This window comes from Ciconia boyciana, chromosome 10, assembly GCF_034638445.1.
Source record: "Ciconia boyciana chromosome 10, ASM3463844v1, whole genome shotgun sequence".
NCBI classification, from domain to species: domain Eukaryota; kingdom Metazoa; phylum Chordata; class Aves; order Ciconiiformes; family Ciconiidae; genus Ciconia; species Ciconia boyciana.
Genome location: NC_132943.1, coordinates 25813492 through 25885580, shown reverse-complemented (window position 1 = coordinate 25885580; position 72089 = coordinate 25813492). Strand labels below are relative to the sequence as shown.

The 72089-nt window shown below is 41.4% G+C and overlaps 1 protein-coding gene across 5 annotated transcripts; it reads right to left on the bottom strand.

The window, feature by feature from the left end:
- Nucleotides 1-26503: 26503 nt before the first annotated feature.
- Nucleotides 26504-62444, bottom strand: MTX2 (metaxin 2). 5 transcript variants are annotated; one of them, XM_072874607.1, is made up of 12 exons: nucleotides 62310-62402; nucleotides 48350-48397; nucleotides 47330-47376; nucleotides 40041-40122; nucleotides 38442-38600; nucleotides 35090-35162; nucleotides 31897-31973; nucleotides 31057-31149; nucleotides 30288-30326; nucleotides 29752-29877; nucleotides 29005-29081; nucleotides 26504-27007 (listed from the first exon to the last, which is right to left on the bottom strand). In XM_072874607.1, the coding sequence occupies exons 3-12, from the start codon at nucleotides 47350-47352 to the stop codon at nucleotides 26797-26799; spliced, it is 960 nt and encodes a 319-aa protein (XP_072730708.1). In that variant the 5' UTR covers nucleotides 47353-47376; nucleotides 48350-48397; nucleotides 62310-62402; the 3' UTR covers nucleotides 26504-26796. The 5 variants fall into 5 exon arrangements, with proteins under 5 accessions (XP_072730708.1, XP_072730710.1, XP_072730712.1 ...); XM_072874610.1 differs by lacking the exon at nucleotides 26504-27007 and adding an exon at nucleotides 27017-28630; XM_072874609.1 differs by lacking the exons at nucleotides 48350-48397; nucleotides 62310-62402 and adding an exon at nucleotides 43211-43316 and having other exon boundaries at nucleotides 26505-27007.
- Between the last annotated feature and the right edge of the window lie 9645 nt (nucleotides 62445-72089).

The following is a 72089-nucleotide window of genomic DNA, read 5'->3' as shown; positions in this document are numbered from 1 at the left end:
CTTTGGCCAATACCTATGGAAAAATACATGATGTTGATGATAGAATCATAGAATCAAAGAATCATTTAGGTTGGAAAAGACCTTTAAGATCATCAAGTCCAACCGTTAACCTAACACTGCCAAGTCCACCACTAAACCATGTCCCTAAGCACCACATCTACACGTCTTTTAAATACCCCAAGGGATGGTGACTCAACCACTTCCCTGGGCAGCCTGTTCCAATGCTTGACCACCCTTTCAGTGAGTAAATTTTTCCTAATACCCAATCTAACCTCCCCTGGTGCAACTTGAGGCTGTTTCCTCTTGTCCTATGGCTTGTCACTTGGGAGAAGAGACCAACACCCACCTCACTACATCCTCCTTTCAGGTAGTTGTAGAGAGTGACAAGGTCTCCCCTGAGCCTCCTTTTCTCCAGACTAAACAACCCCAGTTCCTTCAGCCGCTCCTCATCAGACTTCTGCTCTAGACCCTTCCCCAGCTTCGTTGCCCTTCTCTGGACACGCTCCAGCACCTCAATGTCTCTCTTGTAGTGAGGGGCCCAAAACTGAACACAGCATTTGAGGTGCGGCCTCACCAGTGCTGAGTATGGAGGGACAATCACCTCCCTAGTCCTGCTGGCCACACTGTTTCTGATACAAGCCAGGATGCTATTGGCCTTCTTGGCCACCTGGGCACACTGCTGGCTCATATTCAGCTGGTTATCGACCAACACCCCCAGGTCCTTCTCTGCTGGGCAGCTTTCCAGCCACTCTTCCCCAAGCCTGTAGCGTTGCATGGGGTTGCTGTGACCCAAGTGCAGGACTCGGCACTGAGCCTTGTTGAACCCCATACAATTGGCCTCAGCCCATTGATCCAGCCTGTCCAGATCCCTCTGTAGATCAACACTCCTGCCCAACTTGGTGTTGTCTGCAAACTTACTGAGGGTGCACTCGATCCCCTCGTCCAGATCATTGACAAAGATATTAAACAGAACTGGCCCCCATACTGAGCCCTGGGGAACACCACTTGTGACCGGCCGCCAACTGGATTTAACTTAATTCCCCACAGCTCTTTGGGCCTGGCCATCCAGTCAGCTTTTTACCCAGTGAAGTGTACACCTGTCCAAGCCATGAGCAGCCAGTTTCTCCAGGAGAATGCTGTGGGAAACAGTGCCAAAGGCTTTACTAAAGTCTAGGTAGACAACATCCACAGCCTTTCCCTCATCCACTAAGTGGGTCACCTTGTCGTAGAAGGAGATCAGGTTAGTCAAGCAGGAACCGCCCTTCATAAACCCATGCTGGCTGGGCCTGATCACCTGGTTGTCCTGTATGTGCCGTGTGATGGCACTCAAGATGATCTGCTCCATCAGCTTTCCCAGCACAGAGGTCAGGCTGACAGGCCTGTAGTTCCCCAGGTCCTCCTTCTGGCCCTTCTTGTAGATGGGCATCACATTTGCTAACCTCCAGCCAACTGGGACCTCCCTGATTAGCCAGGACTGCTGGTAAAGGATTGAAAGCAGCTTGGTGAGCACTTCCACCAGCAGCCTCAGTACCCATGGGTGGATCCCATCCAGCCCCATAGACTTGTGTGTGTCTCAGTGGTATAACGGGTCGCTAACCATTTCCCCTTGGATTATGGGGGCTTCATTCTGTTCCCCGTCAACTTCTAAAAGCATAGTGACAGTATTAAAGATTCAGTGTTAATTATGTATAAGCACACCTTACATAAAAATAAGAATTTAAGAAATAATTGCATTACAAATGCTTTTGTGACTGAAATTAATGAAAATACTGTATTAGTTGAGGGGAAGACGTGACAAGATTGTTTTGTTTCATCAACATGAGCATGGATGAGAAACCTGCAAATAATAACAGCTGAAAGAAAAGCCAACAAGTCTGTTTTCAGGGAGAGGTAGGACTTCCAAACATTCAAGTTCAGATATGAACTTGTGTGCATTTGATACTGAAGAATTCAAAAATGAAAAACTTGTGTAAGGCAAGAAATAGAATATGATATAGCTGGTCCTAACTCCAGCTCAGAAATTCCATAGGAAGAAGACAACAAATGTTCTGCTGCAAGAGGAATATTTGGGGCTTACCACAAATACCAAATGACATCAGTGTTTTCAGTGCCGTGTTGACAGAAGTGCCAGTTGCTCTGGGTTGTATTTGCACGCCTCATGCTCATCATGGTATATCACTACACAGATGTTTTGCATGCAAAAACACGCAATTTCTTTAAAGACACCTTTTTGAACTATGTTTTCAGAATCATGGACTTGCAATGAAACGGAAATTGTTTTGAAGTGAAAAGTGAATATGGCTAAGAATTTCTCAACTCAGTACTCTGCCGGACTACTTGAGTCATATTTAATTCTGCCTTAATTTTGACACAGCAAGAGGTCAAGAAATTTTCTGGGCTGAGTTTTACAGTTTGTAATTTTAGAAGCAACACTGAAACACAGATAACTGTAGCAAGTTATTCACTATTTTAGGACCCTTTTTTGCCAATCATGTTTCCTGATAAATAGTTTGAGATCACCATACTTTGTGATGATTTAGGTGTCTTTAATCTCTGATGGTTTCATAAAGTTGCCCACATCAGCTTGTAAGCAAGCATTAAGATGAAGTTCATTTGTTTACTGGCATTTTTTTCCTTGATTTCTCCACTAGTCCAGATAAACTCTTGTACTGCCCTTACCACGCTAGCTGAGAACCACCCAAAAGTGCGTCAAACAACATGACTAACATTTCACATGTGGTTTGTTCTTTCTTCAGTCCTCTCCCTGGGGAGAAAATTGCATGCATAATGGAACATTTTGCTTTGGCAGAGTTTTATTTAATTGTTGCTTTTTTTAAAAAGTCCATGGCATGTGTTTATTTGAAAATTGAAGAATTATGTCTTGTACTTAGAGCAGAAGTTGGTGATATTTGTGCTGATGTTCACTACTACAAAAGCTCATTCTTGGCTGACTCTTGAAGTTTTGGGTTCTTCAAACCCAAACATCCACTTAAAGACATGGCCTAATGTCTGAAACTTCAGTAGCTATCCTCTAGGAGTTCAGGATAGGCAATAGATGATTCGTTTGATGTGCTTATAATAGCACAACCTTGGGTTACTACAAATCTTTCCATGCCATCCTTTCTGATAAATATGGAAGAATTGTGGGATCTTCCTTTGGTTCTTAACATTGCGTCTGCTTGGTATGTCAGGCTTCTGTTCCATATTCTGCAGCCACCTTGTGAGCTTCTTTTGAAGCAAGGTATTGATTTTAAAATTGCTCTCTTGACTTCTTCATCATTGTCCATTTTTATTTAATTGATTTTCTTTCTACATAAGGTTCTGGAGGCTCTGTGAAGGAAAAGGGGAAAAAAAGGCAAACAACAACCAACAGCTGGTTTCTTACTTCTGGTTAAAGATCCCATGGCATTTCTCAAGGATAAGCTGATAGTGCTAATTTTCTAATCAAATTCTGTTTGGTTAATAATGCTTTTATCCCCTGTATCTAAACTACGACTGGATCTGGGGCATCAGTATTCTCTTGTGTTGCGTCTTTGGTGTATTGTATGATGCTGCTATGTGTTGTTAAAACATTTTATTGCTGTCCTCTTAGGGATTGTTTATGCCAGGCAGAGCAGCTAACATGCACATGTTTGTGTGTACAGCACCCACACTCATACACATTCTCACTCATACATAGTCAGTAGTCAGTAATAAAAGCACTTTGCTGCTAAATAAATTGAAAATAGTATTAATGCAATAAATGTCCGAGCAGGATTGATTCTGTGTATTTTATAGCATCTGCTACTGCTCTCTGTTTTCAAGCTACTAATATGTTCAAGTCTGCATAATATTGTTATTTCCAGATGCAATACTGGAGTTTGTCTGAGAGTGCCAATATTGGCTTGTTTTATTTAGTATTAAGTTTAGGCAGAGATTAACCGCTCTGTATGTGAACAATATCTTGTCGTCTATGTTTCTAATGTATATGTTAGTTCTTTTCAGTCACTTGTATCCATTTTCTATCAACTGCAGAAAAGGTATATCTTCTATACCTTGAATTTAGTAAAAACTACTGAAGCTCAACATCAAAGATCAAATGTAGGTGTTACGAGGACAGTGATGACTTCAGAATTATGAAAACCTACTAAACTAACTCTGTAGTAGGAGAAACACCTTCTTGTCCCCCTCTTTGATTTCTGTTACATTCGAGGAGCATAACATGCCATTATTCTGTATTTACTCTTTCTATCTAGTTCATTTACAAACATAAGGCACAAGAAAGCAGTGATTAGCGTATATAGGTATGGAAAGACATGTTACCAGTTAATGTAATGAAGCAGCATAATTCATTCTTTGCTGTCTACATTATGTAGAGGGAAGCAAATGTGCATTAATCATGCAGAAAGCAGGAAATTGAGATGTATGGAAGGGAAGAGTGATATGATACATGAACCCATCCCCCAGCCTCACAGAGCTGGCAACAGGTCCATTTTTGAATAATGTATATTTTGACAGACATGTCATTTGACAGGCAGGGCTGACCAGAAGGGATGTAAGAAAGCAGCTCTTATTAGCAAGAAAAAGGAGGGAACAAAGCATTATTACATCTAACGCAAAGTAATACTGACCCAGTTAGCATCCGCTAATGCGGAGGTGCTAGCTAACTGACAGGTTTCAGAGAGCAGCCATCCTTGGGGAGTCATCACCAAGCACCGACATTTCTGATGGGTGGTACATCCTGCAGGCATTGCTACCAAGGCTAATGCTGCTCAACATAGTTCGGTCCCAGCTTCCTGACAGCCCTGCTCTGCACAATTCCTGCATGGAGAGGCGCGCATGGGGAAAGGTGGCAGGGATCACCTCTCCCTGGAGAGAAGTGCAGGTCCCAGGCTTGTAGCCTGCTTGCCATCTCAGGAGAAGCTGTCTGCAGTTTGTCCTGGGGCAGAAGCAAAGTTCAGCCTGCAAGATGCTACCTGTGCAAAGAGCAAGGGTGCGGGCTCGACAGCCTGCTGGGGCAAGGGCAGCCAAGGGGCAAGACTCGTGCTGAGAGGAGAGAAGCACAAAGAGCTCCCAGCTCCTCCACTCGCCATGCGTGATGTGTACCCATGCTGCACGTGTCCACATGGCTCACAGAGGGAGACAAACTCATTCGAAATCTGCTGTGCCAAGCGGAGCAGCACTTGCGCGTTTCTCCCTAAAACTCTGGCTCCTGGGGTGCAGGACCAGCTTGGCACTCACTGTGCCAAGGCAAGCAAGACAAAATCCCGGAGTCTGCTCAGCTGGTCCCCATCAGAGCTGTATCTTGGCATCCTTCTTCTGTCACCCTTTCCCCAAGGCACACGTCACGGCAAGGCCAGAGAGGCAGTGTCTGGGCTGCCACTTCCCTCCTGCACTGCCGGCTCCTCCAAGAAGGGGTGGCACATCCCAGAAAGCATTAGTGCTGCTTTGACAGGCCTGAACTCTCAGTTCCTGAGATCCTTTGCAGGGCTGCAGTCCCTTCATCACACACTGCTTTGCAGAGGGAAAACGGGAGCTGAGTGGGAGTTGGTCCCGACCCTGATATAGCTTCATTTTAACCCCTCCTCTGTTGCCAGTGGTGCACGTTGGTGGAGGCAGGACTTGGGAGTGAAAATCATGGCCTTTGCAATCACAGCACTGATGTGTGGGCTCTGTTATTCTGCACTGGCCAAGGCAGATGTTGCTGAAGGGGCCCACCATATGCTCTGCTCGATTAAATTTCAATTCACAAAAATGCTGCATATGACATTTATATATACTTTTATATACATATATACATTTATACATACTTTGAATTGAATAAGGTCGTAAAATTTATGAAGATTAAACATAAAAGGAAAATCACAGAAAAGGCAACTCCAGCTGATGATCACCAGTCTAGCATGCTCAATGCTACTTTTTTAGCTGCTTCTTATTTTTCCACTAGTTGTCACTTAAGAAAAGTTAAAATCATTTTTCTTTATTATGAGTCTCATAAAAAATGATCACTGTTTATTTTATTGCTGGTTTATTTCCTTTTCTCCTCTCAGCTCTGTTTTTTTATACCTGTCTTGATTTTAGATTTAGTTTGTGGGAATTTATTTTGCTTTTCTATTTCCCAAAATTCCAAAGTGCTTTATACTTAAAAGAAGTCCGATAGATCCTTCCAAGGTAAGATATTTATCTTGCCTAGGTAGTCTCATACTCAGGCAAATAACATGTAATAAAAATAAGTCCATATGGAGAAAAAGGATGCTTATGAAATCGTAGGCATAAGCATTGGGTAAGTCTAAGCCCTCGTGCTGGCTGTAGGTAACAGATTTTTACATTGACTTTGTTATTAATTATTTTGGGGCTGTTAACTAAGAACTGTGGTTCAGTTTAATGACACACAGGACTAGGCTCTGTTACTTTCCTTGATTTTGATCGTTCTGCTCTCCTTTCTCTTTTCCCATCCTCCCCATAGGTTCCCTCACACCAGGACAAAATCTGCAGGTCTGTACTGTTTTGCTATGAAAAAATTATTTTTCAAGAGCCACTGGATGATACTTCCAGTCACTTTTTTGCCACATCATTTTGTCTCCAGCTGCCAGAAGAAATTTGAAATGCATTATAGTCACTACTCAAACTGATAACATGTGAGAGGTCCAGAAGAAATTGTTTATAAAATTTCTGACACAGTATGTCTTGTAATGTTGCTCTGTGTCATGTTCCATAGTTTTATGTCCTAATCTGACATTATGAGATTACATAATGCATTCGATCTTTAAACAAGTATTCCTTTGAAATGTTTGACAGAGTTATGGCACTTCAGGTATTATTTCTTATTATGGACAGATAGGTCAAATCTGCAAACAATTTAATGGCCATACATCGCTACCCTTGTCAAATCAATCCTCCTAGCAAATGTGCTATCAGCGGTAGGAACATTTAGAGGCCTAATCCGTCAAGGTGCTAAACATACTGGTCCTCTTAACTCCAAGTGGAGCTGAAGGCTCTCAGCACCTCACTGGAGACGGGCTCCAATTAGCCTACTTTTATAGTGCTCCTGAATGCATGGACTTCCTGCACATATATTAGGATTCAAACTGCCCTTCAGATTTACTTCACTGAAACCTGACAAGAAGCTATGCAATCATGGACTAAAATGGCTCCATATGCTTCTTGGCTCCAGTATGTGCTGAGGATTTCTCTTTTTCTTTCTCTCAGCTGAGAATGCTGCCCTCAGTTCTGCTGAGCTTCAGAGAAATGTGGTGTTCTCATTAACACTTTAACCCTGATCCCAAATAAATTACCTCACGCCACCATTTAGCTTAGCAGCAGCAGGCAAATTGAAAGGATTTGAGGTGTCAAAAGGGGACCAAACTTGACCTCTGAATCCTAGGAAAGAAGTCTTTCCTTGTTTAAAGAGTTGGAGGAGAGGACAGTGCCTGAAGTGTACACAGCCTCGCGGAGCAAACATTGATATGATTAATCCTCAAACAGGTTGTCCAAAGAAGGCTTGACAGATCTGCTAACTTCCTTTATTGGAGCACTGACCTTGTGCACGTGTACATTAGCTGAAGTGCTATCCGTACAGGGAGACCATCAGTCTCTCATTTTATCTGGCTTGCTGTGTAACTCAAGGGGACTTCCTCTCTGACTCATCCAAACAGACAAAAGTCCTAATGAAGGAAAGAAAGATTGCACTAAGAGCCAGATGCTGGACCTCTAAGATTTCCAGGGCACTTCTACTTTTTTGAAGGTATCATGGGAAGAGCAGCTTTCATTTCAGGGCACCGCAATGACTGCCATATTCCTGCTTCTCCCCAAAGCTGCCATTTTCATACCTCCTCCCTGAAGACGTACCACAATATCTATCTTCTGATGTGCTGTGAAAGCCATAAGGCACTTTCACCCCCTCTCTGCAGCGTGCCCGGGCCAGGAAAGCGCACCAAGGGGACAGCCAATGCAAATGGCAGCAGATTTCACCAGACCCAGCACGCGTGCCCTGGCCCCATCTCCCCACTGCTTAACCAACACCCTTTGCACATGCTTCTCTGTGAAACATTTCAGATATGCAATGCAGGGCTGAGGGAGAAGGAGACAGGGTCATGACCAAGAAGTCTGAGAGGGAATGCGTGCGCCTGGGAGGCGATGGGCGGTGCAGTATGTTCCCTCAAGCCTCATGCAGGTGCACTGAATAAATCAGCCCCAGATTGCTTTAAAGTATGCACGAAATTTTTTGTAGCCAGAGGAGCATGTAGTAAGGGTGTGTGGGAATGAAAGGAGGGTCAGCACCATTGTATCATTATGAAAATTAACAGTCTAAATCAGGGAGTATACAGTGATTGTAGGGAGTCTCAGATGGTCTTGGAGCACCAACTGAAAGAGGAAGATGATAAAAATGCAGCTCTGGAATTGGACCTTGTTCTTAAGCCAAAGTTAATAGGAATAAGACCTCTGAATACGCTGACTGCAAATGACGATTTGTTTCTGACTCTGCAGAGCCCTACTGTGAAGAGCCCTGGAGCCATGACATATAAAAAAAGGAAAAAAAGACTTTTAAATTGGCACAGAGAAAATAAATTCCATGTCCTAATGCTGACAGTTTAAATATGTAAATTCTTTTTCCAGAAGCCACTAAAATAAATGCTGTAAATAAATAGTTTTAAATATTTCTTCACTGTAACATTGTGTCCCTGCTTGCTAGGAAGACATTTGTGTTCATGGAAGAGCCAAATCAATATGCACTTATTGCAACACAAATATTCAAATATTCCAATATAAAAGTTCATTTTATAATAACAGATTACTGGTGAAGTAGCATTTAGCTGTAATACCACACTGGTGTTGAGTAGTGATGTCAAAGCTGATTTTACCATTTGATGAGAAAGAATCAGCACTAAATGAATAATGGGAAAATACGTTTTGTAGCACATTACATTTATGTAATTCCTCCCTATTTACCTCTTTCTTCTGAAGTATTGTTCACTGTGTTTTCTTCTTGCTATTCCAGTTTATTACAGCAGTATGAACTCTTCATATATTGACTGAGTCTGTGTACAAACATGCATGTACACACATAGTACCCTTAAGCTGATTTGAATAACTTTGACTCATGAATAAGTATCTCAGGCGTGCTCGGTAAATCTCAGCAAAGGCACACTATAAAAACAGAGGAAGTTTCTTATTAAAGATTTCCTAGTTTGTTAACTAATTCTGGCTTCTTTTAGGAAGTTCATAAGAAGGGACATTTCAGAAATTAGTGGAGTGAAATTAGAGCATTTTGATACTGTTTCTAATACATAGAAAGACATATCATCTTATTTCTGCTTTTCTCATATAGTTGGTGGTTAAAATCACCTCACATTTGTAATTTTGAGCCCGTGGTTTTAATTGTTTATTGTTCTCTAAAATCTTAATCAGAACAGCTGAGATTTGCTGTGGCTCAAAAATATTTTCTTAATCAAATAAAAATGTTTAACGATTTCTGATAAGTTGAGAGAAAAATAGGTTGGTTTGTTCCTGTTAAAAAAATTCCTGTTAAAGTTAAAAACAGATGTTGAAAAACTTTTCCGTGCATTGTCACAGGAAAGTTGTCAGGATACTTGTTCTGCTACTCTGTCTGTTCCTGTCCTTGTGAAAAAATCTACCACACTCAGCAAAGCCTCCAACAAAAGCAGGGTAAAAAAAAACCCTCCACAGTAAACCAATAAAGAAATTCAGTTTGTATGAGCTTAGAGATTCAGTAGTGTTTACTAATGCAATCTCTGCAGATGCCACTCCACGAGTCACTGACGGCGCCTGTGTCTTGGCAAAAGCATCCTTAGGATGCAAGCGTCTCCTGCACAGTGGCCACAGGGTCCAGACCCTGTGGTGCAGCTGCATTTTATACAAGCTATAAATTATTTTGTTTGGGAATTTTTAATTTTTATTCTCAAAACTGAGGAACGTGATATCATACTGTTTATGGTTTAATCCTGTATAAATAGTACTCAAAATTGTGTATATGTATCATCTTCAACTAGCAGAGCACTATAGTGTGTGCTTAATTTTAAGTGTGTAACTTCCATGGAAGTTAAAGGGAATTTTAAAAAGTGTGCTTTGAATGTTTTGTCAAATATGAATAGATATCCAAGGAGTACCTCAGTCAAGTTTATTTGCATTCCCTTAAATATAAAAATAGCAATTACTTTGAAGTTATATACACAGGTGCCGTTTCTGCAATTGCAATGATCCATAACAGCAAGATGTATCCTATGGGCTTGAGAAAATGTTTGGCAGTTGAGATTCTCTATGCCTTACATGGTTGGAAAGATTATCTAATGTTTTTGGCCATACAAATCACTGAGTCCTAAGCCTATGATGACTATAAGTGAGAAACAATTTAGTAAGTAAATGCTTTTCCATTCACAGATAACCAGAAATACCACTTCACAGATATATTCAATAGAACTGAGCCACGTGATTAAACTTTATTTTTCCTTTTTCTTTTTGTGATCTACTGGTTTAAATATTTAAATGACTGCTAACAATTTAATATAGATTGTCTTGATCACACAGAAATATGCTATTAAGTTCCTCAGTGTACTTGTCTGTATTGACTCTCACATATCCACTTACAATGGCTATCGTCTGAACTCCTGAAAACAAGATCTCAGTGAGGGCATTCTTTTGTTGGCTAAGTAGCCGTGTTTCTTCCTGGGGAAACGTGGAAGTGCATGTATACCCTAGGGAGAATTTCTTAAGAGATGCATGACAAAGAAATTTGCCTTCTAAATTTCTAGATAGCTGAAGCAAAGAGGGACCAAGAGAGAGTCACAGCCTCAGAGCTGCTGGCAGGAGGCGACCACTGGGGTCTCTAGTCCAGCCTCCTGCTCAGATCAGGACTATTGCCGTCTCCAGGTCAGGCCAGCTATGGCTTTCTATAGTCAAGTCTCAAGACCCCCAAGGATAAAGATTTGGCCACCTCCCTGGATGACCTGCTCCAGTGCCGCGCCACCTCCAGGGGCAATGTAGCAGGGCTGCTATTCAGCAGTGTGCTCAGCTAGAGTGGAAGGCCCAAGGAGGTCACTGACAAGTGCCTTAATGGAGGTTTGTAGTTTATTTATATTCAGATTGTCTACTGGCTCCCAAAGAGAAGTAGCAAATCAGAAACCAGGCACGAGGCTGGCATGTCATTTTTGTTAGCTTAGTTTTGTCTTCTCTGAGACTTTCACTTGCTAGTGGAGGTCTCCCAAAAGCAGAAAAGTTTGCACAGAAGCAAACCTAGACACTGCACTTGGAGTGGGGTGAGACTGGTGAGTCTCGCTTGTATTAGAGGGTCACACTGAAGTACCTCTATAGCTTGATCCAGCATCGCCTGGCGAGAGATGATGTGAGACACTTAGAGCAGATTCTAGTCTGGAGTCAGTTCCACTTAGCTAGCAGTCTGTTGTGATCTTGAAGAGCTTAGAAATGTAAGCATTACATTCAAATGTGATGCTGGAAGCAGGTTGTTGCTTGCAAGTTTGTTCCAGCCTGCAAGCTTGCTACAGCTTGTGAATGTAATTTTAGCTCTGGAACTTGCTCCAGTTTTGTAAGGTTACTGAAATCCTGAGAGAAGCCAGATTTCTTACATTAACCTAAGAATAGCATGATAGTGTTGTCTTAAGAATTAACCCCCCCCCCAAAAAAGTGCCCCCTAACATCGAGGGGTTGAACCAGGTTTTCCCACCTGTCAAACACATGCTAGGCCATTGCTATTTGAGAGCAATTACCCCCCCACCCCTTTCCTCCCAGCAGCTACAAGGATTTAATTAGTGAGTTTTTCCCAGCCCCAGAAACCAGGAGACACAAAGAAGACCAGCAGCCAAAGTTGCTTGGTGCTGTGGTTTATACTGTGCCCTGCTTTGCTTTGTCTCTGCCACCCGCGTTGTCAATAAAACAAAAAAAAGTTTTAAAAGTTAGAGCAGCATTGGTTTGACTAACAGCCTGCTCCTTGCAAAGTGTTTGTATTTAAGCTTACTGAACATTCATTATGTATCGGACACTTAGCCTTGTAAAATTGATCCAGGAAAGGCTCACCGCATCAGCCGGGCTCCTGCCTTGCTGGTTGTGTGTTGAGGAGTGCATTGCTTTTGCTTCCACACTCAAGCAGATAGCACAGCAAAAGCTCTCTGGAACAGCCTACCAGCGAGGGCACAATAATAGCTCTTTTCCTGACCATTAATTCAGACATCATGCAATCAGTCAAATGAATCTATCCTCCTTTGCGGCTCTTGTGGAGATTGCTGTCCTCTCAGCTCCAATGAAAGGGATCCCGACTCGGTAGTCTGTGTCTTCCTTTAATTAGAGCCAGTGATAACCCACGGACCGGCTCATTTTGCCAACGGCCATATATCACACAGCCATTGCTGCCTGGCACCAACAGATTGCTGTCTATAAACAGAGCACCTTTGATATGAAGACAGCAAGCATGGGAACGCCCCATGAGACCACAAATACAGCTCTTGTGGCCCTCCTCTCTGAGGCTGTCCCACACAGCCTGGTTGAGTTTTCATGTGATTCCCAAGCTTTAATTCTGATCCCATGTCAGAGCTGAAAGTGGCATGTCGGCCTTGAAAGAGCCCTTTGAAAATGCCTGTGTAGGCAGTCTCGTTTCAGCACCGAGCTTAACTACTCCGGAGCAATCTGCATTTTAAGGAGAAACAGCTTTGGCAGGCCATCAACTTTGCTCTGTTTGTTGCTGCTGCATATTTTATGTCACCACCATATTACAAAATGAATACTCCATATTACAAAATTAATATTGGAAATATTTCCTCTGCATTTTATGGACTTTATTTGTGCTTTGTTTTCACACGATTGTCTTACTTTTGTCTCTAGAGAATTAATAGTATTATTATCAAGGGCAAACAAGCCTGGAATTAATCTGATTTAATGTTTAATTATTACTTATGATGTTTTTTAGATTACATACCAGCATTGTAGAATGCTGTTTTACAAGCTAGAACAGAGACATGCACAGTAAGCTGGGACACTGGGATTATTCCAAGACCTCATCAGTGAGGTTTTTCAGCAGTAGTAGCAGCCATTATGTGGTGTTGGGTTTAGTTTAAATTGCCGTTGCTCTAATCAAGGGAGCAGGCACAACACTTGGACAGGAAGCTGAAAAAATAATAAAAATTTTAAAGCTGAGCTGAGAGCACCCGCCTGGATAATTTTGTATTGAGCACAGCTCAGGCCTCCCAGCCTTCCTCTTTGGCAGCAGCTGTTGTCTGGAAGGTTATGCCGAGCAACTGCCATGAAAAGGAATAAAAAGGAGCTGAAAGAAGATTACTGCACAGGTTTTTAGTATCATCTATGTAAAGGCGATGGGTTATTTCTGTGGCTTCTTTTGAAAGCTGATAGGGCTGGGTTCCCCTTGAGCATACCTGGCTGCCTTGCCTGCAGAAATCCTGAACAATACAGATGAAATTTTGGCCTCTCTGAAGTTCACAGATAAACTGCAGTGGGCATCAGTGAGAGGGAGGGGGTGAGACTCTGATTTTCCCGTAGTCTTTACTTTCTGCCTGCCACGGGAGTGAGGGCAGGGATCTGGCCGTGTCAAAAATCCCCTTGGCAGGGGGCACTCGCACGAGCTGGGCAGCTGCAGCCCTGCCGCCCGCCTCGCTCTGCAGCCGTGAATTTAGGAAAGGGCTGTGCTGAGGAGCCCTGTGTCACAAAGACAGAGCCGGTGTGGCACACGGCAGTGCTGAGGTCTGCTTTGAACGCTGAGGATGACCTGAAGATGTTCAGTGCAGGCCTGTGAGCAATCCCTTCCTAGGAGGACAGTGAGAGCGCACAAGTGAAATAGGGCTGTCCTCGTGGTGTAGGGCTCTGCAGTCAGGGAGTGGACACATGATAATCTTTTGAGATCATTTCCAGGCTTCCTAATTGGTGTACGTGGTGAAACTCTGATGCTCAGCACTGTGTAGGCACCACAATCAATAGCAGAGCAGCACCATCCTGTTACAGACGGGCTTGCAGTCCCGGGGTGGGGCAGTCCTCCGCGCTTGTCTGCGTTGTTCCAGAGTGGGGAGGGAGCTGGAGCTGCGTCCTCAGGTCTAGCAGGGTTGGAAATACTCGATTTCTACTCCCTTTACTGAGAAGAAAAAATTACTTCCATATTTCTCTTTTTCTCTTCTTCTTTTTTTTTTTTTTAACTTGAAGAGTGATGGTAATAGTGGAGCTAAAGGGTGACTAAACATTGAATGCAAATTGTATAATTTAAAATAGAGCTTACAACCTCCCGGCAAGTTCCAGACAAATTGTTCCTAAAAACTCCTTATTAAACATTGCTTACTGTTGTCCACATTTGAAATTTAGTTTACATAAAGATTTAGGGGTAGTGCTAAATAATTACATGGCAGGATAATCTGTTCTTCTTATATATGGTTATAAACATTTTAAAAATCTATCCATGGAGTAGTTCAGGAACAACTATTCTTCAGCAGCTATTTTGGGTCAACTCAATGCATAGTCTATTAGAGGTATTACTTCTGCTGCAGAGTAATGAATCATATTTGCAGTCAGGAAGTCACTTGTGTAATTGTCACTAAATATAACGCATACAGGGCTATTTAAAGGGTTTCAGGATTGTCTGATGTTCTGGAAGATGCTGTTTCTCTGGAGAGGAAGGGTAGAAGCCCCTTATTCCAGCTGCTCTCAGTGGTTTAATACGGAAGAAAGGGAGCTATCAGGATTTGTGCAACGGGATATTGTCGTGCTTTTGCAATTCCTATATAAAGTGAAAAGAGGGCTTCTTAATTTGGAAAATTGACCTGTAAGCTGGGTATAAAGGTATAGCAGAATTCCTCTGCGTATTAAAGCCTAGCTTATCAGTTTTAAAACCATTCCCTTTGATTATTTATTCTGAGTCCTGTGTTAACACAGGACTAGACCCCATATTGCAAATCAAAGCAGAGACTCTGAAAATACTCTGATTGTTGCAAATTCCCTGGTGCTTCATTTGACAAAAAGATGGATTAGAACAAACTCCAGAGTGTTATTATTACCACCTACATGAAAGATTGTTTCTTTTATTTGTATTAATTACTGATTAGTGCTTTCTGTATCTTCAGCTCTTTCAGATGTTTTGAATGAGATGTATTGCTTTCTATAGTTTCTTATCTGAACGGAACCCTGACAGAAAACTGGTATCTCAGCCACTGTGCACAAGGAAGTCATTGATGTGCTCAGATGTTGTACTTCAGGGAAAACCCTCGGTGAGATTCTTGGAGAGGTAAAAATAAGTTCACAGATAATACTGCAGACAGCTAATTTTCCACGCGACAATAATGTTGTGAGTAAATATGGTAATTAACTTTAAATTGGAGCGCAGAAGGAAAAAGGAGCTGAGTGTGTAGGGTTCCTTGGGCGTGTGGTGGTTGGGGAGCAGCCCAGAGCTTGCAGCGGTGCTGGCTGCAGGAGGGGAGCAGGGCAGCCCCTCGCTGGACGGCTGTCTGACCGGGGCAGGGCTGCCCCAACAGCTCCTCCGGGCAAGCTGGCGTCGCTGACATCGTCTGCCTGTGGTAATGCTTGGGGGCTTCTATTTATTTGGAAAGAAACACAATGGAGTGGCTCCTACCCAGTGAATTTGCATGCTAACTGGGAGAGAGAGGGTGTGGGAGGTGTCCTGGCCAAAGGCTTCATAGGCAGTTTGGCCTCTTACTGCCTGGTCAAACGTTGCGGGTCAGACAGCGACCCTGGGGCTTGCAGCTGCTCATACAGCTCTTGGTCGTTACAGCCTGGTGGTTGCAACGATCTCAGCTGGGAGGGCCTTCTCATACAAATCCTCCTGGTCTCACTGTTCAGGATGAGCAAAGGCTTTTTCTCTGCCTGGGAAAAGGCACTAGAAGAAGAAGCAGTTGCATAGGTAGGTGGAGGAGGTTGTGCTTAAGAACCTTAAAATGTTACTGAGCCCTCGTTTAGCCTGTGGAAATCTCAAAACAGAAAAATCCAAGGCAGGTTGCCACGAGTTAGGACTGCACTTCGGCATCCTACCTGAGAAGAAAAAAAGAGGCTTCCAAGAGGCTTCCTGAGGTTCAGGGGTCTGGCTTTCATACATTTTCTGCATAAAAACGATCGCAACATCTTGGATGTGAGGAAGCGAGGCAGTTATTTCAGGTATCAATTAACATCAGACCAATATTTTGTCAGGTGACTGCACGAAATTCAGTGGTGAGCCTTTCATGGCCCAGGTTTTGTTAAAAAGGGTAGTTTTAAAATAGCCTGTTGTACGTCATCGGCTGATCTGTCATTTTCCATAATTCATGAGCACTAGGGCAAGATTAGACAATGGAGTCTTGGGTGAGAATTCATTAATTTCCTCCATGTTTTTAGAAATGTCAGAGGTGTAAAGCTGAGAATAATAAAAGTCAAACTCCTTAGATATATCTACTGTGCTAGGAAGAATATTACTCTGAGCATCTCTGATAGTATACAGTGTCTTAGTGTGCATGTGTCTTTAATTGGTATGCAAGGAGTTTATCTGCTTTACTGCCTGCACTTATCAGAAAAGATATAAAATGGGATGGTGATAATGGCTGCCTTCAAAGAAAAAGATATGTTCTTTCAAGGGTGTAAGTGCAATAAATCTTTCTAGTTTAAGGGCTCACTGGAAGCAGAAAGATTCTGTTCTGCTGACAACTGAATGTGGGGAACTTTCCCAGGGGAAAACAAATCATGTTTCTCTATTCAAAATATAGTAAAAAGTCACTGAAATGTGGTACTCCAGAATGTATATTATAGTATTTCCTACTGACTCCTTTACCAATTAAAACACACTTACATACTAATACATTTCTCAAACAGTTAATATAAGGTATCTGGCACTGAATACACTTAGAATACACTTGTGAATGACTCCCACAGTAATCTGCAGTTCAAATTTAAAAAAAAAAAGAAGACTAAAAACAAGCGGTCAACTTCAGGTCTTTTTTAAACTATACCACAGGAATTAATTTGCCTGGAATAAAAGAGACAATGCTGAGTTCATTGCTATTCCAGAACCATTCTGCACGTCTATGAAAAGCAGACTTAATACTACAGGCACCTACCGGGTCTTGAAGGGATCTTTTGTAAGCTGAAAAGAAATCAGTATATTTACTTTAGAAAAAACCACATTATTCATAAGAATCAAATGTTGTGCCTAACTGTTATGGAGAAACAAAACAGACAAGGGTGTTTTAAATTGATCTGTCAGTATGGTGCTTTCCAGTGCTCACTTTGTTCATGCAGCCAGCAACTGATGTTAGCATGAATTTAAATAATTCCTCTTGCCTTGAATAATGACCACAAAAGTTGAGTAATAGTATCTAGGAAATATCCTAACTTTTGAGGAGCTTCCTCTTATCTAGGGCTGTTTGTTTGTTCCTCATCTCCCCCCGCCCCTAATTGCAGGGAGGTGCTCCGCACAGCACAGCATATGACTAAACATAATACAATTTGATTTGTGTTGCAGTGTTCTCCAAAGAACAAATCTGTAAAATTACAACATGTGAAAGCTTAACACAATGATATAAAATGGCAGTGGCACGGTTCATATCTTAAACTGACAGACTGATGGTGATTATTGCAAGGACAATGCCCTGCATATGTCAAACGATTTGCAAATAATTTATGTCACCTTATCCTCCATTATTGTTTTTGCAGAGGACATAAACTGTGTCACTAATATTAAACTGTCGGAAAAAAAAGCCTACCTCAGCTTTTTCCTAGCTGAGAATGCAAAGACATCTGCGCAGAGACAAACATGCATATGGCCATCATTTGTCCAACATCTTACACATTGTGAAGGTTTTTTACTTGAAATGCCAACCTATGTGGCAGATGATGTATGTGTTTCTTCAGTCCTGTGATTACCAGCACAGAGCTGCTCTGCAGTGCTCTTCACCTCATCAGTTCCACAAGCTGCACTCCAAGGTGTGTGAAACATTTGCAGGGAGATGGCATCTGACATGCAGCAAGGCAAAAGCATTCTGGTGTGAATATTTGACTCCAGATTTTGTTCAAATCAGGGTCAGATTCTGACCTGGAGAAATTAGTGTGGGTAGAGATTTAGCACTACAAAATAGCAATTTGAAAACTGGAATGAATATATTTTAAAGATGGGGAAGCAGAGGAAAGTGGTGCTGTCTCCTGGGTGATTCCCAAGGGGCTGTAAAAGAGAGGGGAAGGGGGAAGGCTTTATAAATGACCTGGGCTTTATTCTTTTGGAAATAAGCAAAGGACACGGCAATCTTAGTCATTTCGATTTGTTAAGTTGCATCACCTCAACTGCTGGGTTCTTTGTTTAGGTTTTGATGGTTCATTTATTACTACCAAGAAATGCCTTTGAAGGGTGATTTTCAGAGGCCGTTGTGGTTAAAAAAGCAGCAAAGAATGCAGTGCGGTGGTTGGAGTGTGGAGCTGGGAAACCAGCCTCCAGCCTCCTGCTCTAGATTTTGCCCTGCTCACATTTGGGACAAATTACTTGCAACTGCTGTGGCTTGACTTACTCTTCTGTCAGGCAGGTTTTTCTGTCTGACTCATCCACTTGGCTTCGTTTGCCAAGTATTTCGTAATCTTTGGCTAGAAATCACTCGTTTGATTGCAGATCGGTGATGTTTCAAATGGGATGCATCAAACAACTTCTGTTGGCTTCAGTGCAAGAGATGGCTCCAATTCACTGCAGTGGGGAGGACAATATACTGAGAAACTCACTGAGCTGATTTAAGGATTGAAAGAGAACTCCATTCTCTTATTGCTACCAGTTTTTCTTCTTTTGGAAGCCTCATTTAAGCATTTTGCACTTTTAACCCCCTCAGGAGTGAGGAACCTGCTCCTTGCCCTTCCAAGCTTTTCTCAGCCTACTTCTCAGTAAATCACAGTTTATGACTACAATGATAATTTTTTATTACTGTAATACAAAAATGCCAAAGAAATTTGAGAACTGCATTATCCAAATTAGTTTTAATCTTACTTTCCATTTTTCCAATGTTGAATTCTGTCAAACTTAAAAAAAAATTTAACACCTTGTTAATTACCTCTTTATTGGAATTGTTTGTGATTAGTGAGTTAGAAAAGCAGATTTTAGGCATCATAGTTAATGGAAATACAATGTGTTTCCTGTGGCAGTAGCATTTGGACTCGCTATAGATACACAGAGCAGAAGGTGGTAGGCTTGCAGGATGCTTCTCTCTGCCTAAACGAATCCTAGAAAGCATGCTGGTTTCTCTATTTGCGCAAAGGTGATTTTACTGGCACAAGTAATCTCTTTCAAAGTAGAGGGAGGAATGCAGTCCACAGGTGTGAAAACCTTTCCTAAAGGTGAGCCCCTTCCTTTTCCCAGTGCAGGAAGACCCTGAAGGGGCAGCAAAGGCAGGGGGATCACGAAAGGATGTCAGGGAGAAGGGGCAGCAGGACGGGCCCTGGGAAGTTGCACTGAACCAAATGGAAGTGCCTCCATAGGAACAGGTCTGCGGGAGCTGTTCTCTGTGTGTCAAAAGCATTTCCATCAGATGATGGGCAGCGTTTTCCACAGCAGTGTTTTCAGGCTTTGCTACAAGTGTGCTTTGGCGTAACAGCAAGACTTTTGCACTCACGCTTGCATGTAATACACACGTCACAGTCAGGTCTGTGACCTTTACACACACATGCAGAAACCTACCTGCCTCTTACAAAACATTATAACCTACAACAAAATATGCTGGAGAGAAGTTTATTTAAGTAGATAAAAAAGTACCCTTCCCATAATGCCCCCAAACTACTGATCTTCATCGACTGGTTCCTTAAACATGCCACAACACAGACTTAAAGCTGCAAATGAAAGAGATCATGGAGATAGTCAGTAATCTCAGCTATATACTTCTTGGCTAGGAGGCATCGTAGATCAAGATGCTACGCACTTCTGAGGGAAGGAGCCGACAAAAACTGCAGAGGAATTTTAGAGAGGAATTTACAGGAATCAAGCTAGAAACAGCAGTGGACCTAAAGGGAAGTTTTTATTGTCTTGACAAGAAAAGAAAGTGGGCAGCTCTTAATCTAACAGTCCAACTGATAACATCTGAGAGATGAAGGATAATTTTCACAAGATAATCTCAAGCAATGATCCCATGCATCAGTGACAAAACTGATGATCTCAGCAGTGAGAGAATGGTGTGACCAGCAACAGATAGCTTCAAAGTCAAGAAAATCTGGCCAAAAATTGTACTTTGTAGCTAAAAGTATAGAGAGAAGAGATGTCATCAGCCATTAGAGGATGACAGAGACAACCTGAGATGTATGACTAGGGAGGTGGACTTGCTGCTGACAAATCTTTGGCAGGAAGAAGTGGTAGAAAGTGTAAATTCATGCTGAGAGAAGACAAACTTGGAAGAGGAAGATGCTCTGGGGACTGGGTCATGCCATAGTTTGACCAGACCAGCTGGGTGATGGCTGGTCTTCTTTCCAGCTCCACAGAATTTGTCATGGCTAAGCTGCACTGGTTCCTCTCCACAGCACCTGCAACAAGGTTCATTCAGATACCCTCTGATGGCTGCCTGCTTAGCCTAGGAAGATGGTCTTCTGTTTGCAACAAGCCCTTTGCTGCTGCTTTTATTTTCTATGAACGATCATCCTTTTCATTCTTGTTTCAAATCTTTGTCACTGAACTGAGGTCACAAACCCTGGAAGACTGCTGATTTGAGCAGTGCTTGTAGGGAAGGTGACCATCATGCCCTACATCCTCAAGATCTCTAATTTTCTTCTTAAATGCAGAATAAACTTTTAGGTAAAAAGAAAAAATCTAGCTGAGAGAGCATTTATGTGACATAAAGCTTGCTTACAAAAATGTCTTTATTGACAAACTGGGTTATCATCATCATTAAGCCAAATAGGAGAGGCATGAGTTCATGTTGACCTCTCATGTCAGCTCACTATGTCAAGTCAGCCTCTGGGCACACTGGCTTGGGAGACAGGAGTTACTTTGGCTGCCACAGATGCCAGCAGGGGCAGTTTGTCTGTGTAAACAGTGGGAAGTTCTTCACCTCAACTGATACTGAATTTGAAGTCTGCAGCAATAGATGGGAATGCTTGATGCTCTCTACAGAAAAAGCCTGTGCCTTCCTTCCAGCAAATGAATTAATTGGAGCCAAAAAGGGTCTCTAAAACTCTCACTATTTTTCTTTTTTCTTGTAAGCCTCAACAAGCAAACAAAATTGCACGCAAAGTTTCTGCTTGCTTTCAGTGGTGGCACTTCTCTCCCCGGCTGAGTTCTTTGACCATGTTCAAAGCTAACAGTCAGTTTTTACATCTCATTTATGAATCCAGAAAATGGTGTTTCTGTGGGCATTGCTATGCAGTCAGCTCCTCAGCTCCCCACAATGGTCTTGCAGGGAGAGGACGCAGTATGTCACAGTGAACTTGGTGGCTTAGGGTTGTAACAGCACACACAGACTTCATTTCAACGTAACCACTTCTGTGTAGGCCAACCCTTTTTGTATTTACATGTGAAATACTTCTGATCAGGTGGCTGGAATTTGTGGGCTCTTTTAATCCCATAGGTGACTAATGGCCCCAGTATGGCTACAGTTACCTGGGTATAAACTTAATTCTATTGATGTCGCTGATTTTTGTTTCCTGCACCCTTATTACTGCCTTCACACAATGGTGTTTTGCGAGGCTGGCAATTGTTCCTATAGCAAAACCTTCCAGCCTAGACAAGCCCTAGAAGGTTAAAGTCATTTCAACATTTCCTTGGAGGCGATTACACAAGGGACCTTGAGGTCCCTACCAAATGCTGCTTTTTTAGAAAGTTGGCGTTGGGGGTGTGAGCCAAGTATTGCAAACTGTGACGCAGATGAGTGCATGTTAGCAGTTAGTGAATGACAGAAGAGAGATCAGCCAGGAAAGTTTCAAACTTCATCAGGGTATAGCCTGACTTTGCTAATGCTTTCTACTTCCAACTCCTACTTTTATCCTAAGATCAGATAACGAGTAGCACTTTTTCTTTGTAACAATTCATTAATCAGAGAAATGATCCTTGCTAGTGTTTAGATGTTTTACTTAATTTGGTACTTCTGGCCTGCTGCCCCAGTAGTGCCAAAATTATTATTTCTCACCCAGCAGGTGATAAATAACAACTTCAGTCATGATTAATACCATGAATTTCTCAACCTGACTAATGCAAAAAACTTCAAACCTGCAGAACAAGTGGGTGCTAATTGTTGTGAGAGCCATTGGAGCTGCACTCTGCTTGTAAAGAAAGCAAGCCACAGGAAATGAAGCGTTTTCTAGCAGCACAGCTGATCCTAAGAGGCATCATTAAGTGCATCTCAGCAGCATTCCCCATGTGCAGGGCTGTGCTAGGCTCTTTTTTTCCACAACACTGAGCTCTAAGTACATTTGAGGAGCAGGAGATTGCCAGGTTATTTTTCTTTCCTTGGGCAGTTGGAGAGGAAATAAAATAAAAGGAAGAGAAAATAGCAGATTAATATCTCATTAACACCACTCAGTACTCCAACTTTTACTAATTGATATGTGAAGATGATAGATCCTAGCAAAAGCTGCTACCACCGAAGCTCCTTCACATAATGTCTTGAAATCTCATCACAACATCATAAAATGTAGCATGAGAGACTCCCCAGCCAAGGAGAGCTTTCTTCAGAGAGGAACAGGAAAACCAGGGGCTCAGGAAGGGCTGTCAGCTGGAAACAAGGATCCAATACTACAAATTAGCCTGTGGCTGAAATCCTGGACACTTGAATTACAAGCTGTTTTGCCACAGCCTGTGGTGGTGCAGGAAGGTTGCTCCATTTTCTGTGCTGTACATGCAGTGGTGCAGGGTACACGGGATCCACAGTTTAGTTCTGCATACAATGCTGTTCTGGTCAGGCAAACGAGACCTTCACAACATCTGGAATTGGCACTGCGCGTTTCTGATAGGAGCAGACTCCAGAACCCAGCAAGGACACGAGCAGGTAACTGTGCTGAGCGGGGTCTGTGCTGAGCAAGATTAGTCCCTTCCACAATCCCAAAGAAGCATCTCAGGAATGGAGGCGCAGTTCTGTTTTCACCAGGATTTTCCCAATTGTTTTAGCTCCATCAGGGAAGGAAAGCATCTGCCACTTTCCAACTAGCACTGAGCTCAACTTGAGTATCTCCATATGAAGCTATTAATTCAAGGGACAAAAAGACTGCAAGAAGCAAACCACGATAGGCAAGTGATTCATACATTGTTCAGACTCAGTAATGTCTATTCACTTGCAGTTAGGAGTGCTTTTATGACTTTGTGTACTGTTTTGGTTGAGTGACTCCCGCAGTTCCTGGTGGGGCATATTCAGAGGATATATGTTAAGCCATGGTGCAGCTGCTCCTGACATTCTTTCTGTTAGAAATCTAGTTTTTGTCTTAATTTTGGGAAACTTAAGAAGTTCCAGCTGTCTGCTTTCTTCACCCAAAATAGCCTCTGGGAGCTTGGGATTTTTGAGCTTGAAAAGCTAGGAAAGAAAATCATCGTCCACACTGTCCTGTTCCATGAGACACACCATAGGCCTTCCTAGCCCGATTCCTGCCTCTGGTGCAGCAGTCGTACTTCAGTCGTGGGAGATCGAGAAAAACACACAACCCAAGAGTAAAATTCTCACAGACTGCACTTGCACAGCCTTGTCTACTAGAGGGCCACTCAGCCTAATAGAAAGCCCGCTTTCCTTGGCCTTGGATAAGGCATGTTGGTTTACTTGCTCAACTCCCTTGGCTAGAAAGGTTATTGGTTTGGGGTTGGGTTTTTGGTTTTTTCCACCCTTAACTGGTTTTATCGCTGGTCTTGTTTCAACTTTTCATTCTTTTTCTTGAACTGTGCGCAGCATTTCAGGAGCAATTAGCATCAGTGTCCTTTACAGGATTGCAGCTTCCCAGAGTTAAAACGTGGCTTACAAGCTTTGGTCCTCGGCGCTCAGCTCCCTCTGCTCTGTAGCACTAGTCATGCTAGCAATGTCATTTAAAAAAAGCATAATGGTTTCTTGTATTTATGAAGCACAAAGTATGTCCTTTGTCTAGGATTTTAATAGTTACTTTCAACACTGGTAGCAAAGCCAAGATTTCCCTTGTAGTTTTAAGTTTAGATATCGCCTAGAATGAGGTGCAGCCTGAACTACAAACCAGCCCTGGGGAAAACATGCCATACAGAAAGTATGCGCTTCAGTCAAGGAAGTAAAGAATGCTTTTTCCCATTTAAATTTTGTTTTACTAATTAAGTTATCAAAGTAACACACAAGGAATGAGAGGTGGTTAAACTTTCAGAAACTGTCAGTTTAGCTTCCAGAGCTCAGTCTCTGCTTGTCCTCTCACATGAAGTGAGAGGACATCATTGAAAACTCCATGTAATTTGCCTGTCTCCATATCCTTAAGTGCAGTCTGAGTAGCTCAGGTGGATTTACACAAACTTTGTTTGTAACAGATTGGTATCTTTTGCCAAACCACTTCCACAGCGTTTATTTTCTAGATGAGACATTCAAAGAGGGTTAATGCATATGGCTACCTCAGTGGGGGGTTTTTTTGTCCTCTGAAGTTATAAAGCTTGCTATATGTTACCACACAAAATTTGCAGTAACTGTTCAGCATTCCAAGTGTTGTATTACCAGTGCTTGCTCTGCCTCACGGAAACCTTGCCAAAATATAAAAACGTGGTTTAATTCAATGCTGTTTCAAAGCAATTGCTAAAATTTGGTTACAAGTTGGCTAATGGCCAGTGCAGCCTTGAAAGAGGAGGAATAGATGCCCACTTGCCCTTTGTCAGACTGCATATAAGTTAATGCCTGTGCATAGGTGGGTTTGGAAATCCATTAAGTAAATTACTCCTGTAGTTCACTTCTACTGGTAGCAGAACTGCCAAAACCACAGAAGCTAGGTTAAAATCTTTACTCATGAATGGTGCTCTGTAAATAGCAGGAGGTAAAAGGCAAGTTTAACTGCTCTGGATTAAGATACTTCAGTTTTCACACAGGATTTCTCCATCACCATGGCATTGCTAGCTTTAGAGACTATTAGAGAGTGTTTTTCTCTCAAAGTAGTGTATATCATAATATTCTCTCCAAACTTAGAAAAACCCCACAACAAATTCTTTTCCAGTTTTTCCAGAAGTTGCATTAATGCAGAAAAGGAGGTTTGAAAGAAATATCTGGGTTCTCAGCTACCGACCACTTTGATAGCAGAAATTGACACTAAGCAGTCACAAGTTGATGGGTTTCAGTTTGAAAAGGTATTCAACATACACGTGTGAAATTTTAAGACTGAAATGCAGGACAAGGGCAATTTTCCTCTCCTGGCAAGAGTAATTTGATAAAAGGCCAAGACCCCCTTATGCATTGATACTTAGGTCAGTTTGACTTCAGTAGGATTCTTGTATCAAAAAGCAGGCAGTAAGAATTCAGCTCCATTTTCCCGTCGAGCTGACAAGAGCGGTCCCCCGCAGGGAATGGGTAAGCAGTAGTGGTTCATGAGCCACAGAGTCAAGAGAGACCTGGCCAGTCCAAGGTACGCAGCTGCCTTCTGCTCAGTTTTTAAGAGAGAAGGAAATGGCAGCCAAAAATCTCATGACCACTGCACAACCAGTTCAAGCCATTAAGTATTTTGACACTGAGGAGTATAGTCAAAAGAATGTATTTCACAGTAAGAAAACACAACGGTTCCATCTAGCCAAAGAGCCTGAGCTGGTTCCCAGCTGTGCCCAGGACTTCCCGAGTGCACGAGGATTGGTTTTGCCACCAGCACATTCCTGGGGTTGCTGGCACTTTTGGAAAGTGTGAAGTACAGCTGACAAAGCAGAACAGAGTGGTGCCATTTAATCAGTTTGAAGAAATATGAGTCAGATTGAGTCCTTGCCTACACACAGGAACTCTCCCTTGAAAAGTTCCACATTGCCAGGGTTTTTGGAGTACCACAATGATATTTGTTTGTTTACTCCTTTATTATTGTGCCTACATGTACCATAGGATAACCTAGAAGCAGAAGGACCAAGGCACATCAGCCACAGGCTCTCATCGAGTCCTTTTGCTATGAGAACAACCCAAGCAAGTACGTCAAAGTTCAGAAGCAACATTAACATACTGGAAGTGGAAACAGTAAGACAGACGCTTACCTAGCAAATTCATTTCTTACAGAGCAAGACAAGCTGAGGATTAAAACTGGGAAACCATAGGAAGAAAAAAAAAAAATGTAAATCCAAAAACCAAAGGTGAACAAGAAATAAAAGCAGAGGCATGGCACACATAAGAAGAAGTAATGACAGCCGGGAGCTACTTTGACACAAAATAAGAACTGACTGAATAAAATCACACCACTTGTGTGCTGCAAAGCTCCGAGACATTTTTGTCACCCCATTCCTGAATGACTTCTGGCTGAGGCAGGCAAACTTACAATCTCTAATGAGTCCTTTCATTCCCAGCTTAATACTTCTAACTAGTTTACCCTACAACTGTCTTCCAGGTGTCCTGCCAACAGGATCCCACTCATTAACTACAGAGACATAAAACTTAGTAGGAAAGGCATTTAGAAAGATCAGAGAGAAACTTTTTAAAGGATTTTATTTTTTTATACAGATACAATATTTTTTCAAGGTCACTTTAGAGTAAATGGCATACAGGCTATTAAAATGGAAGTGCCCATACAGTCATTTCAGTTTAAATGTGCACAGCATATTCTACAACACAAAAACTGCATTTAGAGTTTTTTCTTGCTCCAGAATGATTTGGCAGCTTCAAAAAGCTAACACACATTTCCATTCTCAAAATCAATTCATTGAACAACAAAACCCAAAACTGAAACGCAATCCGCTCCAACCACCAACCAACACGCTTATCTCAGTAAGGACCTCTTAGCAGATCGGGCTGCAACAGTTGCAGAGCTGTCTTTATCATGACCCTCAAAGTACTGCTGCTCTATTCGCCGACAAAAGGCTGTGAGATTACTGTAGTTTTTCACTTTTTCAGAGAGTTCATCAGTGGTCAGTTGAGTAGTAAGGATTGTGAACAGATGTCCAAATACCAGAGCATCTAATTCAGTTGGTCTGTAAAAACAAACAGAAAAAAAGAACAGGTATTTTGGAAGGCAAGTCCTGATCAGAAAAAACCTGCTGTTCTGAATAACTTTTGGATAGCCATGCAATCTAAGAACTGGGAAGAAATCAGACAACATTGAACTTGCCAAATGCATGAAAACTGTGTATACAGCATATAAGCATACTGCTAGTTCTCAGTATGGCATCTTTCTTGGCTTTTGGTAGCTTGGAAATAACACTTCTTAAAAGGGGCAGAATTACTGATCCAATATCAAACTATGCTCCACCTTTTAGTTCCGTAACAAGGGCAAATGCTTATCAGGTCTTTTGGGGGTTTTTCTTTTTCCTCTGCAGATGTATATAAAAGAAACCCCAGCTATTATCTCACAGAGAAAAAAAAAAAAGAAGAGGGGGAAAAAAGCATAAAACCCCTATTCCCTTTTTGTCTTTTTCAATAGCCAGAAACTATTCAACCAATAAGAAAAGGAGCTCCAGGGTGACAGCAGCTGGAAACATCTCATTTTTGAAAGGGCACTACACAGAAGAAAACAGGTATTTTGGGAAACAGAGGTCTATTGAATGTTTTGAGTCCTACCTTATTTTAGGTACAAGCCTTCTGAATTGTCATCTTGGACCTTTGTATATAAGTAGCCCATGTGCAAATAAGATTTTTTCCAAATATATTAACAACTTAAGAGTCGTTCATTACTAGTGTTAAAGGCAAGCAGCATGAGGGTTTTCTAACTGATAATTTGCCTTTCTACTTGTAGATCACTAAGAACTCCCCAGTGGAGATGTGGGCCCTTGTATAACAAACTTGAATCTGTCAGCAACAGGCTGCTTCTCTTATTCACCTCTTACAGACTCCCAGAAGTCACAGACTTAAAAATACTGCACTGAGAACACATTCTCTCTCAGTAATAGTTCAGACAGCTAAAAAGCTTAAAGGTTGAAACTGTACCAAGAAAGCCTGATTAACAAACAACAAAAACAAAATCCCCAAGCTACAATTCTTTACAAATACAGAAAGAAAATTTAGGAGATACTATCTTTAAGAATTATTTGAGAAGATGCCAATCAAACTCATCTTCTATAATGCATATTTCTGTATCCACTCAATTTACACTACCAACCTAGTCTCAACTTGGAAAAGATTAACGGGCAAAGATACATGCAGAAAAGTAACCAAGACCATATGCTACCTTTTGAAGACATCTCCCTGTCCAAATGTAGTTAACTGAAGTCCAGACCTGAGCATTTCTAGTCTGGTCTATGCACAGAAGACAAGAGGGAACTAATGTGATGTTATTTAAATCCATAACATTTCAAAAAAACTGAATTATTGGAGAAAAAAAAAAAAAAGAGGCATTTTGCAATTGGAAGAAAGGAGTGAAAGCAGAGGACATCCCATGAAGGCCAGGTTGTTCCTTTTTTCTCTCCTGGGAATGTGAATCTTAGTTTTCACTTTGCAACTGATCCTTTGTTGATACAAGGCTAGCTTCTCCCCCGGTTCTTACAACTCACAGGCACCCTTACGCTAATTCAGTTCATTCAGAGCTGCCGCTGGTGTTAAGAAGGGCAAGAGAAGCTGTCCTGGTCAGGATGGCATGACGTACATTCACTCCCCTGTACCTAGTAGAGAATGTTACCCAAGAAATACAAGTAAAGCTTTAAATGTATCATTTTTAATAAGAAACTAACTGTATAAAGGTTTGCATTTGTAGCCTACATAAGTTGTGGTAGACTCTGTAGAGAAGATAAGCAGGAGTAAAACTAAATCATAAATAGCAAAAAAAACCAACAGAAACTTACAGAAACTTTGCTTTTAAAACCTTTAATTACTTATTTCTGAAATTTAATGTTTATATTCCAATCACACATTTGTATTTCCTCAACTAATCATGTAGCATTAAAATAAAACAGGAGTTTTCCATACATATATATATGTGGATGTATATCTATATCTTGTATTCCTGGATGTAATATTTCAGTAAAGAGTAACTTACTGCTTATTGAAGAAATATGGTTGTGTTCCTAATCTCTGGGAGAGAGCCTGACAACACTGATCTACGTCTTCAAGCACCTATCAAACCACACAAGAGATAAAAGATCCATATTGTCAGGAAATACCAACATTGCAAAAATAACCTCCTTACTGTATTTGCACTGACAGTGGGAACAAGGAACATATAATGTTGGAACATCAAAAGTTGTTAAAGTCAGTCAAACCTACACAGTAGGGAGGTTTTGGGAGGTTTAGGGAGGAGCGTTACTCAGTCTAACATTTGATGTAAAGCAATTCTGATTAAGTGCTTCCCATAACATTTATAACTTAGCTTAATTAAAGATACTAACTTATACCTCAAAACTTCCTTTTTTGGTTTGTTTTTTTTGTTGTTTTTAAGACCTCTGACAAGGGAAGCCACAATCCTGCAAAGCGTCCCTATTAATGCCATACAGGAAGTGGGGACCGTAACTTACAACCTACTTTCAGGACTATGGCCTAAACTAACATCACCAGAGATGTACACTCACGGTAAGACATTCTTCCTCCCACCCCACCGGGTTGCACACAATTTAAGATTTATTGCTGCTGAAGGCAAATACCTGACTCCAGATAATGTTTTAAGTACAGAATATATTTTTTATTACATCTGTTTCAAGAAAGTATTACTCTCCACAGCCTTTAAAAAAAAAAAGAAAGAAAAAATAAAAACAGGGTAAAGAAATAAAGCTTCACTTTTCATACTGACCTGTTCAAGTGTCTTGCCAGCCCATCCAATGGCTTTCATCTTTCGCCTTACCTCCCATTGCTTCTGATACGACAAAATGCGGTTAAGAGGCCACGGGTAAGGGGAACCATACCTCGGGTGAGTAATCTTTGTTTAAAAACAGAAAGGTACTGTGTTACAATGTAAGAAAATACAGATACCTCTATGCACAAAATAGCTAATATTCACATATTTCTATCGGAAAGGGAGCTGTAAAAGAGAAAGCGAGTTGTGTGATATGCTGTAATTATTTGCACAGAATTTATAGTTTGCAGCATAACCATTTAAAACTATTACTTCAGAAACATATACAAAACCCATATCTGTTTTGCAGTCAGCTACCTCCAGTAATGACACAACTTCCCTAAAATGTATATGCAAGCAAAATTAAAGTGAAAAGACTGTATCATTAATGGTATAAACCTCAATGTTTCATTTATGAGTAGGGACTTGCAATTGTGAGCAAAAGTGTTTTCTCATTAAATTTTAATTAAGATAAATGCTGCAGAACCACTCACCTCCTCTACTGTAACATCATCACACCACTGGAGATAGAGCTAGGAACAGAAAGAACACTTACTAAAACTTTCTAATAAAGGAGAATACAGAGACAATCATTTCTCACTAGTAGAATTTTCTTTTCTGTATTAGATTAAATTTCCATTTCATTCTTTCTGTAGACCTCTGAATGTAGAAAAGAAATTAAAACTGGAAGGAAAAAGCCCCATTGCGAGTTCTTACTTCACCAGCACCAGGACCAAGCAGAGACCAAAGGCTCGCTCCCATTGCCCACGCCACACACGACTCAGTGCACAGGTTACCAGCCCTCAGCCACCTGCAGCTTGCCAGCATTTCCAATGCTGTTCCCGCGCTGGGATTGTACCACGTTCACTGGCCACGGACGCGAACCACAGGGGATCCCAGCCTCCCACTAGGCGCATGAGCACGCACACTGTGGAAGGTGACAGTGGGGTGCCTGGCCAGCTGTGGGGTGGGGTAGGATCCCAGGAGCCACTGGCATTTTCCGTCTGTGGAAATCGGTTACTTCCATAGCCACGTGACATGCTTCAGGTAGGTCAGAGAAATCATACCTGTGGCTTGTGTCTACGGGAACATTTCAGCAAGCAATCCTTAGGGTACAGAGAATTTATTCCTGCCTCCCTTCACCTCAAAAGTTGATGACCTAATCTAAGAACAAGCAGTATTTCCAATATAGGGAAAAATGCTAAAGCTTTCTTGCCTATAGTCACTTATGTAAGTGTGTGGAGTTACTATGGTTTGCTGTACCTCTGCTGTCAAGAGCATATTATTGACTAATTCCATGTAGGCTTTCATCTCAGCTTTTTGGACTTCATCCAACCCATCACTGAGAGAATGGCCCTAATGGGGAAAAGAAAAAAAAAAGGCACACATGTAAGAAAGGATATTGGAATATTCAGCAATGCCTGACCCAAGGACCTTTGAAGTCAATGAGCTTTGGCTCAGATCCTGATCTCTTACATAGTTCAATAACAAATTACATATGCTATTTTTACATACAGTGTCCTTTAGAATTAAAAAATAAACCATCATTATGTAATATAGCTAATCCACAAGAAATGTAGCCTAGTATCAGTTATCAGTGAACACCGTTTGAGCACATAGCCTCCTGGTTACTGTTCTCTGTGGCAAGAAGTAAACATGAGTTTACATCTGTGATACAGCTTTATCAACTGCACAGTGAAAAGACAATGTTTTTAAAAATATGGGGCGGGGGGGGGGAGGGAGGGGAGGCAAAGGCAAATTTAAACAGTATCTGACACTTCAAGATTTAAACCAGTCAGTTCTGTTTTTAAGAGCTCTGAGACCCAGAGACAGGGCACAGAGAAAAACAGTCTCAGAAACCGGCACTGGTATGCAGCTATCCCACATAGAATTTACTTCCAGAATTTGAGTCCATGTCAAAGAAAAACATTTCCACCTCAACAAACTCCTATTCCAGGATATCTTTCTTTTAAAACAGCACTAGATTTCTATACTGTTTTAACAAATTAAGTAACATTCCAGAAGAGCACACCAAATCAGCACAATGCTAAGCAGGATTAACATGCTATTCAGTAGTTGATGAAAACAATGTACTATTACTACCTTGGCTTTTACAAACTGGACTATGGGCCCAAGTTCAGATACGACTTGATTTCCCACATGAATAAAGGGTACTTTGCCTGTAAAATGAGAAATATATCTTAGTAAGAGGTTTTTATACATGTAAAACATCATTTCCAATTTTCAAAGCAATTAAATATTGCAGGTACACCTGAACATCAGTGGTTTTGTTCAAATGAGCACAAGTAAAGCTCTAACACAGCTCACCCACCAAACTTTTGTACTAACAAACATCTTCCTCCTGATCTTCCTCCTCCTGAACCTCTTCTACATGCAATACTTGCAATTGTGGATTTCGAAGTTATTAAGTGAGATCTATCAACTTGTGTTTTAATAATGGATTTTGCTTTGCTGGAAAGACTTAATTCAATGTTTCTCTGAAGTACAGCTGGGAAATCCCAGGAAAGCAGACAGAGCCCTTGGCTAGTTTTACAACACAACACGTTCCCACCCTCCCTTCCAACCCACTGGCGGGGAAAGGGCTGCTGAAGGGATGATGGGAGATGTGGCACTGTGCCCAGAAAAGCAAGCAGGGGGAAGTGCAAATGCACACTCAGCAAGCAGGGTCTTGACTCTCCCTCCTCCGGTCCTTCAGACTTCCAACAACTGGGCCAGCTGGCTCCTGTTGGCTGCCCCAGTCTTCACCCTCCAGTTGTGAGCTGGCATTTTTGAGCCCCCATGATCCTGGGGTCAGGAACAGGTTGTCAGTATGAGACCCACAGCTTCACAATCCGAGGGTTGGGAGGGGGAAGGAGGTTCTTCATCATCATGGTAGCAAAATGGAGTTAAAGCTTAATACTAGTAAGGCTCAACATTCAGTCTATGAAGCTGAGCCCTGAGGGTCCAGTTTGGAGCAGGGCTAAAAACAGCCAGTCCTCAAAAGGAGACTGGGAAATGACTGTGTCACTGGTGGAACCTGTTGGGGTGTGAAGGGCTCCCAAGTCTGTATGCACCACCTTCTCTGCTTGGTAACTTTTCTTAGGTGCAGAACTGAGCCAAAGCTTTAAGGCAGACAGAGATACAAGAGGAAGCCCTGTTACACAGCAAGCCACAAAGAATGACAGAAGTTGCCTTACGCCCCTTTTTCCCAGCTCTCAACATGTGAAGCTGAGGGCTCCTGCTCCAATCCACCCAAACCACATTGGTCATTCTGAAAATCTTCCTCCAAATGCAATTGACAAACATCAACCTTAAATTTAAGACTAAATCTTGTAGGATTACTTACATGATTGACATTGTCCATAAAATGGAGATAAATCCTGGATGTTTTGTATTACTGAGAACATGCTCATGCCCAAAGGCAGTAAATGAGCCTGCCCAGTGCAGTGGGGCACAGCACACTTACATTCCCGCCTCTCGCTGTGGGCAAACTCTGCTCTCGATAGACAGCCCAAAGAGCAAGATCAGTACCTGCCTGACTCCAAATATCTTACTAGCAACACATTTGCTCTTTTCACTGAAACACAACAAACCTACTGTTCAGCCTAGCTCAAACACAGTTCATGCTAACAACAGATTCAGTCATGGTTTTTATCATGAGATTCACTTCTCGCTGGCTCGATCAGCCTAAGGGTAATAAATGAAGTGCATCACACCAACAAAGGCTTCATCTGCATCCATACGCTGCATGTCGCAGAAGGAAATGCAGACCTCTCTGAGCTGCAGAATTCAGCGGTTTCAGTCAGACTGTACTTCACACACCAAGACAATCCTTTGGTATTCTGCTTTTGACTCCCTCAGAATGGATTTCGTCATTACAGCAACTATGAGATAAATAACCATCCCCCCAAAACGATGAGATGCAGATCTGGCTGCTGCTGCTGCCAGACAGAGGGAGGTGGGGAGGGAGAAGGGAACAAATGAAAACCTCCTCTGAATTATCATTAAACAATCAAAACATTATAAAGAAAGGAAATGGGGAAAGTAAATAAAAACAACAAGAACTCCAGGAGTAAGGGCAAAAAGAGCACATGTATTTCTACCTACATTTAAAATTGAAGCAGTATCATTTTCCCCCTTGTGCTCCTTGTTTTCAGCAGAAGGAAGGAAAGGTTCAGATCCACGTTATAACATCAGGGGCATGGGGTGCGGGTGGCAGAGAAGAGAGAGTATGCAACTGTCACCAGCCCTACTCCTGTGCGTGCAAGATGCTCCTCTGTGCATGGATTCAGCATTTCAAAGCTGCCTTTACTTACTAACGAATAATTTATATACCTCCATATTTTGCTGTACTTTCACTGCTGCCCAGCAACTGGTTTTGGGGGGGGTGGGGTGGGGTTGTTTGGTTTGGGGGTTTTTTTGTTTTTGTTTTTTTTTAATAGCACAATTCCAGCTGCTTTGACTGAAATATCAGTAGCAGCAGCAGAATCCATAGAGTTGGCAGACATATACTGACAGGCACTTCCATGTGGCAGGCATCAGCCAAAACCAAGTAATCAGTAAATAAGTATCTTCTCACACAATGAAAATCTGAGAAGGAGTGCAAGGATTACCAGACTTTTGTGCCCTGCATTCAGCAATTCTCTCTGATTTTCAGGCAACCTTCTGGAGCCAGCCTCTGGAGGTTTTTAGGCAACCAGTCAACTCCAGCAGAAGGTAGACTCTGTACCCTTCTGATACTTAATTTATTGTTGGTGGGTTTAGATTTTTTTTCCAGTCTCATGGATCAGAGGAAGATTTAAAATCACCTGTCACCCCTGACAGTGACAATGCACCCTTCAGTCTTCTCCTGTATCAACATCCTGGCAATCATCTTCCAGACAGGGTAACAAAAGATACTCCTCTGGTGTTGTCTCACCCCAGCAATGGGAAAATATAACAGCATTCACTGGAATATTCCCTGGATGCAGAATAAAGCCACTTTTGGAAATGTAAGTCTTTCTGCTTCAGGACACAACTACTCTCAGGCGTTTTACAGAACGTTTCTGCCAGGCATTTGAACTATCTGACTGCTATATATAGGTACTGCAGTCACAGGCACAGTTACACATTGTGCCAATGTTACTTTGCATTTGACTGTTTTAATTGTTTAGAGAAGAAACTGCACTGGAGAGGAGGGGGGAAGGCAACCCACACACGGTAGCACTGACCGACTGTTATCAGCAAGACAAGGCGCAGTTGCCATGGTATCAAAATGGAGGTATAACGTAGTAATCTAAATGAAGGCCACACTTACCAGATGGGGACATGTACTCGGCATTTGCCCTGCAAACCACCCGGATTGGCAGATTGCACATTTGCAAAAAGGCCTGGAAACAAAGAGTCGCATTTAAAAAGCATTAATACACCAGTGACAAATAAGCGTGTTCTTCTCAATACATTTGACTATGTTTTAGCTAGTTCTTAGCACATGCTTATGAAGTATAGCTCCTTACATACTGCTTTTAGGAAGAAAGAAGGGTAGGTTAAAGAAAAACAAGATTTTCTAACTTCCTTAGACATCTGTTCATTATCCAGTCATTGACTGCAATTCTTCTAATGAAATTTCATCTACTTTTACTGTTTTTCTTCAAGATGAGCAAAGAAGCAGTATCTGACAGACACAATTAGTGCTGTGGCTGTACAAAATTAAGTGGCATTTTGCCCCTCCTGAGAACCATAGTACTTGCTTCTTCTGGCTAAAGCTGGCTAACCAAGTTCACATTGTGTAACACAGCAAACACATATAGCACCTTCCCACATTACATTTACAATAGCTGCCAGAAGTTTTGCTCTATCATACTGTCAGAGCACAAGACTGCTTTGGGAGGAAGTATTTATTATCTGTAATTTATGTGAATCATGGAGTGCATAAGTGATCGATTTACTGTTTCTATCTGTAACCTTAGATCCAAAGCGTTCTCAGTAGGATACCGACTTTTGTCAGCACCTGCCATCACCACAAAATCCTTACTGTGTTTCTGTTGAAATAGAAAAATATCAAGAAAAATACTTGCAATTCGGACAGGATGTGGCAAATAAGGAACTTCTTAAACCTCTAGAGTCTCTCACAACTCAGCTGAAGACCTAGCATTAATTTTGTCTTTGCAATTAGGCAGGTCAGAATTCCATATTCCAAAATTAAACCTATTTATTATTTTACCACACATTGGCTTGAGGTTAAAAAAGCCTACAGCAAGAAGGCTACCACCATGAAGAGAATTGCTGCTGTAACTTGGCACTTTCTACATGAGCCTCCTCCTAGCTCTTCAGTTTGCTGGATCTGGCAGTAAGCTGCATGCTCACAGCTTTAGATGCTCAGACCCTAATCACAGACATCAAAGTAACCCAAACCTTAACCTTGAGACTGTTCATCTCTGCACTAAATGAGACCACAAGGCAGGAACTAACATTGGTATCAGCCCTGTTCCTAACTTTGTGGTTTCTGTAGTATCCACAGGGCAAACAAAAATAACCCAAACAGCCCCTCTCCTTTCCCCTGCGCTCTTCAAGTCCTTTATTCCCAAACCCTAATCCAAGCACTGATACTAACTATATCCAGGGGAAAAAAGCCAAAAGCTTTGGTCCTTTTCCAACCAAATCCAAGAACTGCACAGTCCATTACGACACTTGGCTCTTGCAGATTTAGATGACCTAACTCAAACCCAAATCCCAATTTAAAGCAAGGAACTACAGTCGCAAGCTGCTAAGCAAGGTACTGATTACGGCTGATGAGAGCCCACCTCAGAACTGTAGAGGCCCTGCAAAACCCACCACAAACGTGGGTTTCTACATCTTTTTATTTCCTCAGCCTAACTCTAATTTAACGATCTGCTTGGGAGCAGAGAGAGAGAGAGAGAGAGAGAACTAGTCATGGTCAACATCAGCCAAATACTGCAGGTCCTGCACTACTTAGCAATAAGCTGGTCTCTAGAGTGCCAAAACCTCATCCCAACCAGAACCTCTATCATCGCTTAACAGAGCAACTATGATCCAAAGAAAATACAGGGCACTGGCCACATCTGACACCACCCCACTTTCTCAGTCTGTGCGTCCACCAGAGTCCACCAAAAATCAATGCTCTTCCTGTCATAGCATCCCAAACTCCATGCAAACAGTAATACCCAAAGGACCAATTCTTAAACAGGAATTTAAGACATTGGTCCGTCTCAGTCCTAGATCTCTTCCTTTGCTTGCTGGCTCTGTAGGATCTAGCAATGTCCGGACTGTTCCAGCTACTGCTATATGCATCACGTTTTCTGCCCAAACTGGGGCTTCACATGCAACTTTTTTGGAAATAGCTAAGAGACAAGAATGCAGAGACTTTGATTTAGATTAAATACATACTCCTCCACCATTGCTGGACATGGTGTAACCCACCAAAAACATGCACTCTTAACTCAACTGGTACACAGACTTGGTTCTTCTGAAAGCTCTACCAGTACCTAACATCTCCTCAACAGTACTGTAGTGGAACCGATGGTATCAAACAACAGCTTCAAAGAATTTCATCTTTGGGTGGGAGGAGTGGAATGAATTTGTACCATATTACTTAATCCTTAGCTGTTGAATTTCATCTCAAAAATATATGAAGTTTCATTTGGTCTAGGCTTACCAAATGCATTTCCTTCGCAGTAAGACACTAAATTAACTCTGCAATTCTGCATTAAGCTAGAGATTAATTTTGTAACTGCCATGTACTATTCTCACTGCAAGTTCAGAAGAAAAAAAAGTCTGAACTGCACTGGAGTTAGGGCAACACATGAATGAAAAGCTTGTAAGTGCAGAGACACATTTAAGCAAAAGGAGGTGAATCAGACAACTATTTTTACTTTCTCGTATCAGCGTGTCAAAAATGAGACATGCTGGCACAGAACACTTAGGTTACATGAGTTGCTTCAGCAAATTATTGCCTACTGTACATTGTATTGTACATTGGCTCCCATATAGTACAAGGTTTCTACCAAAAACACAGTTTGTGACTGTGAAAAACAGTCCTTAGCATAAAGGCTAAGCTATGAATAAAATCTTTTCAGTGTAAAGAGTTCAGCCAAGTTTCCATCAAAAACCTGAACCAAATTCCATCAAAACCTTTCTCCCTCTCCTTCTCCTCAATAAACATCCACAGAACAAGGAATATCAACCTTTATTACATTTGGCAGGGAAATTCTACCTCAGTCTCTGGCCTCGTGCAAAGCAGATTGAGAATACGTTGCCATTTCGGCATCTTGGAAATGCAAACACACTGGGTCCATGTGCCTTTTTTGCACTTTGTAAAGAAAAGAGGAGAGAGGAGGTTGAACTAGAATTGAGCTCTAATGTGGGAACAATTATTAACTAAATAAAAATGTTCACTGCTTTGCATAATAAAGAGCAGATTCTAGAAAGCTTAGAAATAAGTGAGTCTACCCTCAGTGAGGTTTAAAGAAAAAAAAAAAAAAGAGAGACCCTAAAGTAAACACCAAACCAAAAACCTGAGAAAACTTTCTTGGAATAGTCATCTCCATTTCTGATTAACATCTTGTAGATGGGAGACGAGAACTGAGTTTGAGAAACTGAAGAGTGATTAAAGATTAAAACTGGGTAAATCCATCTGGTTCTGTGCTCACCCCAGCAGTCCTCCTGCGAGGTTCAGAAACACTGACCACTGGAGCTGCCTCTCCAGCAGCCTTACACGGCCTGTTCCAGCAACCCCCTTCCGCATCCACGTGCCAACACCTATTCCACTTCAGCCTTTGTCTATAATTGGGATCAGCTTTATATGAGTGCTGAAATAGTAATGAGATACAAAAACAAGAGAAAACAGAACAGCAAAAAAGCTGAAGACAAAATCATTTAATGCCATACAATAAACCTAAAAAAAAAAAAAAAAAAATTTTTAAAAACTGCTATTATGTCTTTAAAAAGAAAGATAGAAGCCCAGGGAACTAAAAGACCAGTATGTGGAGCTGGAATTTGTACCCAAAGCATGACCTATTCAATTTCAAGTGCTCCTTAAATATTGTTCTGCAGGAAAGTGAAGGAAAGCTCCACAATATGAGAGAAGTTTAATCCTTACTGGATCTACACTTCTGAACTAATCTGAACCTAGAGAAGTAGGCCAGTATTCATTTCTTGATCCAGCTTAAACTAATGGTCCACTGGATAGCCTTCAAGTTGACTAAAAATACATGTCAACTGATAAGAGCAGACAGTACTATCCCAAACTATGAGGGCTAAGCCTAGGAAATAAGCCTTACAATTTGCATTGCTGTGAGAGTATTTACATTCTTTCATTGATGTGACTGACAGGCTTTGGAAATTATTAGTACTAACAACACAGGTGTGTTTGACTTTTCCAGCACAGTAAATGCATGTCATATTTATGGAAATGATGGTTTCTTTTAGAAAAAGAGATGGACAAGGATCGTGACCAATGCATTCTTATAAGTATCCACTGCCAGAAAACCTCAATTTTTTTTCTGATGCATTCAATTAGATAAATTAGATTTTAGACAATAACTGATGTTAGACAGTAAGTGGCATGAACCAAAATAGTTGAAATTGGCACAGATCAAATAAATCCTACAGAGAGAATATAGGACAAAGCAGCAATTTTTGTGAGTCTTCATCCCATTTAATGCTTTAGCCCAGTGATCAAGGGAGATTTGTTCCCTTTTTGACCACTCATGGAGAATGTCAAGAACCAGCACATTTGGTGTGCAGATGGTATCAGACTGCCATGGCTTCCAACTCTGATAAAAGATGCAGTGGAACACTGACTATTCCAGCTCAGAGCATCTCGCTTCCCTTTGGGTACCGCACATACATAATTTCAGCAGGCAAGTAAACTCTTGCTTTTCTTGTGAAACCAACAGCAAATGGGACTGAGCTCAGCTCCTCTGAGTGCTTTTGGAATGAAGGGCAAGAGATTGAAGGCTGAAAGCACCCCAGTGCAGTTCTGCTGAGATTTATGAAGATATCAACACCGCTTCAAAGACACAGCATCAAAAGCTGAGCAATCTGAAAGATCAAGGGCCCAGGCTTATTCTAGTACATCAGAGATTATTGTTAATATCATAAATTTGGCTGATCAACTTAAAAAGGGACTGAAAGGGGCCAACTGAATTCCAAGTGGCACATAAGCCAGTCAATCAAGCCCTTGTGAAAATTCACCTAAAAATGGTAAGCAAGACGGTAACAGAAAAATTAGAAACAAGACACTTAACTGAGCACAGCCTGACTGTCATGTCTTGCAAAGATGCTTGGTAATTCCAAAGAACAGCATTAAATTTTCCGCTTGCTTCTCCTCTGGGAAAAAAAAAAAAAACGTACTAGCACAGAATGAATAGGGTGACTATTGTAGACCACAACGTGGATCTCCTCCAGCACCTAGGGTTCTCATGCAATAATACTATAGCAGTTGCAGTTCTTCAGAATAGGGAAAAAAAATTAGCTCTTATGTCTGTAGTAAAACTGGTACACGTTACTTCATCTGAAGTTTTCTGCTCCAAAGTAATTATAAAGATGGTCACTGAAAATGTTTATTGATACTTTGAAAACAACTCTTACAAACAAACTCTAAGCAGGGAAAGGAGAACTGAATTCCTGCTGGAAAGGATAAACTTTTTTTTTTATGCTTAATACCTATCCAAAGAGTTAACTATTTGGATCAATTCATAGAGAGGAGGGATTAACATTCTTATTTCCCCTTGGCCATGTTACAGAAGATCAAGCGATAACTGCCCAATAGACTTTATACAAATAAAGGAAACTTCATTCAAGCATAAATATACAGAATTCACTACAACTGAAGGACATCAAACCAAAACGCTCAGGCTTTTAAAAGGAACGAGTAATTTCATGGCTCATACTAGTTAATGCAGCATAAAACAAGGGTAATGAAATCTCAGATTGGGAAGAACTGAGTTTATTCCCCTGGCATCAGCAGGAGTGCCTCCTTTATCCATATGTTCCACTGATTATTTGCATTTCTGTAATTTTAAAAACAGGGGCCCGATTTCTTGTGCAGTATCAGCACTGGTCAATGACTGAAGCAGACATCTGGAAAGCTGTCCCGTTTAGTAACTTATGTTCAATATAATGTCTGCTACAAAAACTTTTCTCTAAGTTATTTCTGGAACAAAGTGTGTCCTTTCTTTGGATGAGGTTAATGTGAGAAACAGATAAAGGTATTAAAAAATAAAGATTTGGCTTAATAGGGTCTGTCAGCTTCTCTCCCATGCATGCTCTGTCTCTCTTCCCTGCAGGCTAACAGTCTCCCCTTCTCATGCTCTTCCAGCCTCTCTACCTGTAGCATCACCTACTCTTCTGGCACCTGGGAAGGGAAGGGAGAAACGTAAACAATATATTTTTAGCAATGCCACCTCTCTTCTTGCAGACTGAAAGCACCGAGTCTACAAAGTTGCTACTGCCTCTGTGCACCTTGTTTTTAATAGAAGATTTTGATGTAGACAGGGAGGTGGAGAGCTGCTGCAAGCCCATGAGGAGAAACAGAGGAGAGGGAGGAAAAAAGGTGCCACCAGATGAATTATGTCTGTGCTTCCCTGCCCTCCCAATATTTACTGTTACAGACTAGGGAAGAAAGAGCGTGGGAGCGAGGACAACAAATTGAAGAAAAAGCATGGAGAAGCCTCTCAGTGCCTTTCCTGCCCTACTGCACGTTGATCCACACAGGACTACGGTTTGCATTGCACTGCCTTCTTCTCCCACAGAGTAGTAGCATGAGCCACTCTGTTTTCAAAGTCAGCACGGAACAAGCCAGTTCATATTTTTGCTGCGAGAGAACGAAGTATCAGCAGCTATGTGAAAAGGGCTGATAGGAAGGCTTTGAGGTGACACTTGCTACAAAATTAATCAACAATCTTATGCCTATCATTCATTTCAATTGTGGCAGGTGACACCTCCTGCCAGAATTACAGAGTACATTTACAACAGTGTTGCTTAAAGGACACAATCAACTTAAGGCTTGTTTTGTTCTCTTATAGCCTGCCCAATTTCAAATTCAAAATTTAGGTAGTACATTGGATTTCAATTATCTAAAAAAAATAATCAGAGCAATCCCCTTTGGGCTGCTTTAGCACAGTTCAAAAGCCCAGAGCCCAGAAACCACAGCCAGCCACAGGGCAACTCACCCCACCCTCCCCTTCCTCCTCTTTCCACACAACTGACATTCCCATCTCCGGTGCTGCTGCCGCCCTCGAAACAATGCAAGAAAGTGATGCCATTGTGTCCTCCTATGATGACAAGGATGGAAAATGACTGTGCATGAAATACAATGGGAAGGAATAGGAGAAGGGAGGGGGCAGTTTTGTATTTATTCCTACAGTTAATTGTTTTAGGCGCCATTTTTACTCTTGCTCTCCCTTCCTCTCTGCCCTCCCCAGCTAGGGAAGGGCTGTTTGGACACCGTCAGTTGGAAACATAACACACATCAGGCAGCGAATTGCCCTGTCAGAGCTCCATCACAACGCTCTCCTCTTCCCCGCCAGTCCCCTCTCAGAATAATACACATGAGCAAACACATATACTCATTAAAAATGAGTTACAACTTGATGTAAATCATATCCAGATTGCAGTTTCTGAGATCAGAGGCAAGAATGAAATTACTTATGCCAAGACTCAAATAGTTCACAACTTACGTCCCCACATGAGGAACACTATTTTCAGATGGCACACTCCAGGCTTCATTTGAAGAAGATATATTCCTGATTAGTTTTTAATAAAGAACGAGCCATTCCAAGACATCTCTTATTCAGCAGCACTTCTAAAAGCACTCGCACAATACTGTTGTGAAGAAAGAGTGAAAGGCGTTTTCTGTTTTCATTTTTACATTATTTCATGAGCATACAAAGGACAATATGTGATGACAACTAAAGAGTTATTCTCTACTTTATTTCAGGAACACATTTTAAAATTAAAAACCATGAACAAATCTACAGAATAATTCAGTTTTCATATCAAACAGCTGCAGACCCCGTAACTGAAATAGTGTGTCTAAGGTTATAAATGAAAACTGTTCAGTATCATTCTTTGAGTGACAGATTAAATTCCTAATCCAGTTATGGTAATGGCCGCATTTGTAGTTTAACATAAATTAAGAGCTTAATTATATTTGTGACTATTTTAAACAAAATAACAAATTCCTTTGTACCTGTGAACGTAATTTATAGCAGAGCCACGTTCATTCTCCAAAACAATCTATTTTACACTGCAGCACAACACTGCTCTAATGGTATAATGTAATTCTTCTTGTAGAATGTGGAAAGAGTAGATTCACTGGTAGCACAGAGGTTTTGAAGATAAATGAAGATGCTATTCATTCAGGGGTAATTTCATCTTAGAACTATATGAAAGATGTTTCACTCACAAACAGTACCTGTATGGCTTGGGATTTAAGCATGTTTTCAGCTACAACGCAATGCTGCTAGATTGATTATGTTGATACTGCATTTCTCATCATGAAGAATCCCAGTTTTTATTCTCTTTAAAAAAAAAGAGATTGTCAGATTTTCATTTCAGTACTAAGCCTTTGTTCAAGCCTTAGCAACAAGTTCAAATTTCTGCTAATGTTTTGTTTAGAGAAAAACCAAACCACAATTCATACACACACACACACCCCGCTAAAAAGAAAAAAAAAAAAAAAAGAAAAAAAAACCCACACCACACAAATCTGTCGAGGGCAATTAATCATGCATGATTTACACATTTATTTGATTACTTGTTGAAGTAAATAAGCAGTTGGTCTGTGTAACACAATTTTAAATTGCCCAAACATCCTTCTGTCATTCAGGACTAAGAACAGACAATTCTAAATGCACTTTCCTGGAATGTATTAAGACCATTTACAAGGACATCAATTGCATAAGCAATTAATACATATCTTAACATAATGAGCTGCAGGCTCTATAACCTCAGGATAGCTATGAGAATTTCCACAATCCTGAACATTTTAGACAGCCTTTTAAGCAAGACTCTGAGACTACCTGCATAAAGATTTCAGAAGAACCTGTAATAACAGAGGCAGCCTCAACATCCACATTCTTCCTCCCTACAAGTTGGAACAGTGCACAGAGATGCTCCGCTCTGTCATTTGAGGCAAGAGGCCTGGCACAGCACAGCTGTATTAACCCCCTCCCTCCTATTCAGCACACTACTTCCACCCAGGCACTAAACAAAAAGGCTTTACCTGCACCGGGCATCAGTAGGGACACAGGGCCTGGACAGGCTCTCTGCTTCAGACTGAAATATAGTCTCCTGTGGTAATTCAGTTTTAATCCATTTAAAACACTATTTTTCCCTCCTTGAAGTTGTGGAGTTGTTTTGTTATTGAAATATAGTTGTGTATTCGCTTCTGGTTTTTGGTGGCTTTTTTTACTATGATAAGACTGATAAGCAGGAATGCTATATAATGGAAGCTGTACAATAGGTAAGCGGAGAATGGTTTTAACCATGAGTCATGCTACCCAGGAGGTGTATGTGTTTTCACTAACTTCAACCGGAACAGGGCTGAACATCTCACAAGAAGAACAGAGCCTTCATTCTACATACAACATTTTCTTTCCTGTAGCTAGATAATCATTACTGGTTAGTCTTTTCCCTTGGTTTTAATTCCTTTGCACTGAAAATAAAACTTCATTCAATATCAAGATTTTGCAGCTGAAGATCAAATGGGCTTCACTTTCAACAGAACTGTATAATACACTACTTCAAATTAACAAACAAGGAGTGCAAACACCAAGATGTACCAGAGATAATGCACTAGCTCATTTGAAGTTATGTTGCATTTTCAGCAAATATAAAGAATCTGAACCTAGTTAAAGACAAAGGAATTGTTAATTTAGTCTGTTTCCAAGAACAACAGTGGGCAGAAGAGGAAATAAAAAACAAACAACAACAACAAAAACCTACCAGAATCAGCAGAGAGGTCCCACAAGATGAGGGATTTTGTTTTTTGGTTGGTTGGGTTGGGTTTTAACTATTGAAGGCACCAGCACAGTTACTTAGCAATTCCCAGAAGACTCTGTCCTGCACTCTCTTATCTGACATGTAGCTATAGTCAGGAGTCCAGATTTCATTGGACAATGAGAAGTCGTAAGGCCAATGATTATTAAAACAGCAAGACTCAACCAACTTCCTATGTTCAATCCGCAGCCCTCACTACTCATTAATTCAAATAAAATGCCTGCAACAGTCTGTTACACCTACATTGAGAGTAACCTGCTCTTCTGTCTGCTTGATCTTCTCTGTTGACAAGAGGTACATGAAATGCCATCTGTGTTGCAGGGTTGTGAATTTTAAAACAGTCAACTTTTACTCTCACTAATTATTTACTATGGCATTGGATTTTATTCTTTATTTCACACGTAGCTACCTGCATATATGTCCTCTGAGAGCTACCCCAGAGCACCATTATGAAGAGGTGCTGTAAGGAGATTTTGAGAAAGATCTCAAAGACCAGTTGCAGCACATTTAGAATCTTGTTGTGAACCATGTTTCTTAAAGATTTGATGGCGGCTGACGCCACATGCTCTTTTGATCAGAGGGACTCAAAATTCTGATGTGTTTTCACCACATGGAAGTTCAACAAGCCACGAACAAGCTATGTATCTGCTCTGGTGATACTCATGTGCCCCAAATCAGTAACAGGGGGAAAAGGAAGGGCAGTAGTGGGGAAAAAAGTTCCAGGTACCAGCTCCTATTTCTCCTCCTATGCCCCATTTCCTATTTCTTCCTCAGGAAAAGAATGCCGCCCCCTCCCCCCCCAAAAAAAACCACCAGCAAAAAGATATCCAGTAAAAAGATAAACAGGCTCTCATCAGAATAAAAAGTAAATTCTAAAACAAAGGAACTCGCCAATTTCCTTATGCAAAACACACCAGTATATTTAAAGCTTTCGGATCACTAAGCTAGTAATACATAACTACAGACCCTAGTATCATTTCAAAATGGATCAAAGACACCAAGGATAGCTATTCTTTCGCAGTCACAACCATGTTACACAGATTCTTCAAAATAGATATGATTCCCCAATACAAAATTGTTCTATAAAGTTTAAGATCAGATATCTACCAGAGCCATATTTATAGTCATGGCTACTATCAGCTGTCCAGCTAGAGAATATTGAAGAAAAGCAAGCATTTTTAATATATTATAGTTAATTTATCATCTAAGTGACATGTGTAGGATAACAACGGACTGGAAACAGTAAAGCAAAATGATGCATTAGAAAAGGAAATTTTAGGGTTATGTTGTTGTTTCTTTTCTTTCTGTTTTAAATACAAGCCACACCTGTAAGTATTGTTAGATGGCAAGAAAATTCATGAGAACCACAAAAAATACAGTTGCTGGAGTAAAAAGGAACACCGAGATCAAGTGAGCAACAAAAACACTTATTTGCATTACTGTGAGGCACAATATAAAACACACTGCACAAACAAATAAATACTGCCTTATTTATCTGGTGTATCAAAGATGACTCATCTTTCCAGCAAAGGATAAAGGTACCTTCTTGCTGTGATAGAATGTACTCTTAGAGGTATTTCTTAGATTGCCAGACTGGGAGGAAAAAAGTTAGAGATCCTGGAAGTACTTACCATGATCAAATGATCCTAACCTTTTTACCGGTAATGTCAGTTACAGTCTCCAAGTGTCCCACTTCGGCTAAATGAGATGTGACCTTTCTGCACAGCCCTCAAAGGCTGCTTGCTCTAGCTGTTCCGAGCTAGACCACACACAAAAAGCAAGAAGCAGGGGAACAGTGCAAGTCCCTACTACACAAAGCAGCAGCAAAGTTTCTGAGAAGAACAGGAACCTTATAGACATCCTGCTCACCACCACTTCTGACAGCCAGGCCCTCTCTACTAATGGGGAAAACATCCCCTCGAGATTTGGGGTTACTAAACTTAACAGGTTAATGGAGTTTACACGGACTTCGCAACCACAGAGGTGCTTTTAAGTCAATTAGAGATGCAAGTTTGTCAATTATATGGATTATTTCTAAAAACCACATTGGATCTCAACTCTGTATACATGATGAAATTGAGAAAACCTTCCAGAGACATATAGAGATTTGATGCCCACAGCATGAAGCAAATATGCCTCGAGTTTGGGGCAGTATTAGCTTTGAGAATTAAATAGCCAGCAAGCATCATGCAAGATGTTACAAGACAAACTAGCATACCAAGTGACAAAAGATGGGAACCATGCACAGTTCCCAGAGTAGGTAGACAAGCAGATACTGTACAAACACAGACCCATATAAATACGAGTACAAGTAGCGGCACTCTATACAGGACTCTCAAAATCCTCATGTCCTTTAGACTCTGGCACTTCAATGACAATGTAAAGCACATCAGATGCAGGAAATAAGTCATTGATTTTGACAGAAATAATTCTTAAATTATTCGTTTAGCTAAATACAGTTACTTTAGCTAGGTAATAATTCAAAAAATATAATGGAATTAACATCTTTAGTTTAGAAAAGATGACATTTTACCTGAACAGCAAGGGAAGATGCATTATCAGAAAGCAAAATTTGTTCCTCTGTTGAAAGAAAAAAACAAAAAACACAATTACAAAAAACAGTGCCCATTTAGCTACTGACCTGTAACTGTAAGCCATTCTGGGTTGCATTTCTTACACATAAAACAAGGAGCACATATATAATTATTATGCAGCTGAACTAGAAAACCTGTGATACGAATATTAAAAAAAGAAAGAAAAAAAAAAAGAATACCAGGAATATTTCTCCTGCAAATGCAATTGCATTTATCATACATTACCACAAATGTACAATAAAAAATGCTCACAACTAAAAACCAAATGCTTGAGTTTTATGCCAATTACTCTTCTTCTAATCAAAGTTAAATAAAACCGCATCTTCATAACTCCTCTGGCTAAAAAGTAGAAGCATTCAGAAACCTATAAAAGCGGCTTGCAGTTAATATTGCACACTGTGTCTAGGTCTGTCACACAAAAGAAAGATGACAAGTTCACTGCAATAAAAATTCCATGCTTAGAAGACTAGGGCTGCTACCTATTAGTCTTCATTACTTTGCAGTCTTCTGACAACTGTAGCAGGCTGCTGAGCTCCAAATGGGGGCCATAATGTGATCTGATGATATATGAAGAGCTGCTAAAGGGAGCCTGAACCATCCTAGCCTATACATTTTAACAGTTCCTTTTTACTGAGAGCCCACTTTACCACAAGACTTCAAAAATCTGCTGCCTCAGCTATTGGTGCAGTAAATCTACCAACTATGCCTGCAACCACATCATTTTACACTGCCTACAGCAGCCAATATAATGAGTCAATAATAAACCAAGGACCTTATAGGCCATGAATAGCTGGTTTATATTGGCAGATGCAAGCGTAGCTAAAACCTCTGACCAGACAAACAACACAAAGGACTCTTTTACCAGTTTCTGTGCTTCCTTGCAGTTAATTATCTTAGTGCATATTTAATGTGTTTCTAAAAATAAAGTAATTATTAATTACAAAAACCAGTGTACCCACCCTTCAGTTGCTGATACAATGCAGCATTTTCAGGCCAAGGTTCTGCGGCTGTGGAAAGAAGAGGAATTAATTAACCAAGCCAAACAACAATGTGCTTGCAGATACTAACTGAACATGAACGTTACCTAGAGCAGGAACTCAGACTGCAAAGATGCTGATGCAAGGTTTAACCTGCCCTAAAAATGTCCCACTGTCATTCTCTTCTCCTGTAGTTCCCTCCTGCTCACAGAGGGACAACACAGAGCAGAAACTAAGCCCCAAAATGTAATGTTGCAAGAAAAGCTAAAATTCAAGCTATGTTACAGAATGGCCTTGTAATTCTCAAGCAGCTAAAGCAGCTGTTTTCCCTCCATCATAAAGACATCCTTGCGCACATTCCCGTCACAATTCTGGCCACTCTCAAGAGCAACTATTTATTAAGGTACTAAACAAAGAATTCTGGAAAGAACACCAAAAGACACAGAGGAGAGAGTCACAAACCTCCAAACCAAGTGTGAAGAATGCTTTGGGGAAATTGAAAAGCTTTCTGCCTTTTAAAGTTGTGTCCTCACTGGTCCTATATAACACCCACAAAGCCAGGTGCTCAGGCACATCAGAAACCTACCCCCCAGGATGACTGGGACTACCTATTGCTTTAAATTATGTACTGGTCAACCCTAAAATGGTAATGTCAATATGCATTAAAAAAACTGCATCATCAGTTGTTCAAAACAGTTGTTAAAAAAAAAAAGGGGGCAAGGAAATAAAAGACAATCACATCTTCCAGTTGAGAACCGTTGCACTTCATCAATCATACACCACTTGAATTTATGCGAAGGCAAAAATAATAATCAGTACTGATTTACTGTTAACAGTAGCATTAAGATAACAGGTCATCACATTGTTTTGTCTCCATTACATTCCTTGTTAATGTCCGATTAAAAATCTATTTTTAAATACCAATTCAAACTTTGCATTCTACCCAAACTATTTGTAAACAAAATCAATGCTCTAATCACATAAATTACTTCTTTTAAAGCAATAATGTCTATAAATACCTATGTGTGGTTCAAACAGAAATATACTGCTGGCTTCAGTAAGGTCATTCTTTGTGTCTTTGCCCTCAGAACTCAAAGAAAAAAAAATGCACAATTTTCTAACTATCATTCTTTTTGGATACTCGTGAAGTATTAATTTTTATGGAAGTCACATAGAACTGTAAAGCTTACAACACTGTACACAGTTTTGCAAAGGTCACTGCCTCTAACATTAAGGCACAGAGCCTATCAAAGCTATACTAGTATGGGCATGAGAAAGCAACTAATCACATTTAAGTGTCATGAAAAAATGTTTTATGTTTTATTGTAGCAGTTATTGGTTTTACACCCCTCCATTCAAGTTTTGCCCTGGAGTAAAAATTCTTGAGGTGGAAGTACATTTACTTCTTTAAATAAAAAGAGACTAAGATAGTGTCTGCGGTACTACAGCCTTAACTGTTTAAAATAATTTATATAACATACATTTCTTCAGGTCCACTGAAGTCTTGCAAGAGCAAATGGAATGAGGAAATTAAGAATGTTATTACTATACTTTAGCAAACTTACCAGTGCTGGACTCTGAGATACTTACAGAAGTAACTAAGTCACGAAGGTACATTGGTCTCGTAAATACTCCAGCCAACCAGTGAAAACAGCCTTTTTACATGCCCAAAATGGTACAGAGAACTTCAAACTGCATGGGCCCATTTTTGCCTGACCCTCTTCAGACTGAAATGTCAGATTTACATCTAATTCTTGGATTCTGGCCCAAACTGGAAGTGGCCTATTTTTACACAAGCACATGGCTGAAATATTTCAGGCACACAAAAATCAAGTGAACTTTTCATTTTCCAACAAAAGAGCTAGGTATATTTCAAGAAATTCAAACACCTATTCCAGTCTGATCTTGGCACTAAGCTATATGCAGCTGTGGGGAGAGAGAGAGAGAACAGCTTCTTGGCACACAGAATCCAAGTCTATACCACTAAGGCATGCCATATCCATGCTATAAAACAAAACACAAGTAGAATATTTTTTGTAACTTATTTGCCCTTATCGGCTTAAATTTTCCGTCCACATTCTACTGACCACATACAGATTTTTGTGAATCGTATCTGCTGACCCTAATTTCATTAGTCATGATATGAAGTCTTTATCCCACTGTCTTAGTACACAGGAGCACACACCCAACTCCAGGGAAGGAAAGGACAAGGGTAGTATAAAATCTTTGCATTCACTCATTCACAGTTTAGTTGTGTACTAACATATGTCTTTTCACAAGTAAATTAAACAAGGACAAACAGCCACAGGAAAATCTCAGACTTCGTTATTAGTACACCTTAAACTCCAAATTTCAGCAGTTCTAAGAAAATGGATGAATAATACCCCCTGCATTTGGCACCTGACGGTCTCCAGGAGATCACAATTCTGACCGTGTTTGGACGAAGTGGACGTGCTCACGAGCCTTGAACCAAGGCCTTCAGTTCTTTGTACGCAGACCATATAAAAGATAATTGATTTTGCTATCACTGTACAGACTGGATTTTAAAACAATCAACTTCACATGAAGATTCACGTATTATTACTCGTATTCTATAAAAAATATTCTGCAGCATGCATTCAGAATTGCATGCAGCAGATCATGTTCAACGATACTGGAGGTACACGCACAAAGCCTGTGCAATCCTCTGGAAATCAAAGAATTAAATACCCACTCACTATCGGTCCCATATCTTCCAATTTCTACTCATTCTCCCTCATCCAAGATGTTTAGAGTATGAAATATTTTTTTCTGATGAAGCAAGAAGTTTAAATACACACTGCTATATGAGATGTCCAGGTTCGGAAGGTGCAAGCTAACTTCAAATATCAGCTCCCAAGCCGCCTTCAATTAGTTTTAAGGTGAAAACATGCAACTAAGGGAGACCAGAACCCCGTTGGGGGAAGAGAGGAGGAGGAATTGCTGAAGAGATTTCACATGCCTCCACAAGAGGAGAAAGTGTGTAACATCTTTAATGCATGGCAATGACTCTTGCCTTATGAATGTAGGTGAAGACATAATTTGTAGCATAATAGGCACTAATATTACACGCTGCTTCAGTTCTGTCATATTTCCAATCCATCAACTTGATTAATGCTATAATAACTCCTCACAAACTTATCATTTGTGCACTAATGAAGTCAAATCCAGTTTATCCTTCGGCAACTATAATCTTCTGGTCTGTAGATGTTCGTTTCCCTGCTAACCACGGCTACTGTGGTGCTAGGTATATAAAGAGAAAATTAACAAATGTGATGTCAATTCAGTTTCAGAAGCTTTCAACACAGACTCACATTTATGTGGTTAGATCCTAGGCAACAGACATTTTTATCATTAGCTGCTCACAGGATGAAATAACTGCCTGGAAGTATGCCTTACAGGAATAGCTTCTCTACATATCTTAAGAATAAGGAACTATTTGGTTCTTCCTTCTGCCTCCATAATCAGAGGAATTACTATTGTGTGGTTTTCAATGGGTCTGTCTCTCAGGCTTGCAGTCTTTAGTAAAAGTTGTTTTCCCACCTCAGTGAAACTTTTCCCATGCTTAACAAATTCAAATATTTAGTCTTTCATGTGGATTGTCTGCTGTTTGTTCAGGACAAGCAAACCTCCTACTGTTGTCTTTCCCTACTTCTCCTCTACCACACTGCTTGTTTTAATGCCAGTTATAAGAAACAACCATCTGTGGGATCAGTCCTCCCTGTTAAATTTGTCTGAAATGAACTTCAAGTTCAAAAGTTACTGGGAAGTGAGAATTAAAGGGAGACGGACACAAAAAGCATCACTGCATAAGCCTTGCTATCCTAGGAGCTGAGAATTCAGCAGATGCGGCATCACAACAACCGGCAAGTAGACCACCTACAAAAAAATCTTCTTTGGTTTTGTGGATGAATAAAAATGCATGAAAATTTCACTAAGCTCAACATGTTTGTTAGTCAAAGTGTTTTACTTATTAACAGTTTAGCATAGAAAATGCAGATGTCAAAGTGTTAACAGGGTTCTTAGGTGTCAAATTAGACTTTCAGAAGAAAATTCTGTGAACTGGTGTGTTGTATGTTCCCAGTGGAGTTTTAATTACTCAGGTTTGTAACTATCTATTAAAACAGATTCCTCAACTCCTCACCTGTCATGTCAGAGAATGACTTAGAAAATACATCCTTTCTGCTCTTACAAAAAAACTTCAAAAACACACAATGAATAACAACAGTCACATCAAATTCTTTGCCACTAAAAAACGTATTGCATTAGGTGCATTTTTCAGATTTTGTGGTGAAATGTTTTACATGAGCAACATTAAGGCCAAAGACAGATATTCAAATAGCATTTTGATTTCAACATTTCCAGCTGTTTCAGACTGTCATTTCAATAATAAGACTTTATCCACCCGAGTACTTTTGGGACAGCAAGAAAGAAGAATGCACATATGCTGTAAGAAGAGATACTCAAGAGCACTGGACCCCACTATCAGCAGATCAGCAGATCACCTGAGGCCTACGCACATTTCCGCTCCAACTAATGCTCTCAAAACAGGATATACTATACTTGCACAGACGTGAACTTTAATTCAAAGAATGGGAGGCTGTAGTAACATTCCCCCAGTGAAGCCTGTGCAAGAGGAAGCACCACATTCCCAAGATGCTCTAAAGTGCCTCAGCCCCATCAATTCCTTGTCCAAGCTGTTCAGTCTCTTTATGAGTGTACAAAACTCGGTTTCAACTCCTACACTCTGAATTACTAGAAAACTATTCATCCTGTGTCAGTGCTGCCTGGATGGACGGAGGAAACAGACATTTTCATCCACCTTCCCCAAGCAGCTTCATGACGATGAAAGAGATGTAATGAAATAAATGGTTTACAGTTATGCCTTTAATCCTGTTACTTAAAAAAATAAGACTCTGACTGTGAAAATGAGAAGACACCAAATACTTTGCATGTTAAATTGTGGAATATGCTAAACAACAATTTAGCCATTTCAGCAGTCTAGTATGAATAGCCAGTTCCAAGCAGTAGGGTATGTGGTACGGTTTGCCCTGCTAGTCTGCCACTCATTTAGCACACTTGTCAAGCTGCAGCATTCTTGAATATCAGCCACAGACAAATGCCAGAGACCTCTGGATCCAGGCATCAAGATGTTCCCTCCTGCACAGGAAATTAAGTTATCAACAGGTTAAAAGTTTTTGTAGAACACTCAACTTGAAATTAGGTTGTTCCCAGCTCTTAGCAATACCATAGAATTTCAGTGGGGCAAGAACATTTTTGGAAAGCAATGCAGATAGAAATAATTTTCAGTTACAAAACTTGCCTATGCCTAATAGAATCAAGGCTAAAGAATTAACACCAAATGTTACTATCCTGTTGATTATTTCTCAAGTACTGAAACTATACAGGGAGAAGTAAATCAAGAAAATCTCTGTCCCAAATCTCCTATAAACTAAGATGTACGGAATTATCAGTATGCCAGCAATTTATCCTTTGATATCTTCTTTCTGCTTCTGTAAATGAAGTACTCCGTCGACTAACAATCTCTTCCATGCAGTTCACTGTGTGCTGTTGTGTAGGTGAGGTTAGGACCTGGCCCGGGAACATTTGATCTTCTCAGACAGAGCAATTTCTTGAAATGTTAAGAAGTTGTTTCTGGATCTTACAGAAATAAGACTACTGCTTGTCTTAAGTCACCATATTTGCATAGATCAGTTTCCTTTCTGTTATATTCTCCTTAAACACTTTGATATTAAACTTGCATAAAAAGGAGAAAAGCTAAAACATCTGTATTTACCAGTTTGGTTCACATGGCATTAAAGGCCTGTTAAAACAACCAAGAGGCAAGATATCTTCTATTAAAAATAAAAAAAAAGTTGGCATTAATTTGAATCACTGTATTGCAATATTACAGCTGGAGAGATTAACTTAACACATTACTTCCACAGTTTCCTCCAGCCTCTCCCTAGGTACAAATTTGATTAAATTATAATGAGATACCTTAAAACTGTTTTCTCACAAGAGTAACACTAAAAAGAAATTTAGTCTTACATCTGGGCAACATCCACATCCAACATTAACTAAGTCTCCAAACATTACGCAGCAAACACCGTAACAATCAGCAGGAAAATAGTTACTCTTTTTGGTTTCCCAGAACTGGTGCTATGGGGGGACCTGCTGCTCACTATGTTCTAGATGTAGTAACCCAAAGAAAACCACACAGAAAGCTATCCCACAGACTCCAGAAGGAAAGAGGACTATTAGCCGCTTGATGTTAAGATGGATAAAAAAGAAGCAGATGATCACTTCATTCTCTTTTCTTAATATAAATCGGTCATATTTTCAAGTAGCAATACATTGTTTAAAAAGAAAATGCCAGGAATTTATCTGTTTCTATACCCTTATTGCAGGAAATAAGTGGAGGGCTATATTTTGATTAATTCAGTGAAGCTGCAGCCACTTTGGAACCAAAGCAGTTAAAAATATACATCTCGTACATTAATGGTGATCAATAAAGGAAGTACGAGAAAGCTGTGAATTAGCTGCCTTAAGACCCACCAGTTCAACCCACCCACACTGACTACAGATCAATTTAATGTAATTGTCCTGATCCTGTAAACTAACAAGGGCCAAGAAAAAATGAAAGCCTCAGCAACTCCCTGGCTCTGCTGACAAAGGACCAAAAAGTGTTTCATAGTGCCCTGCCAAATGAAAACCGACTTTCACACAAGTTAAACAGTATGCATTAAATCATGTATCAAATAATTACATCATTTGCTTAAATCCCAGGCCTCCTTCGTAGAGATATTACAATTCAGATAAATCATGACTGTTCAGTAATTATTGATCAAGCAGACTGTCAACGTAAAGACTCAATCTCAGCAGCAATTCTCAAACTTGAGTTTCCTGTGGCTGTACCACTAGAAGAGTCAGCGTGTAACTTTACCACAGCAGCCATTTAGCGTGACACAATCTGCTTCTTCACCCTCCAAGAAAGCTATTAATTGCATGTATTTAAGCATTAGTCCAATTCTTTTACCATCTTTGAGTTGACTTTCCAGAGCGTACACATCTGCAGTTCAACCCTCCAGGGAGCTCAGTGCTCTCACTGATAGGGGAGGCCACAGGAGGGAGATCACTCAGCATCTCCGCACTTGCAGAATCACGCCTCCCATCAGGAGAGGAGGCCAAAAAATCTCAACAAAATCAAATCCATAAATAAAAGTTGTTCCTAAAACAACATCTGGATTTCTTCAGAAAAATCAGAGAGTGTGCCAGCTAAATGATCTCAAAAGATTTATTTATAAAGTCCTGACAAGCTGGAACTATCTTACTTATTCCTGATATTCAGCATAAATGCTCCATCTTGGAGAAGCTCTGTAATTATTAATTATAGCCTTTTATAGATCTCTAAATCACTCCCTTTCTTTTGCACTACTTAAGTCCCTTGCCCTGCTTTGGCCCTGACTCAAGAAGTGAAACTTCAAGCACAGGAGCTGTGAAGAGTAGGACAGTGGAGATATGATACTCATGAATGCATTAAGTGCCTTACTGGACTGGGATGTTTCTTAGCCATGTTATCTACATTTGTATACTTTAAATCAGTCCTTTAAAAGCTCTCTTAGACTGAGATCCCCTCTTCTCTGTGGTAGTCTGAACTCCTCCTCCCCTAAGGATGTTTGGCAGGCAATCTGAACGCCACTTCTGCAAAATGCCCCAAGGAGCTCCCTACTTTCTCGTCCACAGCACCCTTACTCTGATCCACAACAGAGATCCTACACATCTGTCCTGCCAGACAGGACCTCCATATGCCACACCTGCTCCAAAAGCTGCTCCCCACACACACAATTCCTGCTCACTCAGCCCTGGCCCCTCTGGCCTTTCATTAAGGCTCCCCTTCATTCTCTCTTTCCTGTCTTGCCCACAGCCCTGAGCACAGCAGTACCAGGAGATACAAAGTGATGACAACAGAGACTCTCTGTGGAAGAGTCTTACAAAGAGGCAAGAGCTGAGATGTCTAGGCAGGAGATCTCTGCAGGGTAGAAATGCAAACAGCACTGGTGCAGAGAGCCAGCCAAGCACTGCCACTAGCAAGGGGGAAGATGCTGCTTTAGGGCTCACAGTCTTTAAGTCAGCCCAAAACATACAATGGTATTTGCAATAGCACCTCTCAGGCTCTTCTTCACCTGTGGCAAACACTGCAGACTCCCTACTTCAAAAGCTGAAAACATTTATCCTGTTCTCTTAATCATACCTTCACTGTCTTCCTCATTTCTTTTCCAAGGCTTTCAGTGAACATACTCCAATACATCCAGAGTTTCTCCAATATGGCATTCAAATGCAAAAAAAAAAAAAACCACCCACACATGCAGATGGACTTTGAAATCCTTGCTAGGGATGCAAGCATGACATTGGCTTCAATTTCATTATACAACAGCTAGAAGGCAGAACTGTTAAAAATTCCCACCTCTCAGCATTTTTACTTTCCAATTCAGTACACACATGCCAGTTTTTTGGTTGGGCTTTTTCACCGCAAATGAGACTGGTATCAATTTTTCCTGTATTCTTTGCAGCACCATTGTAATTTTTGCCTTTGATGTTTCCAATCCTTCCTACACATTTCATAGGTTTTCCTACTACATGTAACTTCTTCCAGTTTGTATTAAAACATCCATGTTCACATGACATCTATGTCGTCTTCTTAATAACTAAAGACCAGAATTTAAAAATAATAATAATAAAAATTTCAGAACCTGGTGTGGACTTTTACCCTGTCCTCCCCATGGCTTGCATGCAGCTGCAGCTTCTCACTCACTTTCAGAAAAGACAGCTGAAAACGCCCAGCAACGCAGCAACATGTGATGCCTGTCCAACTAGAGCAAAGGACAGCAACCAAGCTCTTTCATTCATTCTTGTTTTGAAAAGGAAGTGGCTCATAGGGTCCAAACCTACAGGAAGAGACCAGGTTAGTGCCTAGGGACAGTCAGAGAACAAAGCATTCAAGGACCAGAGAGAAAAAAGGAGTCAGAAAGAGGAAAAAAATCTGGTTCCTCTCCAAAGTTGTTCTTCTATGACCTCTTGGGAGCTGAACAGTTCGGCTTCTGCACAGCACTCATATCCCAATCATCCTACAACTGATGAAAGCTCACTTGCAAATAAAACTGGACAATATGAAAATACATGTTACTTTTTGTTTACTAATTTTGTTACCGTTATTTCTAGGGCAATCTCATTTCTGGCATGAGAAAAGAAGATACTACTTTAGCAGAAAACATGTAACAACAAAATGCTGATTAGAGAAAGACTGCTTAGTCTTAATGGAGCCAGAAACAACTATAGAAGCATACTCTATTACAAACTGTAATTATATTGCTTCTTAAAAAACAAGAAATAACAATATCTCAAAATGAAATATGTGCTATACTATAATAATTGTGAAAGAAAGTAATTTTTCCTCTGACCTAAAAAAAGATTAGATAGGCAATCCACTCAAAGGAATGGTTCAAATCAAGTCATAAAACATATGTGTCCGAGCACAAATTGGCAAGAGCAGTGTAAGAGACTGGTTTATTGAAACTGAACAAGAGTTAAAGGGATTCCTTTTAGTTTGATTACCCAAAAAAAAAGCACATGTAAAAGAACACTCTAAGATAAAATCATACAGCCTAACAAATTTGGTATTTTCAAATCACATCTTTTTTACTACAAGCACCTCTGCAGCAGGCTTAAACAATCTGTGCTGCAGACAACCTATTATTAAGCAAGAATAACTATTTATTTCACCTTACACGTGCAGGAAATGTTAACATTTACCTATGCACATTTTGATGCACAAAATGCATACTCAGTTTAAGTTTTATGTCTTTATGTGCAGGAACAATTTAGGTGGTCAGGTTTCATTCCCTATGCATTTGTTCTCAGCCAAATTGCAGCTTGTCTCAATACATAAAACACACACGTCAGATTTATTTTTGCTCTGGTGCGTCACATTGGAGGTAGACTCACAAAGAATGTAAAATATCTAAAGGCGAAAGGACATCTGTTTTTCAAACTGCATTCATTTCCCTTAGTATTAAAACTAGCCTAAGACCCTTGGACATAACTCAACGGCAATAAACAGAAGTAATTTTCCAGAGATCAAAGGACAAACAAGGATACTGTTTTCTCTCTTTTGATCACTGATCTAAAACTAATGTTTGGGGGGGGGGGGGGGGGAAGCAAAGCATATTGAGTAATTTAGTGATCAATTAAACATCTTTTCAACAATCTTTTATAGATGATTTGAGCAGTCAGCTTCTCAAAACTACTAGAGTTAAAAAGATTAATGTTCTGGACCACTTGAAAGCTGGCACTCTAATTCTTCTCACAGTATAAACACTCATTTCCTATCCTGTTAATATGTGATTGATGCTGAGCTACTCTAAACAAATTCTCTACCATATTATCCAATTAATATTTTCTACAGTTCAGAAATAGATGGTTTAAAATGTGACATAACATGCTTGCAATTCATGAAGCTATGGAAATATTTATTATTCCCTGAGACACGGCATCAACCTCTTTATATTTCTGAATAAGCAAACAGTTGAATGGCACTAAAGTAAGTGTTTTACTCCACGTAAGTGATTTAGTCACCGTTTTGTATTTAACAGCAGCAGGCTATACTCGGCATGTTCAGGTGAATGCATGTTGCACAGAGAATGCTGTATTACTGCAGCAGTGCAAGCAGGCTGGGCAACTAATAGTCACAGAACAGCTGAGTTTGGAAGGCACTTCTGGAGGTCCAGGGTCAGCTGCAGCAGGTTGCCCAGGGCCATCTCCAGTTCGGTGCTGAGCATCTCCAAGGATGGAGACTCCACAACTGCTCTGAGCAACCTGCTCCAATGTTAAACCATCCTCACAGTAAAAAAAGTTTTTCTTATGTTCAGATGGTATTTTCTGTGTTTCACTTTGTGCCGAGACAGTGAATAGGCACGTCAGAAGTGAATGCATAAGGTGGAGGAAAGGTGAAGATAGGTAGTACTTAAAAAAAAAAAAAATTTCTAATACATACACAAGCAAGTCAGCGTGTAAAAGAAAGTTATGATCATCTTCTCTACTAAAACCCTCCCCTCAGCTTTTAAAACATTTCTAGAAAACAAACTATGCTGGGATGATTGTCTTTAAACACCTGCACGCAAAGGCCCATGCTTTATAGTTGTTACATGTTAGAGCAGTGGTAGTTCATTGCAACTGCCATGATGAAGTGACAGTCTTCATGAACAGGACCCTCGATAACAAGCCAATCAAATTTCATTTTTATGGACATTGAAAAAATTCTCAATCATTCTTGCATTTCCATCCGTACATAACAGGAAGGCAGTATTCACAACCACAGATAGGGGGATAAGACACTATTAAAACAAGTGTCATTGTTAAGTTGTTTTTTTTCCTTGCAGATACACCATTTTTCTTCCTCACAAATATTCTTACATTTGCAGGACATTTATAACTTCTTGGTATCAGAATGAAATATTCTCTGTGTCTATGCAATGTCTCAGGAAATCTAGAAGTGTGGTGGGTATTGGCCAAGATCCCAGATAACTTCCCTTCCCCCCCCCCGAAAAATCTTCCATATGAACAAATTGAGTGATTTTGCCATTCATTTACTTTCAGTCTGGGACTGGTACATAATACAGACGAGCTAGAAAGGCCACAACCCACTGGCAAAGGTATTTTTTTATTTTCAAGGCAGATAACTGCTTTTGACACTGATTCCCTTTTGGAAAAGCAAAGGCAATGTCGTAATTTTGTTTTAAAGAATGATTCAGTGGACAGGTCTGCAACAAGGATTTGTACTGTACCTTGAGTCACAGTAAGTGGCTGCGTATCCAGCAGAAGTACAAGATTAATAAAATAAGCACCAATCATTTCTGCTGTGCAAAAACAGAGGAGCATTGAGAGTATTTTTCTATTAGATACCTACATATTACTTTACCTATAAAAAGAAAATGAGCATCACTTAACCTGTGACTGACAGGTAAAAGATGAGGTGCTACTGTTTTAAGCATATTAAATTGTTGGAGGGTCCAGAGGTACTTGAGCAGCTCTGATGCCCTCAAAGCACCACCTTAATAGTACAATTGTTAACACAAGAGTCTGAGACTAGTATAAGCAGCATGCAACTACCCCAAAGGGGAGGCAAGAACCTCTCCAGGAACACAGGAAGAACGCTTCAGCAAGAAGGGAAAGAGCCAGTTGTTGCAGAACTTTGTCTTCTTGTTTCCAGTTTTTCAAACACGCATCTTCCTTACACTATACTTGATTTGGATCTGCCATTGCTATATTCCACAAGAATTTGCTTGTTTAGTGGGAAGTTGTTGGGAAAAAAAACAGCACTTTCAACAAGAAAGCAATGAGATGCCTATATACAGTATAGTTTTGAGTTTGTATTTGTAATTCCAGGAAAAAGTCAGTATCAGCAAGCTGTCACTCTAGAGTATTCATAAAGGTCACAGAGCAGAGGAATGCAGCAGAATCAACACCTACTCATATGTCATTATCCTTGTATTTCACAATATTAATGAAATATACTAAAGAGATCATAAAGGCTAGTAAATGGCATGAAGCAATGCTGATCATGACCGTATTATCCACATCCTGAAGATCCAGGGCTCTGGCCCTTAGAATGTAAGTATGGCTTGTGCTAATGTCCATGACTTACCAAATGCCAACCCAAGAGCCCAGCGCAACTTTCAAACTTGTCTGTGGGTACCTCTACACACCCAGACTCAAGATCCACCACCTTCACTTTACCTACCAGTCAGGGACAAGCCTGCTCTGGAAACTGTACCATTCATAGCAGAGAATCCAACTCGGACTCTTATGCTGGGGCCTCTACCAAGTGGCAGAAGACCCAGCTCCTGGGACAAAACACCGGCTTCCTCCTCAACAGGTCAGCAGCAATTAAAATGCTGTTGCCTTACAGTATTTATTGCTTGTGAGCTTGTGTAGCAGCAAGAAATCAGGAACAGAGAATAACAAGTAAGGAGAAACTGGCCAATACAGATTTTCAGTGTGCAACATACTAAATGTATTTTGAACTTCCTAGCCAGGAATTATCCGAGGTGCATGTTTTCTTTCTCCTTGAGAGCAGATTAATATCATTTTTTGCTAAATAACTCCACAGTGAAACACATTTCTGTTTTATGACAAGGCTCACGCCTAGTTTACACGGCCCAGCTACAGCAGATCACACGAGCACTAACAAGTAGCAAAGATACCGTTACATTTCCCAGCTTCACAAGAGCAACACAGGAAACATGGCACACGCCCGTGGGGAGCAGGCAGAGGATGGCACCGCACTGAGCTCTCCCACAAAGCAGGACTCAACTCCAGCTGCTGAAATTATAAATACGATGCGGTTTTTCGGACCACTGAAGAAAAGTAAATAGTTTTAAAGGTAGAGAAATTATTAAATCAAAGTAAAGATGCGCCCTAGCATAGCTAGGGGTTAGGGACCCCATAAAGGAGGGGATGTGGTGAACCTGCACCGCTGTGCTCTGTGGGGAGCTGTGCAGGGTGACCTGCCCTCGTCTCGGAGCGCCAGGCAGGCGACGAGAGGGGAAACGCGCCCGGGGCCGAGCTCCTGACTCCCGCGGCCCGCCGTTAGCCTTCCACAGCCGCTCCTCCCCGAGGCACGCGTGGCCGGCTCGCTCCCACGGCGCCCCAGTCCTGTCCTGAGGGGTCACGCAGGGGACCGAGGGTTTGGCTCCGCACCCCAGCGGGGCGGCTCCTGCTCCGCCGCCACCCTCAGGCCGCGACCCGGAGCGCAGCGCCTGACACGAAGCGGGGCCGGGCCCGGCCCGGCCCGGCCCGCGGCGTCCCGCCCGCCCAGCCCGCCCGCGGCTCTCCGGGCCGTCATCCGCCTGCCCCCGCCCCTCACCGGCCAGCTGAGTCACGAAGGCCTCCGCCACCAGCGACATGTCGCGGAGGGCGCGCGGCGGCAGGCCGAGGGCACGCACAGGAACTGGGCGCCGCGCCGCCGGGGGCAGCAACTGCATCCGGGGCCCGTCCCGCCCCCGCCGCCCGGGGCGGGGCCTCGCTCCCGCTCCCCCCGCGCCGGTCACCGGGACGGGAGGCGGGGGACCGGCGCTGGTAGGTGTTCGAAGGGAGCCGTTCCCCGCTTGCAGTGCTTCCTAGGTAGAGGAGGGTAACTCTGGAAGACATTTACTAATAAACCGGTATTTGGGAGTTACTCCCACTCTCCTCAGTTACTCCAGTCTGAGGAAAAGCCAAACCCCCTTGAATCCACATCCCGTGGAAGTGTTACGCGGGGTGCAACGGCATAGTTAGCCATGCTGTAATAATCCTCTTAACTTGGAAAGACAATCGCAAGGGGAGTGAAAACAAAACCCCAGCCTGTCAAATAATAGCAAGAAACACTGGCCAGTATCGCGACAGATGAGAATATTTATCATCACTCTGTGTTTGCAGTGGGTCCGTGGGCAACTGAGGCACAGCTCTAGCCAGCGAGCAGTGGTAAGGCCCACGCTCGGGGAGCGACGGCATCAGCGCCAAACTCACAACGGATGCCAGACCCTTCAGCAGTATAAACACGGCTGGCTTCTGAAGTTTTGCAGAGGCTTCAGCTTTATTCTAGTAGAAAAATGAAATAAGTACATACAGAAGGATAATTGCAGTCATTTGGCAGCTCTTCCTTGGTGGTATATTATGTGTGCGTAACTTAGGCTATGGTCCTACAGAGAGGAATCGGGGGCAAGGCTGCGCTGGACCAGTAGAGAAACACCAAAAAAACCCTTTAAAAATACTGTGGCTCAAAGTACCCAGTCATGGGGAATTTCTACCCTTGATGGAAAGTCAGCTTAACGTGCTTTGCTTTGCATGACATGTAGAGGCAATATCTTAAGGAGCTGAAAGATGCAAGTTCAGACTATTTTACATTTCTTTTTAATGAAAGAATCCCAACAGGTGGGTTTTGGAGTTGGGGGGGATGTTTTTATTTTTAAATTCAGTGTAGAAAGAGCTATCAGGAATGCTGTAACCAGCTCTAGGGTCTCCCAAGAAAAGTGACTCAAGCCATCTTCAGTTCCTCTGCCACTCATCTATGTGGAGCTCTGACACATGTGAGCATTTAATCCCATTAGTTCTGAAGATAACAGACATGACTAAATATGATTTAGAGCCTGAAAGCATAAAAAAGGTCAACTTCTAACTGCCTGAAAGTGCCATACTAATTGCAATTAGAATTCTTCCCTGATGTAAACATGAACAAAAACATTAGTTCTGGCTATACAGCTTTGGAATTTATTGCTCCCTGGATTGGTTCAGAACAAAGTACCAGTTGAACCATTAATTTTTTTTACACTTAAAACAAATTATGGAGGAGAGGCAAGGTGGGCATAAAATTATCTGAATCTGACAGGAGGATGTTCTGAGAATCTTAGGTGCTTTCTTTACTCACCATACTGAAACTCTTTTCAACATCCTGGTACCAAAATTCTTCCTGAAGTGTCTTGGGGACAATAAGTTATAACTAAAGGGACTCAGTAGAGGGTACAGCTGCCTTTTCTTCATCCCAAGTTAAGATTCCAGAAGACAAACTCTGCATTGAGATGTACACCTTGCCTTTAAACAACCATTAATTTCTTAGTCTTAATTCTGTAATATAAAGACTATCCAAAGTTTGGAAAAATGCCATAAAATCATGCATTCAATATGTAGATTGCAGAGAAGATAGTGGATATGTGAAAGACTTGTTCCATTATTCTACAGTACCTCTTGAACCTCATTTCTTTAGCCACACTTTAGTAAGAATTAAGAATATCTCTTTTATCAAATAGACTTATTCTACTGCGAAGGACAGATAACACAATGATATTTCAGTCTTGTAAGGCAAGACCTTAAATCTTGTAAGTGCTAGAAGATATGGAACAAATATAGAAATGTATTAATGTTTGCAAAGTATGTCAAAGTCCTCTGGTGACACTGACTATTGAATCACTAAGCATCATTACTAAATATTCTTCACATGGTAGTGGAAGCATGCTATTAGAGCAGTAGCAAAAGCAGAAGAGGCAGTAAATACATTGGAACAATGGACTGAGGACTGAAAACAGTAACGTGGAAGAGATGGTGTGTCCTATTTGAGTCCTCTCATCACCAACAGTACTTAGAAGGCTAAAAACACAAGACATGGTGAAAAAGTTGTCCTGATAAGGCTGAGCATGAACTAGGTATGAGCTAGGCCAAATCCACATGTTAGCACCCAATTAAAGAGGAAAGTTTCTCTGTAAAGCTGTTTGATACAAAGAGCTTGTCTCCAGAAATGGAGGTGGATGATGCAAACTAAGTCAGGGAATAGAAATCAGGAAGTAATGCAGCAAGTATCAGCAAATACATACCAACAGAATCTATCGACAAATCCAAACAATTGGCCAAAACAGGAGGAAAAATGAGTGGAGCTCATCCCATGTCTCTGACACATGGCAGGACACAGATGCTCAGGCTCCCTTCTCTGGGACAGATCAGGGCAGTGTTTTTTGTTTCTGCATTCCCAGTCCTCCTCCCTGCTCCCATTGAAAGAACTGTTTTAGCAGAGCATCTTGTAGTAAATCCTCCAGGGAGATCTCCAGTGATGATAGATAGTAGCAATGAAACCAACTCCATCACCACCTTCACCTTTATTCGATATGCCTCTCTCCTCCCCCAGCTTTTTGAGGAAAGGCATCACTCTTGTGAGCCTGCCTTCCTGCAGGGCCTGCATGTGAATCGCTTCTACAGCTGGCCACACCATTAACAAATGTCTTTCTGGTAATTCTTGCTCCACACCACGGAAAGCTCCCCAGCTTTCACAGATTTTAAAGGCATAACAGCAGATCCCAAGGTGCTAGTCCCTCTGATTTCAGTGCAGAGAAGGATGCACTTTCAGATAGGATTTCAAGGGAAACCAAAAGGCAGAATTAAGCTGTCCCTTGGGCTTTGCATTTCAGAAAGTCAACCGGAGTAGATCTAGCAGAACCATTACCCCTTAATAAGAGTCTCACCTTACACAGGCATGCCCAAAAGATGGAGTACAGTTTTCTCATAGCCCATGTCTCCACGTGGGCTGCCTTTACCAGGTAAGGTATTAATTGCTGGGGTTAAACTGTCCACTGGGGAAACAGGACTAGGCAATATATACATATGCTCCATTTTAAATAGAATGGAATTTGAATAGGATTAATCTTCTGCCTAGATAAAAAGACTGTTCTTATTAGTTCCCTTAATATTATTTAGACAGCTTTTAACATGTGTGTTTAATTTGTGTTCTTTTGTTCCATGTTAATATTTAATAAAGTGTATGGCTATTAGTAGTGCATACCTATACCTGCAGTATAAGCCCTTTGCAGATAGAATTTTTAGGAATATTTTTACAAGAGGAATTGGGAAATGGTAATGAAAGGCTTTTGGTCTCCTGCATTTTTTTAAGCTGTTTGCTTTTTAACACATCCACTATTGCTGACCATTCAAATTACAGTTTAGCTGGCCAAGTGTATGACTGGACATAATATTAAACAAATCACCAGAAAGCAGAGGCATTTGAATGAGTTTCTCCAAATTTGAGTTCTGCTAGGTGTCACATGCAGTTCTTAAGTTCATGAAGCACACTGTAGGCTAAGTCCAATTTAAGGTGGATACAATGGTATTGTGTACCAAACACTGATAGAACATTCCTCTTCGGAGCACTGTTGAGGTGGTAGAGGACACTGCAGAGTTTTCTGTGTTTCAGTATGACCTTTCTTCATCCCAAGACAACCAGCTGGGGCCACATGCTGCTCGACAGACCTCATCAGAGCATTTTCTCAGCACATGACTGGGGACCTCTGCCCAAACCACTGCTCTCCATTTCCATGGAGCAGGTCTCTAACAAGTCAGGCCTTTCCAAGACACAGGAGGAGTGCTGACAGTCATAGATTCAATTAGGAATAGCTCTCTCTGAAAGAGAACTGTGCAGAAATTTCACTGATGAGTGAAACCTCTGAAGACTGCTTGTGTGGTACGGCTGGTGTTTGAGAATAGGCCAAGTGGTAGCAAGAGACAGCAAACAAACCAGCACTGAAACGCCTGCTCCTCGCCTGGCCCGCGGCCAGGCCACCCCTCTGGTGTAACTTAGGGCATCCTGGGGGCTGCTCTGCATTATGCTGCCTGTCAGTGTCTTTAAAAAGCTATTATGGCTGCTGGGAATCTACGCAATGAAGGAAGACTTGAGTAAGTTCTTCCCTGCCAACACATCCAGTGCCAGGCAGCAGCAGGAGGGTGTTTTTAGCATGACTTCATGCCAGAGGTTCTCTGTACACTAAACAGCCTGGCAAAGTACACAGAGCAACAGAAACAGATGGATCTGGACTAGCATGATCAAATGGATCTCACAGGGCATTCAGTATATCTTTAAACCAAGTGTTTGCCTATCAGCCATTTCATGGAATCCACTGTTCTTCAGTGTGAGGAACAGTGCTAAAATGGCCCAAGTACAAGCCAAGTTGCAAGTTTTTCACACACACAGTCCTGTGAGTTTACTAAGGAGGTGCCATTTTATATGAGAACCTGAACTCAAAATTGAGGCCAGACTTTCACCCCTACAGCTCCTGCACACTTCCTTGGGAAGTTGGTATGTATGTCTTGTGGTAGCATCCATAACTGAGTAAGAAATTAAGGTGTTTTTACAGGAGTTCAGGTGTATCTTACAATAGATTTTCACAGTATGATAAAATTAATTGCAAGTTACTGACAGTATTCTCTTATTTTCATAATCAGGCAGGTACAAATTTTGGTCTAATTGTTGTGTAAACAAGATAAGGTATGATTTCTAGGAACATGCTTCTATAAAAATGCAATAGTCAGAGTATTAACACTAACCCCTTTGCACTTGTGGAAGATACTGCATAGTTAATTGACAAATCAATTAAGGCTGATGCATTTCCAACAACCCACATAAGGATAGAGTTTTCATAAAGTTTTAAGAGGCACAAGAACAGCATTTCTGAAAACAAACAGGGGATCTCAAATTCTATATGAAAGCCATTAGATTAATAATTTTCTCCTCCCTTTCTCACTTACCTCCTTTCTTGCCTTCTTTTATTGAGCAGGGTCAGATTTTCAGGGGTGCCAAGTCTATTTTAGCACATCTGTCATCCTTACAGCTGCACTGAGGAGGCTTCAAAGCAGTTGTGCAGAAATCCCAACTTCACTGTTTTACTCACTGGAGGCATTACCAGCCCCCAGGCTCTTGTATATCCCTGTCATTCATTGCAGCTGCTAAGGAAGCTTTACCCATAATCTGAAATAGCTAAGATCTTGAAGTCAGTCCTTGATCTTCCCACCTTTACCTAAACTTTCACATGGGGGCTCCACAGGTTGGCAGGGCAGAGCCTCTACAGCCACAGCGCATCCCACTGCCCCCAGTCCAGGGCATCAGGCACCTCCATGGGAACACAGACATCAACTCATGGGTCAGGGTCCAACTAAGCAAGAACCACAGCTAGGCAAAGAGGGTAATTGCTATGGGCTGAGCTTTAAATAGATCCCCTAGGCCAATGGGCAGGGTGTGGTGGAGGTCCCAGGTGGGGCTGGTCAGGCCCATCAATGCCCCCAGGACCCTGGCAGTGTCTCAGCTGCACATGGAGCACGTTTCTCCATGCAAGTGGTAGATTTAGAGCAATAGGTTTCACATAGCTTATGCTATATGGGACCAGGATGTGGCTTTTAAACAAAATCTCAGATTGGAGGGGCCTGCAAGCAGGAGCTCCCAGAAGGGAGACAACAGCTTCAATGGGACTTTGCCCTGGTTTCCCTGCCCGTGCTACCGCACAGGTCCGCACTGCCTTCCTCTACCCTCCCTGCCAAACTGACTCCACCTTTGGCTTCCTTGGATCCAGCCTGTGTTAACAGACTGCTTCGATACTTGTCTATCTTTTTTTAATCCCTAATTGACCGGACACTGAAAAATCTTGTTTTAAAGCATGGATCAGGGCAGCATTGTCAAAATGGCATGAATGTCAAAGCAGCAATCGTGACTCCAACTTGCAGTAGTGATGGCTGTAAAGGTTCATCCTGATATTTGTATAGCTTATACTGCAGCAAAATCCTGATCCATTTTGTTAATGAAAGCAAGAATAATTGTTCACAGTTCAACTGTAGGCACTGGTTAGGCAAGTCTTCTCAAACTCTAAAGATGTTATCTGGAAAATTAAGGAGCTGCAATTGAACTCAGTTTCTGGACAAGTGTGGTAAATACTGAGGAGGTTTATTAATTCATCAAAGCTCCTTGTGAGAGGGTCTAAATCCTTCTCTGGAGGCCGGCATAGAAAGAATTAACTTTCTCCTTCTTCTTGTAGAAATGATCACAACTGCGTACCCTGCATGGAGGGAAGAGGCAGCTGTAATGAATTATTTATCTGTAGCACACTGTAAGAGGGATGTGCTGTGATTAATTGTAGAGCTGGGCAGAAATGGTTTCCTTGTCCCAAAAGATTTTTGAGATTAAAAATGTGTTGCTATTCCACACTGGCATAAAACCAAAACCCCTTTAAAAGATCTTAGAGAGAGAGCAAAGGCCACCTACAAAAAACCCTCATCAGTGGTATGTGTAGGATTCTCCTGCAACATGAAAGCCCAACAGAAAATTTTAACACCTACGAAGAAAGTTTGGTAGAGAATTCATGGGGTCTGAACCATCCCATTCAACCTCCATATCCTTGGAGAGTGCTCTAGGGAGGAGACCAACATGCTGGAGCAGGGACATGAACCTTGTTGATCTCATGTGAATGCTGCCTCTGCTGAGCTGGGACAGGGCTTAGCTCTTGGCTTTTCGTGCTGTCTGTCTCACTTCAGCAGAAGTCATGACTGGTTCTACCCATTTACTTGGTCCTCAGAGAAGCAATTCGTTGTTTACACTGACTTTTCTGTTTTTACAGCTAAATGCTGGAGAACTGAATGATCTTTTATAAACCTTTTGCCTCCAGATGGGAAACCTCCTGTTTTAAAAAGCTTACATGGAAGTGATTTTTTATTTTCTGAATCATTTCCCCCACATGTCTCATAAATAAGAAGCTTTTCTCTAGTTTTTTTGTCAACACTTCCAGTTTAAACACGTAGCCTGACCATACAGGAGTGCCCTGCTATATTTTAAAGGGAGGCTGAGAACTGATTCACTAGATATGACATAGCAGAAACTTCAGAAGTTGAATCTACTCCATCTAAAATCATTGTCTTGTTCCATAAAAGGAACAAGAAAAGCTTTGCCATATCTTTATTACAGCTGTAGAAGTTCATACTTGACATAGTTTCTCCCCAGGGTACAACTGCAGTAAGGAAAAAAAATATGCTGACTGAAATAACTTGAATGTATATAGATTAAAAACATATGGTCTTTTCAGTAGTGGGTATGAGTTGGTGGGGCTGGGTACCTCCTGAGATTTGTGAGGAGATGTGGCAGATCAGATTGATCCTTTTCCTGGCACCAGTAGAAGGATGTAAGAAAAGCACCAGGTGTCTCCTTTGGTCTTTTTTGAGACTAAGCAGCCAGAAATAAAAAGTAGTGCAGCAATGATTTCAGAACACTTTGCAAAGAATATGCACTTCGAAGCTTTTTGAACACTGGGACATTTCTCTGATTGAGAAATATTTTGAGCCACATGAGCCAGATTCAGTTTCCATGAGTGTGCAGAGATCACAGGCTAGCTAAATTCCAGCCTAGTCCAGCTAGCAGCCATGTGTAAGCATGACATCCTCAATCCATTACCTCCTCTCAATTCCCTGAAGGCTGGCAAAAGTTACAAGAGTAATGTTGTTAGGATCTGAAGCCTTCTTAGTCAGATGTTCAGAATTAAATGTGTATAGTAAAATGAATGCCTGGGCTTGCCAATATATCTCAACTCTGGTCCAGAAGACTTACACTGATGACTCAGGTGGCCAGTCAGTCTGAACTATCAGCATAGTTGAATGCAGACAGGACCAATGCAAAACAAGGCCCGAGACTGACAAACCCAGCAAATGTGAGCAACTGGTGGCACTGCTTGTACGTCATGTGGCCACCAGTGAGGCTCAGGCTAACCTGCGGCTGATGAAGCCTTTAGGAAACAAATTGCAGGCTGGCAGTGACCACAGATCTGGGTGTCCCTGTCTGGATGTGACCACTGCCGACAACATCCAGGTATTTCATCACCTTTTTATTAAGTACAATGGATTTTAAATTTAGGAAAAAATCTTCAGAAGAACAGGCCAGAGCCATGCTCTTGCAGTTCCGGCTATGTGCACACCTTTGAAAGCGCACGGCTGTCTGCCTCTGGGATGGGTGAGCTCTGTTGCAGGCCTTAGATCACAGGTGACAGACAAAACAGCATCACAGATGACAGTGACAACATGCAGACAGGATGTAATGCTTTTTTTCTTTTTTTTTCTTTCACATTTATGATTAGCCCCAGAGTTGTGATAGTCCTTTTCTCGTGTGGCTCTTGCTCTAACAATTCACACCTGTGAAGTCCCAAATCAGATTACCAAATCTATTTGATTTGACACTACATTTGAAAAGCAACCAGAAGCACCAGGTGGTCCATTTCTTAAGTGAGACGTGACATTAAGAGCGTTCAACAGCCCTGTCCCATTTTTTTGAACTGTCTGCCTGGTCACATTAAAATGAAAGTCACAGTGCTCACAGTGCTGGTTACAATTCCAAAATTTTACAAAATCTTGGACCTATTACAAGACATCACCCTGTTGCATGCACTGTGTTTTGGGGTCTAGTCACTCCAGCATGAGAAAATGGGTTTGATAACCCATTGGTGTCGTGGTCTCCATTCTCCTGGAGAAACTGGCTGCTCATGGCTTGGACGGGCGTACTCTTCACTGGGTAAAGAACTGGCTGGATGGCCAGGCCCAAAGAGTGGTGGCGAATGAAGTTAAATCCAGTTGGCGGCCGGTCACAAGTGGTGTTCCCCAGGGCTCAGTATCAGGGACAGTTCTGTTTAATATCTTTATCAATGATCTGGACGAGGGGATTGAGTGCACCCTCAGTAAGTTTGCAGATGACACCAAGTTGGGCAGGAGTGTTGATCTGCTTGAGGGTAGAAAGGCTCTACAGAGGCATCTGGACAGGCTGGATAGATGGGCCGAGGCCAATGGTATGAGGTTCAACAAGGTCAAGTGCCGGGTCCTGCACTTGGGTCACAACAACCCCATGCAACGCGACAGGCTTGGGGAAGAGTGGCTGGAAAGTTGCCTGACGGAAAAGGACCTGGGGGTGTTGGTCAATAACCAGCTGAATATGAGCCAGCAGTGTGCCCAGGTGACCAAGAAGGCCAATAGCATCCTGGCTTATATCAGAAACAGTGTGGCCAGCAGGACTAGGGAGGTGATCGTCCCCAGTACTCAGCACTGGTGAGGCCGCACCTCGAATGCTGTGTTCAGTTTTGGGCCCCTCACTACAAGAGAGACATTGAGGTGCTGGAGCGTGTCGAGAGAAGGGCAACGAAGCTGGGGAAGGGTCTAGAGCAGAAGTCTGATGAGGAGCGGCTGAGGGAACTGGGGTTGTTTAGTCTGGAGAAAAGGAGGCTGAGGGAGACCTTGTCACTCTCTACAACTACCTGAAAGGAGGCTGTAGCGAGGTGGGGGTCAGTCTCTTCTCCCAAGTAACAAGCCATAGGACAAGAGGAAATGGCCTCAAGTT

What these genes read in the sequence shown, in the direction of transcription:
- MTX2 (XM_072874607.1), bottom strand. Translation starts at nt 47,352, where the DNA reads ATGCATCTTCCCTTGCTGTTCAG. An exon ending in CGAGTACATGTCCCCATCTG is followed by an intron (nt 31,974 to 35,089) that starts GTAAGTGTGGCC and finishes CTCATTTTACAG; the next exon opens with GCAAAGTACCCTTTATTCAT. An exon ending in CTGGCAAGACACTTGAACAG is followed by an intron (nt 29,082 to 29,751) that starts GTCAGTATGAAA and finishes GTGGTTTGATAG; the next exon opens with GTGCTTGAAGACGTAGATCA.